The sequence below is a fragment of the Scyliorhinus canicula genome, chromosome 4, assembly GCF_902713615.1.
Source record: "Scyliorhinus canicula chromosome 4, sScyCan1.1, whole genome shotgun sequence".
NCBI classification, from domain to species: Eukaryota; Metazoa; Chordata; class Chondrichthyes; order Carcharhiniformes; family Scyliorhinidae; genus Scyliorhinus; species Scyliorhinus canicula.
Genome location: NC_052149.1, coordinates 85,077,373 through 85,149,461, shown reverse-complemented (window position 1 = coordinate 85,149,461; position 72,089 = coordinate 85,077,373). Strand labels below are relative to the sequence as shown.

Here is a 72,089-nt window from a genome sequence, read left to right as displayed (position 1 = left end):
ATCGCAATGGCCGAGTACTCCGTGTCCTGCACTCTCGAAATCAGCCCCCTGCTCAGTACAAAAAAGTCTATTCTGGAGTACACCCTGTGGACGTGGGAGAAAAAAGAATACTCCCTCGCCCTTGGCCTGCCAAATCTCCAAGGGTCTACCCCCCCCCATCTGCTCCATGAACCCCCTTAGCACCTCCGCCGCTGCCGGCCTCCTATTCGTCCTGGAACTCGATCTGTCCAGCCCAGGGTCGAGCACTGTGTTGAAGTCCCCCCCCATGATCAGGCCTCCTGCCTCCAGACCCGGAATGAGGCCCAACAGGCGCCTCATAAAACCCGCGTCATCCCAATTCGGGGCATATACATTTACCAGCACCACATTCTCTCCCTGCAGCCTACCCTTCACCATCACGTACCTACCCTCCTTATCTGCTACCACCTGCGCCGCCACGAACGACACCCTCTTTCCCACCAAAATCGCCACCCCCCGGTTCTTTGCGTCCAAGCCTGAGTGGAACACCTGTCCCACCCACCCCCTTCTCAGGCGCACCTGGTCTACTACTCTCAAGTGAGTCTCCTGCAACATTGCCACATCCGCCTGCAGTCCCTTTAGGTGTGAAAAAACCCTTGATCTCTTGACCGGTCCGTTCAGCCCCCTCACATTCCAAGTAATCAACCGGGTCGCGGAGCGACCCGTCCCTTTCCCCTGTCTATTAGCCATGTTCTGTCCCCTGTTCGCCCCGGGTCGACCCTCCCCTTCTGACCCGTTCCCCATGGCGATGGCCCCCCCCCCCTCTCTCCTCCCGTTCTTCCCTTCCCGTCCTCAGCCTTTCCAGCAGCAACCCGGTATCCCCCCCTAGCCCCCCTTCCCCCCCCCCCCCCCCCCTGGCTAGGACCCCTCCTAGCCGCAGTGTATCCACCATCGTACTCCCGAGAGTCAGCTGGTTTTCGCTGACCCGGCTGCCCCTGCCACACTCCGACTCCTCCCGATGTGGGGGGGGAGGGGCCTCCCCCCCCCCCCTTGCCATCCCTCTCTGACTCCGCTTCAGCGCGGGAAAAGCCGCCATTGCTGGCCACACCCCACTCTTCTCTCCTCCCCCTTCCTCCGTCCCGCGCGCGGGAAACAGGGGAGAGCCCGCGCTTTCGCCCGGCCACACCCTACCCCGCCATCTTCAATTCCACCCCCGTCCCCATCCACACCGATAACAAAGCCCCCTTAAAACGAGAGGAAGAAAAAAGAGAAAAAGAAAACACGCATAACCCACTTGCTCCCCCCCCGTCCCGCCTCCCCAACTTAACAATATAACAATATAAATAACAAATCGCAAATAAATACATAAATACATAACTATGCCTGCATAACTAAATAACTAAATAACTACCCAATAATAACGTACTTAACCAACAGTAACCATAACCCTTAAAGAACAGATCAAAAAACAGTAAAAAAGCCCCCCCTACAACAACAATAATTAAGGGAAGTTGGCAACGGGAAGAGACACACAAAAAGGAACAAAGAAACCCCCCATAACACAAGTTTCAAAGAAACCAAACGATCCATCAACTTTAACCAAGTTCCGACCTGGCCTAAGAAAGACATGGGCCACTTGATCAGTCAAGGGTACTCGGGCGGCCTCGACCGCCGGCGTTCCCAAGTTCTAGTTCAGGTCCAGCTTTTCCTCCCGAACAAAAGTCCATGCCTCCTCTGGGGTCTCAAAGTAATGGTGCTGGTCCTTGTAGGTGACCCACAAGCGCGCTGGCTGCAGCATTCCAAACTTGATCCTTTTTGCGTGCAGCACCGCCTTCGTTCGGTTAAACCGGGCCCGCCGCTTTGCCACCTCCGCACTCCAGTCCTGATATATCCGCACCGTCGAATTCTCCCATTTGCTGCTTTTCTCCCTCTTGGCCCACCTCAGCACTTTCTCCCGATCGCAGAGACGCTGGAACCGCACCAGCACCGCCCTCGGGGGCTCGCTTGCCCTAGGCCGCCTAGCCATGACCCGATATGCTTCTTCCAGCTCCAGGGGCGATGGACCGGCCCCCTCTCCCATCAGGGAGCTCAACATCTCCGCTACATATTTCGGGAGATCAGGCCCCTCCAGGCCTTCTGCTAGGCCCAGGATCCTCAAGTTCTTCCGCCTCATTCGCGTGTCCAGCTCCTCAAAGCGGCTCTGCCATTTCAGGTGGAGTGCCTCGTGCACCTCCACCTTTCCCACGAGGACCGTGGCTTCCTCCTCCCTCACCGCCATCTCCTGCTGCAGCTCTCTTATCGACGCCTCTTGGGTCGCCTGGGCCCCCATCAGCCTTGTGGTCGTCGCGTTCATGGACTCTAAGAGTTCCACTTTCAGCTCCGTAAAACACCGGAGGAGAGCGGCCTGCTGCTCCTCCGCCCATTTTCTCCAATCTTCTAGTGCACCACCGGCCGCCATTTTGGTCCTCTTCCCCCGCTTTTTTTGGGGAGCTGCTGCCGCTTTTTTTGTCGCCCCTCTCCGAGTACCGACCATAAAGTTGGTCTCACTCTCCTCAGGGAGCCTTCCCCCACCGGGATTCGTCTTTACAGTACTGTCGGGGCCCTCCAATCGGCCCTTAAACACCTTTGTCGCAGGAGCTGCCAAATGTGCGACTTAGCTGGTCATAGCCGCAACCGGAAGTCAATTTTTGTACTTTTAATTGCAAATTTGAATTTTAGAATACTATATAAGGTTTTGTGTGTTTACTTGTATTTGCTTCCACTGAACACCAGTGTCACATCTCACAGATGTGTCCACTCTGTTAATGAAGTAAAGCTTGACCTGAAGTGAAGTTGGGTTGATTACGTGAGCAGATAATTATTTAAATCTCCCTCTTTTGGCTTCCTATTCTATCTGCTCTATTCTATCTTCCCCATCCTCGAACCCAGCTATCCCCATTTCTTTTACCAAGCTTCCAGCTCTTACCTGACCCAAGATGTTGTACCATTCCTTCTATCCTCATCTCACCCACTACCTTCAAAAATCTACCTTCATGGTTGTCAAATTATTTCCCATCCTTCGAACTTGAAGGTTGCATATAGGCTTGATACCTGTGTTCAGGATCTCAACTCATGGATACATGAAGAAACGTTGTGTCAACAAATGTCATGTTTTGTCGGGTAATAAAGTGTGCATTGATTAAAGATAATTGATAAGGGTTCATAAAAGCTGTTTCATATGCTGCATTGATGCCTTGTTACTGGAAAGTAGATTACACAATTTTAAAGGACAGAAAACAGGGATAATGTGTCTGTTAATCAGACTGGAGGATGCTAATCGGTGCTATCCAGTGTGATCATTGTTCTTGATTTCTGTATATTGACCACCCAGACTTGTGCATGGGGAACACCACGCCAATATATGTAGAAAAAAAAGTGCAATGAAACAAAGAACTGTCTTTCATGGTGAAAGATTTTCCTCTTCATTCTCCCTCTAATACAAACTAGGTGGATCTTCCAGGCCAGTTTCAAATCCTTATGAATTTGGTATTTTCAATCTGCGCATGAACTCTGCTCCACGGCAATGACAAACACATGGGCCTTGTATCCAGGTGGAAATGTTGTTGAACTACCCTTGAGACCCCAACTAATCTTGGAAGTAAATGGACAGTATGAGGTATAATAGTTTACATACTAACGTTCTTAGCACCTTTGTGGCACTCGTAGACTAACTGCTATACAACGGGCGCAGTTAACATTGTCTCCTAAGTGTAAACATCTTTCACCTTCTCAGCAAATCAATCGGGGCCTCTCATTAGTCTTGGACAGCTACATCATCCAGGTGGAGGGATTAGTGGCCAGGGAGCATAGAACTAAAGTCACGGGCAGGAGATTAGAGGGGATGTGAGGAAAGGTTTTTCACCCAGAGGGTGGTGGGAGTCTGGAACTCACTACCTGAAAGGGCGGTGAAGACAGAGGCACTGTTAACATTTAAGAAGTCCTTGGATTTGCACTTGCAATCCCAAGGCATACAAGGCTATGGGTCAAGTGCTGAAAAATGGGATTAGAATACTTTGGTGGTTGTCTTTGATCGCTACAGACATGATGGGCTGAAGGGCCATTTCTGAGCTGTTGACCTCTCTGACTCTAGGCCTGCCCTGCAGATTGCAGAATAAGTCATGTGGCCCCCTTCCAAAATTTTATGAACCTCATTTTGTAACAAAGCTAAAACTGTGCCTTCTGTAATGTTGCTTCGGGGTAGCATGTAAATAACCAAGGATCGATCCTTGGGCGACACCAGATGTAAAATGTGGGATCACGAGGAAAAGCTATTGCAAGTGATTCTCTGGCTACTGTTAGATAGGAATAAAACCACATGGGAACCAAGTGGGCAATTGAAGAGGAATTTGAGAACGCTAATGCCTGAAGAGAAAGAAAATTCATAATACTGACTAATATGGGGACCAGAAGAGGAAGCTGGACAAGGTGAGCTCTGAGAGGTCATGAGAGGAGATGGGAGCAAAATTGTAGAAAGATGTGAATTCAGATCTGTGGGTGGTGGTGAGCATTAAAGGAAATATGGCAAGGTGGGCTAGTGGAAGAAACAACTGATTGGATTGTCTCAATCTTGGTGACAAAAGCGGAGACAGATTTTTGATGTTGCGGAATGAAGCCAATAAGGATTATTTAAAACAGTTGGGAAAGTGGAGTTGAAGCACAAGATTAGCAACGATAATTTTGAATGTTGGAGTGTGCTGAGTATTGTCTACTGCTTGTATTTCTTGTATTCTTCTGACATCTGCAGCATCACGCCTGTCTCTTGGACGGTTGGAATCAGTGAACTCTGGTTAGGTGTTTTCTTGGAGACCTGCTTGCTCACAGCCCAGATGAACTTGCCACCTTTTTTTAAAAATGCAATGTGTCCAAGTAATGCAACGTTCTTATAAATTTTAGGTATAAAATACAGTTCTTGAAGATGTGGTTCCCTATAAGTATCCACAAATCAACTATTATTCTGCTGATCAAGACTCTAAGCAAAATCGAAGTGTCATAGCTGCACAATTGAGGAACAAGAAACTTCTCTCCCAAAACCTGCTGACTTGAGTCCCCGTGAAAAAGCAAACTGTGACTAATTGATGACAACTGCCATTGCAGCTTCAACTTCAGTCCTTCATTTCAGAAAAACAACGTTTCAACTTCAAGCTACAGACAAGGAACAAAGAAAAGTACAGCACAGGAACAGGCCCTTCAGCCCTCCAAGCCTGTGCCAACCATGCTGCCTGTCTAAACTAAAGACTTGTACACTTCCAGGGTGCATCTCCCTCTATTCCCATCCTATTCATGTATTTGTCAAGGTGCCCCTTAAACGTCACTATCGTCCCTGATTCCACCCACCTTCGACAGCGAGTTCCAGGCACCCACTATCCTCTGTGTGAAAAACTTCCCTCGTACATCTCCTCTAAACCTTGCCTCTCGCACCTTAAACCTAGTAATTGACCCCTCTACCCTGGGAAAAAGTCTGTGACTATCCATCCTGTCTATGCCCCTCATAATTTTGTAGACCTCTATCAGGTCGCCCCTCAACCTCTGTCGTTCCAGTGAGAACAAACCAAGTTTATTCTACCTCTCCTCATATCAAATACCCTCCATAGCAGGCAACATCCTGGAAATCTCTTCTGCACCCTCTAAAGCCTTCACATCCTTCTGGTAGTGTGGTGACCAGAATTGAACACTATACTCCAATTGTGGCCTAACTAAGGTTTTATACAGCTGCAACATGACTTGCCAATTTTTATACTCAATGCCTCAGTCAGTGAAGGCAAGCATGCCGTATGCCTTCTTGACTACTTTCTCCACCTGTGTTACCCCTTTCAGTGACCTGTATACCTATAGCTCTCTGACTGTCAATACTCTTGAGGGTTCTCCCATGCACTGTATATTCCCTACTTGCATTAGACCTTCCAAACTGCATTACCTCACATTTGTTCGGATAAAACTCCATCTGCCATCTCTCCACCCAAGTCTCCAAACAATCTAAATCCTGCTGTATCCTTTGACAGTCCTTATCGCTCTCCGCAATTCTGCCAACCTTTGTGTCGTCCGCAAACTTAATAATCAAACCAATTTTCCTCCAAATCATTTATATATACTACGAGCAGCAAAGGACCCAGCACTGATCTGTAGAATTATATCTTGAAGGACTGAATTTCATCTGTAAAAGTATCTCTTATCCTTTTTTAAAATAAATTTAGAATGCCCAATTCTTTTTTTCCCAATTAAGGGACAATTATCATGGCCAATCCACCTACCCTGCACATCTTTGGGTTGTGGGGGTGAGGCCCACGCAGACACTGGGAGAATATGCAAAATTCACACGGAGAGTGACCCGGGGCTTGGATCGAACCCGGGTTCTCAGCGCTGTGAGACAGCATTGCTAACCACTGCGCCACCGTGCTGCCCGAAGAATCTTTTATCCTTATCTGCATTTAATCTTTGTATGTGTTCAGTTACTAACTTTATTGCTTAAGTAACTTTGGCAGTAGTTTTGTAATGAATTAACCTTTATCTTGTTTAAGATTAAAGAAGATTTGCTGGTTATTTTCCAACTGAATCACTTCGACATTTAAAAGAGGACTACATACTCACGCATTTTTAGCTCACAGACCACTTTGAAGAAATGCCTTTTACATGCTTGTGCCACAACCTTTACATCTCTTGACATCGCGCTGTTCTTGTTTGATCTCCAATGTCAAATGAGCATTAAGGCAGTTTGGAAGTTGCGGGAAGAGCCCAAAGGAATTCAATATGATGTTTGTCATGATGGCATCAGATCCTTGTGATAGAAATCATGTATTTGTGTGCTGAGCTATGCTCACGTTATTCCAGTTTTTACCCACCCCATTTGAAGCTGAAATTGAAACCTGCACAAAAGGCATCGATGTTTGAATTTCAGAACTTAAAATTTGGATAATATGTGCCATTTCAACGGATAATTTGCGCTGTAGATACCGTTAAGTTGAATTGAAAAAGACTACTGTTAGTGCATGCCTGCACTTGCCCATAGCAGCTGGGGAGAGTGAGGGCCGCCGAGATTTTACATGAATAGACCAATTGAAGGGTTATCAGATGCTAGCTGAGTTGTCTGGGCCTGGTTTGTAGTAGTTGGGGCATATGGTATCAGCATTGCATCAGGCTGTGACCAGCTGCTGGCAGTCAAGCTATGAAAGACCCTGTTGTTAATTTACGGCGCCAGCCAGGGTAAGTCATCAAAAAGGCAGGAAGTCGTGCTTGAACACTGAGTATAGACGTGTGCAGATATCTCAAGTCCATAACTTTTGAAAATTGGGGAGTTGACACAAACTCAGTGCTCCAGCATCAGCTCAGTTGAAAAGGACTGGCATGATTTGTAGCTGAGGCTTCTCCGAAAATAGATTTGACACTTTAAGATTTGCCGGGAATTTTTTAATAGTTCCATCAAGATCGAGGATCTATGTATCGCTTGGTTCTGGAATAATGTACTGGAAGCTGATGTTATATGACCTTACTGGAAGTGGACTCTTTTCTTCTTTTTGCAGAGGAGGTAAAAAAAAAATCCGGAGTTCTTGTAATTGTTTGATATTTTGTGATTTTTATTTGTTGAATACATAAGATTGTACGTTGGAGTGAAAGCAGTGATGCTTCTGCTAAAAGATAAGTAAGCAAATATTCCTCTCATTAATCTTGTTTCATTCAAGATTTTTGTCCTTTTAATTTCACTTTCCTTTTGATTTTTCTCCTCCCTGTTCTGAAGGAGCAGTTCAACATATACTGGAAAGCATTCAATACCTTAAATTACTATTCCTCCTGGTGAATGTTGGCAAGCTATTTAACTGTGAATGCATTACAGCTGGGTCTGATGATGTCTTCGGCTGATATTCAAATATGTTTAATACCAGCATGTGGATCATATCTCATCTCTGTTGGTTGACCTGGGGTGTTGAGACCAATTCGGTCTCATCTGTGCTCTGCTACATTGAGCTCCATACTTGGAACGCTTGCTCTTCATTTTTTGACAGTCGCAGTCTCCCCAATAAATTCTTGTCTTTGCATTTTGCTGGTGTCAACCCATAGTTGCATAGAATTGCATTCGTGCCACGAGCTCTTTAATGCTTTATTCAAGTGACCATTTTGCATGAGGAGCATAAGCTGTGAACGATGGTACCAAGGCTGCAACGGTCTATTGCTCAGTGGAAGGAAACTGGTGTTAGTTTATTCCCCTTCCCGTCCCTTTTTCAATAACCCACAGACAGAGACCAATTATAGCATCTTTATAGCTGCATGGTTGAGTTTAACTAAAATGTATGCGCGAAAACGAAAGACTCTTGGGGCATGTTCAAAATGGGTGTAATTCTTTCTACATATGGTTAGCTATGCTATCCATATTCAATGGGTATCTGCCATTGATCATCCTCAGTTTGAAGCTGATAAGCCAAATCAACAAATCGATCCGTTACCTGTGTTTCTTTTGCTGAGGGGGAAAAGCGTGCTTATAATTCATGTATTTTTTGTACTCTGGTGTTGACAGAACGGTAGTTTGAAGCAAGCCAATCAATTATATTTTGTCATTTCAATATATTGTACAGTGTATGAAATACACTGGTCCATATCAGACGCTATCTCACTGGCTCTGCAATCAACACTTGAACACCTCGGCAACAAGGACACCTATGTAAGATTGCTGTTCATAGACTACAGTTCCGCTTTCAATGCCAATTTCCCAACAAGACTAATAACCAGACTCCGCAATCTTGGACTTGACCCCTCCCTGTGCAGCTGGATCCTTGACTTTCTCACTGCAACAGACCGCAATCTGTCACCATAGGCAACAGCACCCCCTCCACAATAGTCCTCAACACTGCAAGGATGTGTGCTCAATCCTCTACTGTACTCCCTATACACACATGACTGTGTGGCAAGATTTAACTCCAACTCAATCTCTAAGTTTGCGGATGATATGACTGTGGTGGGCCGCATCTCAAACAACGACGAATCAGACGACAGGAGGGAGATGAATCACTTGGTTGCATGGTGCACCGAAAACAACCTCTCTCAATGTTGGAAAGACCAAGGAACTGATCTTAGACTTCAGGAAGTGCAGCACAACACACACTCCCATCTGCATCAATGGCTCCGAAGTGGAGACGGTCGATAGCTTTAAGTTCCTGGGGGTCATCATCACCAACAGTCTGTCCTGGTCCACTCACGTTGATGCAACAGTCAAGAAAGCCCAACAACGTCTCTGCTTCCTACGGAAGCTAAAGAAATTTGGCATGTCTGCGTCGACACTCTCAACTTCTACAGGTGTGCGATAGAGAGCATCACAGCCTGCTATGGCAACTGCTCAGTTCAAGATCGCAAGAAACTGCAGAGTGTGGTGAACTCAGCCCAACGCATCACACAAACTTGCCACTCCCACATTGATTCTGTATACACCTCTCGCTGCCTCAGGAAGGCAGTCAGCATTATCAGAGCCCCTCCCACCCAGGCATTGCCTTCCTCCAGACCCTTCCATCAGGCAGAAGTCTGACGACTCACACATCCAGACATAGGAACAGCTTCTTCCCCATAGCTACAAGACTCCTCAACGACTCCCCCTCGGACTGATCTGTTCCCTGTAAGAGCACTATTCACGACTCCCTATGTTGCTCGTGCTCATGTATTTGCTTTGTTTGGCCCCTTGTTCCACACTGTAACCAATCACTGTTTTGTCGATGTACCATTTGCAATGTTCCCTGTTGATTATTCTTGTGTCTACTATGTACGTACTGTGTACGTTCCTCGGCTGCAGAAAAATACTTTTCACTGTACTTGGATACATGTGACAATAAATCAAATCAAATGGATATAACCTGAAACTCCAGTTACAGTTATTGATTTGATGTTTTTATTCATTTGTGAGATTTGGGCATTGCTGGTAAGTTATCATTCATTGTCCACCTCTGGTTGCCCATGAGAAGGTAAGTGATGGTGAACTGCTGCCATGAACTATAATACTTCATGTGGTGAAAGTACTCCCACAGTACTTTTCCAGGATTTTGACCCAGTGATGAAGAAGGGTCAGCGGTATATTTCCAAGTCAGCATGGTGTAGACTTAGCAGCATTGGTGTTCCCGTGCACCTGCTACATTTGTTGCCCTGGGTGGTCGAGGCAGTGGGTTTGTCAAAGAACCAAGGCGCGTTCTTGCAGTACACCTTGTTGGTGATGCATGCTGCAGCCACGTTGCACCTGTATACAGTGTTCATGTTTACGGTCATATCGGAGGGAGGTGGGTAGCTTCCTGCTTGTTAGAGCTGATCATTGATCCATCTTTCTCTTTGATGTAAACATACCAATCGCATGGTAACAGTTGGTGAAACAAAATTGTGGGTTTCTTATTTCAAGAGTTTTGCCGTTTAAGATGACATAGAAGTAACGCTTTTAAAAAAAATATTTTTTAGGGTATTTGCAATTTTTATAATAATACCAATAACAGCGACAAAAGCATGGCACAATAAACATTTCGACCCCCATCACAATCTTCACACCACCCAACAATAAAACAACAGTCTGCCCCCCACCCCTCTTCTTCCCCCCCCCCTTTGGAATTCTGCTTCTGCTGACATTTTAGTTTACCCCGAGAAAGTCGACGAATGGCTGCCACCTTCGGGTGAACCCAAACATTGACCCTCTTAAGGCAAACTTTATTTTATCGAGACTAAGAAACCCAGCCATGTCACTAACCCAGGTCTCTACACTAGGGGGCTTCGAGTCCGTCCACATTAATTTTTTTAAAAAAATAATTTTTATTGAAAGAATTTTTTACATGAAGATATTTACCCCAACTAACTATAAAATATTACAAAATATTCCCTCTTAACAAATATCCACCCCCCCGCCCGAACTCGCGCGCGCGTTGTCCCTCCCCCCCCCCCCCCAAAAACAAACAAAGCAAAAATCAACATCAAACATGAACTGCGAGCAAATTTGCCCGCATTTCAACCGTAAATAACCCACCACAACCGTTGTTGCCACCCCCTCCCCCCCCCCTCCCCTCCCCCCGGGTTGCTGCTGCTGCGACCTCTGTCCCTGGCCTTTTCAGCAGCAACCCGGTAGCCCCCCCCCCCCCTCCCCCTCCCCCCCCCCCCCCCCCCCCCCCACCCCCCACCCCCCTCCCCCCCCAGGCTAGGACCCTTCCTAGCCGCGATGCACCCTCCATAGTACTTCCGTAAGTCAGCTGGTTTACGCTGACCCGGCTGCCCCTGCCACAATCCGACTCCTCCCGGCATGGGGGACATCCCCCCCCTTACCACCCCTCCTTGACCCCGCTCCAGCGCGGGAAAGGGAGCCATTGCTGACCACGCCCCTTCCTCCCACCCTCCTCCCTCCTCTGCCCCGCGCGCGGGAAACCAGAGGAAAGCCCGCGCTTTCGCCCTGCCACTCCCCACCCCTCCATCTTAAGTTCCACCCCCGTCCCCGATCCCACACCGATTTTAAAAAAAACCCCCCACAAGAAACACATACCCCCGGCACTCCCCCCCCCACCCCGCCCCCCCAACATAACATTATAAATAACAGAAAAAAGAAAAAAACTGGTAGAGAGAAAAAAAGGGTCCAAAAATACAGCCAAGTGAAAATCCAACCAAAAGAAAGCCACGTGTCCAGCTTAAAGTACCAGAGCGGCAACGACCGCCAAGTATCCCCTGGTTCTAGTTCGAGTCCAGCTTTTCTTCCTGGACAAAGGCCCACGCCTCCTCCGGGGACTCGAAATAGTGGTGCTGGTCCTTATAGGTCACCCACAAGCGCGCTGGCTGCAGCATCCCGAATCTGATTCTCTTGGCATGCAGCACCGCCTTCGTCCGGTTGAACCGGGCCCGCCGCTTTGCCACCTCCGCACTCCAGTCCTGGTAGATCCTCACCGTCGAGTTCTCCCATTTGCTGCTCCTCTCTCTCTTGGCCCACCTCAGCACCCTCTCCCGGTCACTGAGTCGCTGGAACCGAACCAGCACCGCCCTCGGGGGTTCGTTTGCTCTTGGCTTCCTGGCCATTACTCTGTAGGCCTCCTCCAGTTCCAGGGGCGAAGGGACGGCCCCTGCCCCCATCAGTGAGCCCAGCATTTCTGCCACATACCTCGGGAGGTCCGACCCCTCCAGCCCTTCTGCCAGGCCCAGGATCCTCAGGTTTTTCCGCCTCATGCGGGTATCCATCTCCTCCAGTTGGTTTTGCCATTTCAGGTGGAGTGCCTCGTGCACCTCCACCTTTCCCACGAGGACCGTGGCCTCCTCCTCCCTCACAGCCATCTCCTGCTGCAGCTCCCGAATTGACGCCTCTTGGGTCGCCTGGGCTCCCATCAGCCTGGTGGTCGTCGCGTTCATCGACTCCAGCAGCTCCACTTTCAGCTCCGTGAAGAAGCGCAGGAGAACGGCCTGCTGTTCCTCCGCCCATTTCCTCCAGTCCTCGGGTGCGCCGCCGGCCGCCATTTTGGGTTTCTTCCCCCGCTTTTTTCGGGGAGCTGCTGCCGCTTTTTTTTCTGCCCCACTTCGGGTGACGACCATAAGTTTTGCAGGGTTCTCCTCTGGGAACCTTCCCCCACCGGGAATCGTCGTTCCAGCGCCGTTAGGGGCCCTCCAATCGGCCCGAAAACACCTTCCTCGCAGGAGCAGCCAAACGTGCGACTTAGCTGGTCATAGCCGCAACCGGAAGCCGTCCGTCCACATTAATAAGATTAGTCTCTGGGCTACCAGGGAGGCAAAAGCCAAAACGTCAGCCTCTTCCACCCCCCCACAACCTCCCGGCTCTTCCGACACTCCAAAGATCACCACCCGTGTTTTGAGTACCGTGTACATCGCATTAGCGAAATCCTGCCAAAACCCTCAAAGCTCCGGGCATGCCCAAAACATGTGGACATGATTTGCTGGACTTCCCGTGAACCTCGCACACCTGTCCTCTACTCTGAAAAACTTGCTCGTCCGGGCCACCGTCATGTGTGCCTGGTGGACTGCCTTCAATTGTATCAGGCTAAGTCTGGCACATGATGAGGATGTGTTAATCCTGCTGAGGGCATCCGCCTCTATCTCTCCCCCCCCCTCCCCCAGCTTGTCTTCCCACTTGCCCTTTCCCTCCTCCACCAGTTTCCTCCGATTCCATAAGTTCTTGGAAGATGTCTGATACCTTCTGCTCTCCCACCCATGTACTGGAAACCACTCTGTCCTGTATCCCCCCGTAGCAGCAGCAGCAAGAAGGCCAGAATCTGCCTTCTCAAAAAGTCTCGTACCTGCAGATACCTAAACCCATTCCATGCTGGGGAGGCACTGAAAGACGATCAGAAATCTGGGGAGGACCGTCATTTTCACAGTCTGTACCCTCCCCGCCAGTGATAGCGGGAACATGTCCCATCTCTTAAAGACCTCTTTCATTTGTTCTACAAGCCGTGATAGGTTTAACTTATGCAGTGCCTCCCATTCCCGAGCCACCTGGATTCCCAAATATCAAAAGCTCCTTCCTACCATTTTAAATGGCAGCTCTCCCAGTCTCTTCTGCCCTCTCGCCTGGATCACGAACATCTTGGTTTTCCCCATGTTCGATTTATACCCCGTAAAATTACCAAATTCCCCTAAGATCCGCATAACTTCCCCCAACCCCTCCAACAGGTCTGAGATATACAAGAGCAGGTCCTCTGCATAAAGCGAAACCCGGTGCTTCCCCCCTCCTCCCACCCCCGAACCAACCCTTTCCAGGACCGAGAGGCTCTTAACGCCATGGCCAGTGACACCCTTGCCTTGTCCCTCAGTGTAGTTTACAATACCCCAACCTCAGCCGGATCATATGCACACTAGCCACTGGTGCCTGATCGAGCAACTTCACCCAGTCAATAAAGCCCTCACCAAAACCTAACCTTTCCAGCACCTCCCACAGATAATTCCACTCCACCCAATCAAAAGCCTTTTCCGCATCCATCGCAACCTCCACCTCCTCCCCTTCTGAAGGCATCATAATAACATTTAACAGCCTTCGAACATTGGCCGTGAGTTGCCTGCCCTTTACAAACCTCGTCTGGTCTTCTCCTATCACTCCCGGGACACAATCCTCTATCCTTGTGGCCAATATCTTAGCCAGCAGTTTGGTGTCCACGTTCAGTAGAGAAATTGGCCTGTATGATCGCATTGCTCCAGATCCTTCTCCTGTTTCAGGATCAATGAAGTCGAGGCCTGCACCATTGTTTGGGGGGGGGGGGGGGGGGAAATGAGGGGGGAGGAGGAGGAGGACTCTCTTCTCTCTTGCTTCGTTAAATGCCCTTACCAGCAGTGGGCTCAATATCTCCGAAAACTTCTTATAAAATTCCACCAGGTAGCCATCCGGCCCCGGGCCTTGACAGATTGCATGCCCTCCAACCCCTCCATTATTTCTTAAATCTCAATTGGGGCTCCCAGCCCTTCCACCAAATCCTCGTCCACCTTCAGGAACCTCAACTGACCCAAGAACTGCCTCATCCCCTCCACCCCAGTCGAGGGTTCCGACAGGGGGTGGTTTAGCACAGGGCTAAATCGCTGGCTTCGAAAGCAGACCAAGGCAGGCTAGCAGCACAGTTCAATTCCTGTACCAGCCTCCCCAAGCAGGTGCCGGAATGTGGCGACTAGGGGCTTTTCACAGTAACTTCATTTGAATCCTACTTGTGACAAGCAATTTTCTTTTTTTTTTCGTTTATAATTTACTGTAAAAGTCCTTAAACATCTCATTCACCCCCGCTGGGTCCAGGACTGTGATCGCACCTCTACGCTTTACTCTCCCTATCTCCCTGGCCGCCTCCCTTTTCCTGAGCTGGTGCACCAACATTCTGCTTGCCTTTTTCCCGTACTCATAAATTGCCCCCCATCCCTTCCTCAGCTGTTCCACCGCTTTCCCTGTAGTCAACAGCCCAAATTCCACCTGGAACCTCTGCCACTCCTTCAGTAACCCCGCATCCGGCACCTCCGAGTATCTCCTGTCCACCTGGAGTATCTCCCCAACTAGCCTACCGTCTCAGCTCATTCCACATTTTCTCTGTGGGCCCGTATCGAGATTAATTCCCCTCTGACCACTGCCTTCAAAGCTTCCCAGACCGTTGCTGCAGCGACCTCCCCTGTATCATTTGTTTCAAGGTAGTTCTGGATGGACTTGTTCACCCGCCCACAGACCACTTCATCTGCATACAATCCCACATCCAGCCTCCATAGCGGGCGTTGTCCTCTCCCCAAACTAACCCATCGATCCATCCATCCAATGTGGGGCATGATCCCATACTGCGATTGCCGAGTACTCAGTATCGACCACCCCCGGTAGTAGTGCCCTGCTCAGAACAAAAAAGTTGATGTGAGAGTATACCTTGTGGGCATGGGGGGGAAAAAAAAGAAAAATCCCTTGCCCTTGGCCGTCCAAACCTCCATGGGTCTACTCCACCCATCTGTTCCATAAACCTCTTCAATTTCTTTGCTGCGACTGGCACCTTCCCTGTCCTGGATTTTGACCGGTCCATGACCGTACGATACGATCAATGACCATATTGAAAACCCCTCCCATGATCAGGTTATGTGACTCGTCTGGGATCTTCCCTAACACCCGCCTCATAAATTCCACATCGTCTCAGTTCGGAGCATATACGTTCACGATTCCCACCCGCACCCCCTCCAGCTTCCCACTCACCATTATGTACCCCCCCCCCCCCCCCCCCAAACCGTGTCTGACACAATTCTCCCTGCCTCAAATGCCATCTGTTCATTAATCACAATCGCTAGCCCCCTGGTCTTTGAGTCCAGCCCTGAGTGGAATACTTGGCCAACCTACCCCTTCCGACATAGAAATAACGTTAAACAGAACGTTAAGTATACTCTGACTATCTGCTGCTGTAGACTAACTGACTCATGCAATTGGCAATTTAAGATACGTCACTTAAAGATGCACATGTCATAGTACAACATCCCCCTTTTTTCTCTGAACCAAGGTTCAAATAACCTTAAAAAGATTCTTTTCAAGAATCAAACTATTAAATAACTATGAATAAATGATTATACAAAGCAATACATTTACAAGTCTCTGAAATATATCAGCGTTTTTATTTTATCTGTCCAGACTTGATTACAGTGATCTTTGGAACTGCCATACATTTTCAGGACGCTGGCTAGGGGTGGTTTGTTTGTTTGTGCTGAATCTTGCATCGTGTTTTAGTCGCAATAGGATTACTTGGTGCTAGGGAAGCATGGTCGTGCAGTGGTTAACACTGCTGACTCATGTCGCCGAGGTCCCAGGTTCGATCTGCCCTGGGTCATTGTCCTTGTGGAATTTGCACATTCTCCCCATATTTGTGTGGGATTTGCCCCCATAACCCAAAGATGTGAAGGGTAGGTGGATTGGCTACACTAAATTGCCCCTTAATTGGAAAAGATGAATTGGGTACTCTAATTTTAACAAAAAAGGATTACTCGGTGCTTCAGTTGTGGCATTATGATTTGGCATCTGTTTCTTCGTGCTATCATATGAGTTGTTCCTACTTGATACGATCTTGGTTCTGGGCATATCCGGACGATTTTTTCTGGATTCCATATGATGTCATTTGGGTCTTGTACTCGCACTCTGTCTGATGTTCATATTGAGTAGTTTGTAATTCGTATGCTGCTCATGGGAATCTTTCACCTTGCTCTGTTTTTCAATCAATGTATTGTCATGTGAGAGTACCTTTAAGAAATGGGTGCTTAAGAAATGTACCTTTAAGAAATTAGTGTTTATCAGTGATGTCAGAGTGTGGATTGGAGCTGGGCAGTCTGTCAGCTTTTTACTTTTGTTTAAGGCTGTTTGCTGCAGGATGTGTTTTAGTTTCGTTTTCAGTGTTGGAGCTGAAGCCAGACCAAGCAGGTGTACTGCTGTTCTCTCTGCCATCAAAAGACTATCTCTTGATCATTTGGTGAATTCAGAATTATAAGTGTTCTCAGTAGTGAATGTAAACCTAATGTGCTTCTGTTAAAACATGTTTCTTTTGTGTTCTGGATGTTGTTTGGGAAGTTATTAAGCAGTACTTAGTGTTGTATTCTTCGGGGTTGGATTTGAATTAATGGTTGCGAAGATGTTCATGTTTTAAAAAGGTTAACTTGAGTTCGTAGAATAAACATTGTTTTGCTTTAAAAAATACTTTTCCATTTCTGCTGGACCACACCTGTAGAGTGGGCCGTGTGCTCCCCATCCCACAATCTATTAAAAGTTGTGAGTCAGGTGAACTCCATGATACATTTTGGGATTCTCTAAACCCAGGTCCATAACAGTATTATGTACTCGTGGGAGTATCAGTGAGTGATAACTGGGACGGATAGCTGCGCTTGTCTGCTGAATAGCAATTCAATGTTTGGTTCCGCAGTGCGATGAATTGTACATGTTCAGAAAATATATTTAGAGGGCAGCACGGTTGCACAGTGGTTAGCCCTGCTGCTTCACGGCGCCGAGTTCCCAGGTTCGATCCCGACTCTGGGTCACTGTCTGTGGGGAGCTTGCACATTCTCCCCGTGTTTGCATGGGTTTGACCCCCACAACCCAAAGATGTGCAGGCTAGGTAGTTTGGCCATGCCAAGTTGCTCCTTAATTGGAAAAAAATAATTGGGTTCTAAAGGTATTTGTATTCGGTTCAAATTGTGCCACGTAGCCTGTTAACTGATGATGTGCATTGCAGAGTTAGATGATCTTGTTCCATTGTTAGCACAGGGTTTCCAGTGATGCTCTTTGTGGTCTGTGATCTTTGCCAGTTTCCTGATGCTGCGGTGACCAAGGACAAGTCACTGCACGCCAGTAGACCTGCAATCATTCGGCCCATGCTTTTCACAACATAAAACATCTGGGGTAAAACCAGTGTGAGTTTTTGTAATGGATCCCAGGGATGGAATCTGAGTCATTCTACACAATAGGTTTGGTGTACATACATTGTGTTTAGGTGGTTAGACCTGTACCTGTATCCATTTTTGCACATAAACTATTTTGACCCTGCACCTGTGCGCATACAATCTCGACAGTGGCAAAGGCTTCTGTTGACACCACTATGCCAATACATGCTTTTATGTTCACCATGCTGAATATCTGCTCACTTTGCTGTCAGTGGTCTGGCCATCCCTCTCATCTAACCGTGGACATTTCAGTGATCTTGTCTTGACGATGCCTCATCTGCAGTGTTTTAACTTTGCTTTGCCACCTGTAGAGACGGTTAGCAAAAGTAATGGAGTCTCTCCTGTCTGCGAGTTCTGCTTCAGGTTAGACTTTGCAGCACAGCTATTTAATTTATTTTCTTGATTAAAGTGCATAGCAGGTAGCCTCATAGCAATTTCAACAATCTTGGTGGGACCGTTGCCTTCTGGTTTGAGTGAGGTACAATCCGAACTAAGGTATGATGTGCAGAATTTGTACAATGCTGCAGAATCACTTACACAGGATGAGGCTTGATTGTTGTTTCACTTGCACACATGTATGCCCTTGTTCAAAAAAGTTGTAAGGGGAGAGCCAGCATTTACAGACAAGTCAGTTTAATATCCGTGATGAACAAGCTTCTGGAAACAATTATTCGGAGTGGAATTAGTCGTCACGTGGAAAAATGTGGATTGATTAGAGAGAGTCAGCATAGGGCGGCATGGTGGTGCAGTGGTTAGCACTGCTGCCTTATGGTGCCGAGGACCCAGGTTCGATCCCAGCCCCTGTCACTGTCCGTGTGGAGTTTGCGCATTCTCCCGTGTCTGTGTGGGTTTCACACGCGCAGCCCAAAGATGTGCAGGGTAGGTGGATTGGCCACACTAATTTGCCCCTTAATTGGAATAAAAAAGATTTGGGTCTTTTAAATTCTTAGAAAAAGGAAGAACCAGCTAGCATGGATTTCTAAAGGAGTAATCATGTTTTACTAATTTGCTGGAGTTTTGTTTTGAAGAGTTAACAGAAAAGGTCGATGAGGGCAATGTTGTTGATGTGGAGTACATTGACTTGCAGAAGGCATTCGATGCAGTGCCACGCTACCGACATGAGAAAAATTATAGCTTCTGGAATAAAAGGGGAAGCAGTGTGGATACAAATTGGTTGTATAATAGGAAGCAAAGTGTAATGGTTAATGGATATTTTTCAGGCTGCTGGAAGATGTATAGTGGTGTTCTCCCAGGGGTCGGTTTGCAACCCTGGCTTTTCTTGGTATATATTAATGATCTCGGTCTTGGTGTGCAATTTTCAAGTTTGCTCATGATACAAAACCTGGAAGTATTGTGAACTGTTAAGAAGAGTGCAGAACTTCAAAAGGACATGGATATGTTGGTGGGGTGGGTAGATCGGTGGCATATGAAGTTCAATGCGGAGAAGAGTTCAGTGACGCATTTTGTTCGGAAGAACATGGATAGACAAGAGAAACTAAGGGGGAGAGGGAACAAGGTCAACTAATAGAGGATGGGAGAAACAAATATCAGGGGTACAATACCTTTTGCAACACATTTCGCACAGCACTTTTGTAACAAGTCTCCTGTTTGTTCATTGAGTGCCTGTTGCAAAGCAATAGACACTACACATGCTGCATTTCCTTCACCTATTCACAGTGTTCTTCAAAAGACATGATATTTGATTGGGGGGAGATGACCTCCAATTTGGCACATAAATAGGAGAATGAAAGAGTGGAGAGGCAGAGGTTGGTGGATTCCATCCTTGAGGTGGACTGGCAGTATCCACATTCCCCGACACCGGAGTTGTTGGCGAGCAGTACAAAATAACAGATGGAGTTGGGCTGCAAGGTGGTGCACCAGCTGCGACGCTCGAGGGGGCATTTTCTGAATATGGGGAGAAGACCAGTCGCATGTTGGTGCACCAGCTGAGGTGGCAGACTGCCTCCCGGGAGTTAATGCAGATGAAGAACTCCTAGAGCTGGTTGGTCTCTGTCCCTGAAATGGTCAGTGTTGCGGAACACACCGGCGCAGGCATCAACAACCTCGATTATGAAGAAGGAAAAGGATTTGTCAGAATTTGGGCTGCATCACCTTATTTCAGTATTGAACGCAGTCGCTAAGCTGTTGGCAAAGGTAGCAATACGCTTGGTGTCTTGCCTTCCAGGGGTGATATGAGAAGAGCAGACTGGGTTTATTACGGGCAGGCAGCTTTCGGCCAACATACGACGACTATTAAAATTATTTTGACCCCCTCTCAAGTCCTTGAGCCAGAGGTGGTTATTTCAATGGACGCTGAAAAGGCATTTGATAGGTTGGAAGGGGGGGTACCTGTTTATGATCCTTGGGAAGTTAGGGTTTGGGCCTAGAGTTATTTCTTGGATCCATCTTTTATACAGAGGTCCCGCCGCGAGTGTTCATACAAATGCCCAAAGCTTGGAATATTTCCAATTGAATGGAGGTACGAGGCAAGGTCATCCATTGTTCTCTTCCCCCCCCCCCATTGTTTGTCTTGGCACTTGAGCCTTTGGCCATAGCACTGAGGTCATCCATGGGGTGGAGAGGAATAGAGAGGGTAGGGAGAGAACACAGGGTATCCTTGTATGCCAATGATCTGCTGTTATATTTAACGCATTGTCTCTTCAATGTAGAGGAGATAATGAAGGTACTTGGGGGTTTTGGCTCCTTCTCTTGGTATGAGTTAAATCTGGATAAAAGCAAATACTTTCCGGTGAACTCAAGGAAAGGGGTGACAATTTTGGGGTGTTGCATTTTCACTTGGCCAGATTTAGTTTTAAACCACTGCAATCCATTAGAATAGTATTTTTGCAACAGTAAATGCAAGTTATCAGCAACTAAGAAAATTGTAGACAACCAATTTTTTTTATCAGCATATAAATCCCATAAAATTCTGCAGATCTGATTTATCCAATTAAAATATTTTACCTTCATTTTCAGTACAGTCCATTGTAAGAACAGATTTTGATAGTCGAGGCTTTCGTATGATGGGATACTTGATAACGTAAGTTAACATATATTAAAGTCGCAACAGAGTCAGAACATGAGTCTAAAAGAGGCTGTAGACATGAGGTGGTGAAATGAAATAATCTGTTCAGTGATCAAATGCTGCTTAGCAAACACAGTTCCATTAAATCTGTGCATTATTCTTGCACAGTATTAATTATTACTTGTTGGTAGTGCTAATCCTTGTATTGTAAATCCAAATCAGAAACTGTCAATTTTGCGCACGGTAAGTGCAGAATAGCTGTCAACTGTAAAGCCAACTTCGCACTGCTCAATTATTTAAATTGCCAGTAAGCAATGCTAACAGCTGGGAGTTCTGGCAAAAGTCACTAACATGAAACTGTTAGCTAATTTGTAAGCCCTGATGTGTCACCATAGTCCAGAACAGGGCAAGATTCACATATCGAAAAGCAGAAAACGACGCTGCAAATCAGAAATACAAACTGAAAACATGGAAAACACACAGCGGATCAGGCCGAGAAACAGTTGATTCTGATGAATAGAGACTGACCTGCAACATTCAGTCTGTTTCTCTCGCCACAGATGCTGCCAGGCATGCTGAATATTTCCAGCATTTTCTGTTTCGATTTCAAGATTCATGCGTGTTTCCATCTAGCAGAGGCAGTCAAGAGGTGATTTGGTAGAGGATTAATTAGAATAAATACACATAACCTGTTTAAAATGGCTGGAAGTTGATAACCAGAGGGAATAGATTCAAAGTGATTGGGAAAATAACTAAAAATGACATGAGAGAAAACCTTTGTTATCCAATGAATAATCTACATTTGGAATGCACTACCTGGTCCGATAGGTCTGTGGACACAGATTTAATAATAACCTTCCAAAGGGATTTGGATAAGTACTTGGAGGTGAAAAAATTGCAACGGTATGTGGAAAGAGTAAGGGAGTGAGATCAATTAAATTGCACTTTAAAAAGTACACAAAGTGCTGGCTCAGCCCTGACGATCTGACGGATATCCTCCAGAAGGATTTCCACCTGTGCTGTTTTTCTCTACAATTCTATGTTCCATTCATGGTTGACATTAAATGCACATTTGCTGAATTAAGTATGCTAGTTGCTTTCTTCGAACAGCAGTGACAGGTTAAACAACTGATGAGTTAAATCTGAAATCTAATCTAACACACTGCTCAACATTTCCTTGTGTGCTTAACGATTTCAGAATGAGCCGAGGAATAAGCTAAGAGCCTTAATAATGAAAGTAACCATTCTGAAAGCTTGAATGGTCCTACAGTATTCCACCAGGTCTGGGTGCGGAGTCTAATTGCATCATCACTACTCTTAAGTTTCAGTTAACTCCGTATGAAGCTGAACTTGTCCCTGCATTCTTGATGGTGTTATTTTGAAGAGCAAGATGAGTGGGGCGAAAGACAGAGGAGATGGGGAGAGATGAATGACCAGGTACTTTATTTTAACATAGAACATATTAATATGGGGAGGTGAGTGGTGGAACCAATGTTCCTGCTAACCTGAAGGGTACCAAACAGGCCTTGTTCTGAGAGAAATAACACATGTAGTTGTACAAAAAATTTAAAAAGGACCATGCAATGAAAAAATGGGCTCTAGGCAACAAATGTTTAAAGAGAATATTGGAGGGAATTCTTTGCTTTTCAAATTGTAAGGGTCCACCTTGTTTATTCCCTATTTTCCCTTTTATTTTGCTGGTAACATTGATGATCCATGGATGATTAATGAACATGCATCTTTAAGTCAAGCAGCAGAATTCAGAAGATACACTATGCTGGTCTCTGCTGGTTTACACAGGTGCTTCAGACTTGTCGACACCAGAGAGAGAGATGGTGTAGGACTTGGTTTGATTGACAGGCCGTACTCTGCCTGGTAACAGGTTCCTATCCCAGTGGAATTTTCAGAGTCCCAATGGTTTCAGTTTGACTTCGGGCAGCACAAGAAAAAGAGTCTAGTCTCTCTCCATATTTTATCTATAACTGCTGCTTTTCTGGGGCTGCAGAGAACCCGAATCAATGATTCTACAGGAAAACCATTACAGGCTTCAAACAAAAACAAGAACCTTGGTGACTTCGAGTGGCAGCCATGGAGTGAGTGGTCGACATTTGGCAGCTCCCGTTCGAGGCAGATTTTTTTGGACCTTTCCCCACTAGTAGGCTGGAAGGTTGAATAAAAAAGGGTGCAGGAGTGATTGCGAGAAAGTGAGACTCCACTTGTGTGGATGGATCCACGGACCAGAAGTGGGTCGAAAAGAAGGGAGCAGCTGGAGCAGGAGAATCTTTGTGTGCCACAGGTCAAGATGGCGGAACGTAAAGGGCCTGTTCTGCCCGTCCAGTGGCCAATGGAGAAACTGGTGGACTTCTTGAATGAGCAGATCTGCCAGCAGAGGAAGGAAGTCCAGAAGGACCTCGCCAAGGCAGTAGAGCCGTTGAAAGTGGGAATTGACCGTACGGAGCAGGGGCTGGAGTCCCAGGACTTGGGAGAGTGGAGGTGATCATGGGGGAGCACGAGGAACGGCTCGCCTTGTTGGTGGCCGAGATGAGTATGATGCGGGAGACCCAAAAGCAATTGAAGGAGAAGGTGGAGGACATGGAGAATCCAGGATTCATAACCTGCGAACCATGGGGATGCCAGAAGGCATCGAGGGAGCGGATGCTGTCACGTATGGGGCCAAGATGCTGGAAGAACTGATGGAGGAGGGGGTCTTTGACCGGCCTCTGGAGATTCACCAAGCGCTCAGGTCGCTGATGAGGAAGCTGCAGGCGAGCGACCTGCGAGGGTGATGGACAAGGAAAAGATTTTGAGATGGGCAAGGCAGATGAGGAGGTGCATCTGGGAAGGAAAGGAGCTGCAGGTGTATCAGGGCCTTGATGCAGACCTGGCGAAGAGGAGGGCCAGGGTTAACCGTGTTAAGGCTTCCCCCTTTAAGAAGGGGGTGATGTTTGGCATGTTGTACCTGACCCTGGCAGAGGAGATGATGGAATTTTTGAGGGACGATAGACTGGCAGGAGAAGGAGAACACTGAATTTTGGAGGAGGTGTGAGCAGGTGTTTGTTTTTTGTCTCTTCTCTTTTGAGGTTTGTTGGAGAACGTTTCTCCTTTGAGATATTTTGTTGGGTTTGGTGGTGGGTTGCTTGGAGAGCAACATGGGTGAGTGCACCTTTTTTCTGTTCCTTTGTCTTTTGTTTCATGAGGGAGTGCGAGTGGGGGGGTGGGGTGTGTCAATGGTGGGTAGGTGGCGCAGAGGCCTTGGGTGGCGGCTGCCAGGCTGGCTGGGCGGGCAAGTTAATGTGAGCACAGTGATTGGTGCAGAGGAGGGGAATGGGGTTGTTTTGTTTGGGGGGGGGGGGGGGCTGCTGTGGCGCAGCAAGAAAGGGAGTGATGGCGGTGGGCATCCGAGAGTGGGCTGGACGGTCGCGCGACACGGGCTGGTCTAAAAGGGACATGGTTGATCAGCAGTGGAAAAGAGAGAGAAGAGGGGGTGCCCCAAAACTAGGCTGGTCACATGGAATGTGAGAGGGCTGAAAGGGCTGGCCAAACGGTCACGTGCATTTGTGCATCTGAGGAGTTTGAAGGCAGACGTGCCTTTTTTTTAAATTACAAGAGACGTATTTAAAGATCGGGGATCAGACAAGATTGAGGAAGGCATGGATAAGGCAGGTCTTGCATTAGGGATTGGATACGAAGACGAGGGGGGTGATGGTGTTGGTAAACAAGCGGGTGGCTTTCGTGTTGGGGAACATTGTGGCAGATTTGGGGGGGGTCCAGACCACGATTGTGGTTCCAGATCACGACCCACATTGGGTGGATTAGCGAGTGGGTGAGGGCTGCCATCCTGGGATGCGTAGAACTTGATGTTGTGCTTATCCATTGTGAACATAGATGCAAAGATTCTGTTCCCTGAAATTGAGCTGCCAGACCTGCCCCTCACTTAATGATGTATCTGCGATACCAACAGCACTAGCAAACCTCCTTGCAAGAATAGAAAGTGAAAGTGCTGGACGATCTCACCAGGTCTGACAGTATCTGTGGCGAAAGAACAAAGCTAACACTTTAAAGCTGGATGACTCGGAAGTCCATCTAAAACCAAGACTCTGATCCTTTTACTTTTACAGCCCACTTTACCCCTCGTTTGTTTGTCTGTGTTGTGTGTCGGGTGGGGCAAATTAGAATTTATGAACTAGGAGTAGGCACTTCAGCCCCTCGAGCCTGCTCCACCATTTAATATAATCATGGTTGATAATCAAGTTAGATACCCTGACCTACCTACCCCCCAAACCCTTTAACCCCAAAGGCTATATCTAATTCATTCTTGAAATATACAATGTTTTCGCCTCAGCTATTTTCTGTGGTTGTGAATTCTACATATTCACCACTCTACGGGTGAAGAAATTTCTCCTCTCCTCAGCTCTAAAAGATTTGCCCTTATCCTCAAACTATGCCCCCTAGTTTTGGACTCGCCCACCATTGGGAACATTCTTTCTAAATCTGCCCTGTTCTGTTCGAATTTTGTAAGTTTCTATGAGATCCCTCTCACTTTACTAAACTTCAATGAATATAATCCTAACCGATGTAGTGTCTCATCATATAACAGTCCTGCCATCCCAGCAATCAACTTGCTGCACCCTCTCCATAACAACAGTATCCTTCCTCAGATAAGGACACAAAACTGCGCGCACTACTCCAGGTATGGCCTCACCAATGCCCTATTCAATTGTAGTAAAACATCCCTGTTCCTGTACTCGAATCCTCTCGCTAAGAAGGCCAACATACCATTTGCATTCTTAACTGCCTGCTGTACCTGTGCACTTACTTTCAGCAACTGATGCACAGGGCTGGTTTAGCATAGTGGGATAAACAGCTGGCTTGTAATGCAGAACAAAGCAGCAGCGCGGGTTCAATTCCCGTACCGGCCTCCCCGAACAGGCGCCGGATTGTGGCGACTAGGGACTTTTCACAGTAACTTCATTGAAGCTTACTTGTGACAATAAGCTATTATTATTATTATTATTATTATTATGTACGAGGACATCAAGGTTTTGCTGAGTATCCACCTCTCTCCATTTACACCCATTCAAATATTAATCTGCCTTCCTATTTTTGCTACCGAAGTGGATAACCTCACATATCCACGTTATACTGCAGTTGCCCACTCATTCAGCCTGTCCAAATTCCACTGAAGCATCTCTGCATCCTCCTCACAGTTCACCCTCCCATGCCCCCCAAAAACTTTTTTTCATCGCAAATTTGGGGATACTACATTTAGTTCCTTCGTCCAAATCATTAATATATAATGTGAACAGTTGGAATCTGGCACAGATCTCTGCGGTACCCCATTAGTCACTGCCTGCCAATCGGAAAAAGACCCCTTTATTCCTACTTTTTGGTTCCTGTCTGCTCACCTTACTAAAGATGAAAAAGTTAGAAAGCAAAAGAGCACCCCTTTTCCCATCTGCGCTGAATTCCCACTTGGCTCCAGATTCCCAAATATTTATTTTTTTTTTTTTAAATTTAGAATATCCAATTCATTTTTTCCAATTAAGGGGCAATTTAACATGGCCAATCCACCTAACCTGCATATCTTTGGGTTGTGGGGGTGAAACCCACGCAGACACGGGGAGAATGTGCAAACTCCTCACAGACAGTGACCCAGGGCCGGGATTCGAACCCGGGTCCTCAGCGCCGTAGGCAGCAATGCTAACCACTGCGCCACCGTGCCGCCCAGATTCCCAAATATACTCACTGTGATTCTGTCTAACTCCGGTCTCTCCCAACTGCTTGTATGCCCACTTACTGACCCTTGCTATATTTCAGTCAATTTTATATCCATGTTACTACTGTCCCTTTTATTCTATGAGCTACAACTTTTCTCAAGTCTGCTATGTGGCACTGTGTCAAATGCCTTCTGAAAGTCGATGTACACCACATCAACAGTATTACTCTCATCAATCCTCAGGTTATCGCCTGTCTCCCCTCCCTCCCAAGTTAATTAACACTATTTTCTCTTCAAAACTCCATGCTGGATCTTACTGATCAACTCACATTTTTCTTTGTGACTGTTAATTCTATCACAAATAATTGTTTCTAGTAGCTTGCCCACCACTGAGAAACGGACTGGACTGCCATTGCTGAGGGTGTCCTGAGAATTTTTGTTAAACAAGGGCATAATATTTGCAATTTTCCAGTCCTCTGGCACCTTCTCTGAGTCTAGAGAAGACTGGAAGATTATGGCCAGCACCACTGCAATTTCCATTTGCACTTCCTTTCAGTGTCCTTGGATGCATCTCGTCCGGTCTTTGTGCCTTGTTAACCTTCAGTACTGACTTCCTATTCAGCATGTCCTTCAATTTGGAACCCCTTTGAAGGACAGTATTCCTCAGCTGTCACCATGTCCTGGGTAGCATCTACCTCCTCAGTAAAGAAAGGTGCAAAGTATTCATTTAATACCTCAGCCAGGCCCCCTGCCTCCATGTGTAAATCCCCTTTTAGGTCTCCAAGCAACCCGAGTCCTCACCCTTTTACTATTTTTATGCCTTCTTTGCAAAGTCCCAACACTTTGCGACTTCCCTTCGTCGGACTGCCAGCCATTTCTCATAATTCCTCTTGATTCTCTAATATGACTTTTCCCTCCCCTCTGAACCACCTGTATTCCTCGGTTTTCAACTGTATTTCTCCTTGATGCCTGTCATAACCACGCGTTTTCTTCCTTATCTTAATTTCCATCTCTTTTTTCATCCAGGGAGCACTTCCTCACACCCCACCTCTTGCAAGGACTAAATTATATTCTTCCTGTTTCTCTGTCTCCATGGCAACTGTTCTGATGATCCAACCTTCTGATATTTAAAAAAAATTCTTTTCACTGAAGGATTGCTCCTGCAGTGGTTGACAAAGCACTTCATCATATCTGTTGCATTTCACGCACATGTTCTCTTTTCCCCTCTCTCCCAGAACCACAATCAAGGTCCCCTTGTCCTCAGCTTCTACTCCTCCAGTCTCCGCATTCAACACATTATCTTCTGCCATTTCCACCACCTCCAGTGTAATACCACATCTTCCCCTCTCGTTCCCTTTGAACATTCCATCGAATCCATATGGTGCAGAACGAGGCCACTCAGCCCATCGAGTCTGCACCAACCCTCTGAAAGAGCATCCTACCTCGGCCCACTATCCGCAAGCCTACCTAACCACATTGGACCACTAAGGGGAAATTTTAGCATGGCCAATCCATTTAACCTGCACATCTTTCGGCTGTGGGAGGAAATCAAGCACCCGGAGGAAACCCACGCAGACACAGGGAGAATGTGAAAACTCCACACAGTCACCCAAGGCCGGAATTGAACCCGGTGCTGTGGGGTAGAGTGCTAACCACTGTGTCACCGCGCTGTCTAAAGGTACCATCCCCTCAGTAACCGCCCCCAATCTACTCCTCGGTCATCTCAGCATCCCTTCCCTTTGCTAAGACGGGTTTCCGTGCAAGTACAGATAATGCAGTACCTGCCCACCCGTCCCACCAACCAAGGCCCCAAACGCTCCTTGGAAGCAAAACAATTTATTTGTACTGCTTTTAATTTAGTGTACTATATTTACTGTTCATTTTGTGGCCTTGCCTTTCTAAGGAAAATCAAAGGCAGTCCACAAGCATGACCCCGAGCTTCCTGTCACTTGTCATTTCAATTCTACCTTGTTCCCATGCTGACAGTATTTGCTCTTCTCTTGCTGCAGTGTTCCACTGAAACTCAGCACTAGTTCAAGAAACAGAAATTCATCTTTTGACTGGCCATGTCGGAGCCCTCTTGACACTAGGTTGAGCCCAACAATTTTAGATCTAACCTCTGTCCCATTTTGTTTCACTTCTTTTGCTTGTTTGATTTTTTTCGTTTGTTTCATAATTCCTTAATGTTGCATTTGGGCGGCTGCTGTTCACATCTCATTTGAACAAACTTGTTTCTTGTCTCATTGACACTCCCTTCGGCTTTACATCATGAAACTTTCTGTCATTTAATTTGTTGTGCCTTCCACTGTATTACATTCCTTTCCTTTTTGTTCTTCGTACCCACACCCTTTTGTTTGCTCAAAACAGATTACATTTCTTACTGAGTAACATCCTGAGTGTTTACAGCAGTTTTTTTGTTACAAAAATGCATTTGTTTGGTGTAAAAAGGAATACAATGGCATGGATGGAAAAGATTTGCATTTATATAGCATCTATCATCACAGAATGTCCAAACTGATTCAAAACCAATAAAGTATTCTGATTTGCAGCCATAGTTATAATGTGGGGATTACATACAAACAGGGATAAGCTAAATAACCATATTAGCTGTCTTTAATTCTTGGTTTCCAGATACAATTTGACTCCGGTGCTCAGCGAACCTCTACAAATTATTTGTGGGACCTGTGAAAGCAAATTTCGCTTAATCTCTCACCTGAAGGGCAGTACCTCCTTCTACCACTCTTTCCATTCTCCTAACCTGCCTTCCGAAAGTAATTTGTGCACACATCAAAACCATTCATCGATAATAATGAACAAAAGTGATTCCACTGCTGGCTTCGGGTACTCGCCATTCACATCAACCCTTCACAAATCTGAGCAGCACTCATTTATCCCAAATCTGCTTCCTATCAACCTAGTGTCAGCCTTGGCTCAAAATTTGCACCATCATCTGAATCAGAAGATAGTGGTTTAAGTCCCACTTGGGAAGCGGGGTATCTAATGCATACAGCCATTTCAGTGCAGTACTGAGGGAAAAATGCACTGAGTGCTGTTTCCTGGATTTTGACCCAATGACCAAAAATTAATGTTGGGTATGACTTAAAGATGAAGACGTTTCCACAATTTCATTGCTTTTGCGTTTCTTGATGGTAGAGCTTGCGGTACATGCAGTAAACTTAAAAAAAAAAAATAAAAATTTAGAGTACCCAATTCATTTTTCCAATTAAGGAGCAATTTAGCATGGCCAATCCACCTACCTGCACATCTTTGCATTTTGGGGGCGAAACCCACGGAAACATGGGGAGAATGTGCAAACTCCACACGGATGGTGACCCAGAGCCAGGATCGAACCTGGGACCTCGGCACCGTGAGGCAACAGTGCTAACCACTGCACCACCGTGCTGCCCATGTGAAGTAAACGAGTGTCACAGCGTGTCCTGTGGCGTAGCGCCTTTCCATTGGGTTGTTGAACAAACAAATAATTTCCTCAGACTATTATTTAATCCGGGGTTCGGTTGCTCAGTTTGGCTGAACAGCTGATTCATGATGTGCGGCGACGCCAGCAGCGCAGGTTCAATTCCCGGACCGGCTGAGATTATTCGTGAAGGCCCGCTTTCTCAACCTTGCCCCTCGCCTGTGATGGGGGTGACCGTCTGGTTAAATCACCATCAGTCAGTTCTCAAAGGCAAGAGCAGCCTATGGTAGTCTGGGACTGCGAAGACATTTGCATGTCATTTATCGATTATGGGATAAGGTAAGGAACACCAAGTTGAATACTTCCTTTGACCAAACTAGTTTTTAGTCTTCCAGTAGCTCGAAATAATTCAACCACCCAGTCAGAGGGGGAAGCACAGTGGGTAGAACTGTTGCTTCAGAGCTCCAGGGTCCCAGGTTCGATTCACGCCTTGGGTCACTGTCTGTGTGGAGTCTGCATGTTCTCCCCATGTCTGCGTGGGTTTCCTCCGGGTGTCTGTTTCCTCCCACAAGTCCCGAAAGATGTGCTGTTAGGTGAATTGGGCATTCTGAATTCTCCCTCTGTGCACCTGAACAGGTGCCAGAATGTGGCGACTAGGGGCTTTTCACAGTAACTGCATTGTAATGTTAATGTAAGCATACTTGTGACAATACAGATTAGTATTATTTGTGGTGCCGTGGTTAGCACTGGGACTACGGCAGTGAGGACGTGAGTTTGAATCCCGACCCTGGGTCACTGTCCATGTGGAGTTTGCACATTCTCCCCATGTCTGCGTGGGTTTCACCCACAACCCAAAGATATGCAGATTAGGTGGATTGGCCATGCTAAATTGCCCCTTAATTGGAAAATAAATAATTGGGTGCTCTAAATTTTTTTCAAAAGATTATTATTATAATTCGAGGAATGTTGCGAACCACAGAATTCTTCCATTAAAGTAATTGGAAAGGCATTCACATCATTTGTTTCATTTCTGTGCAAGTCACAAATACAGTTGAGTGTAACTATGAAGGTGGGGATGTTTTCAAAAAGTTAATTGCTGGAAATTAGAAGGAAATAAAGAGCTACAAATAAACATCAGGTTAATCAGTGTCTTTAAAAAGGAAAGAAAGCATCACTGTCAAGTGTTACCCTAACTGTACTTTTACTATTTTGGTGTTCGTTCCGATGAATGGTGTGTTCTACTGAAAATGAAACAAAAAGAAAGGTTGGAGAACAAAGCATCAGTGATTTCTAGAAAGCAAACGTGTGAAAGGGTTTTAAACAGAAAATGCTGGATAAACCCAACAGGCCTGGTAACATCTGTGAACAGAGACAGAGTCAACACTTCAGATCTAAATGATCCTCCTTCAGAACTGTTAATGTGTTATTGGTGTTAGAATTGTTAATGGTAGTTTGTAACCATTATAATGGAAAGATGTATTTCTGGAGTACATAATTATTTATTATTATATGACTGCCCACTGAGGAATGTTCTCAGTGATTAGGTAATTTGGCTAAGTGGAAGGTATCTGCGTTTTAAAAATTCAGTTGCGACATGTTCATTTTCTCACGTGGTGCAAACACTTCCTGATCCAGTGAATAATGTTCAACCAACCCACACATTCATTCCGTGGATTCTTTAGCATCTTGCATCCACAAATCTGTTGTCAAAATTTGGCTTCTGAATTATGAAAGTGGGTTTTTAGAACTTGAAGCAACTGAATTATTGACACAACAAAGATGAGCTCTGGAGCAGTTCTGCTGCCTTCGAGTAGTTTTGATGAAGACAGGCATGGGCTAATCTGTTCCTTCAGTGAGGATGTTTCTGAGTCTTTGCCCTTCGCTGCTGAATTCGATGTTGAAGGTAAAATATTAAACTCCTGCTAAAAAGACTGCAGTTTTCCATAATGCAGGAGTGTTGTAATGACTGGTTTTGGCACATTTATTTTCACTTAACTTAAAGTGTTAAATTAACAGGTGAATTAAAAAGAGGAGAATGGAGGGTAGAAAGTGGAGAAATCCATTGCAGTCATTTTGGTATTTAATGATCGACTTTGTTTTTCTTTGCAAAGCTGCATGTGCTATGTTGTGCATGTTAAAGTTAATATGATTGGTCGGTTTTGCTTTATGTCTGTTGAGGTATTGTCATAACTTGCTGAGATTGGGACAAGACCAGGTGTATAAACTAAAATGGGCTGATAAGCTCTATTAACTGTGACTCTATAATCGGGTGAACAGCAATGAAACACAGTGTCATTATTTTCACGACTTTGGTTATGATAAACTGATGTGTATAGATCAACCTTTCTGAATCTTGAACAGAGTTGGACATTTCAAAATAAAGTTTGTTGTAACGTCTTGAATCGAAAGGTTTTAATCATTTGTTATTTTAATTTTACTGTTGCACCATGTGTGTACCAATGTGTGTTGAAATGCTGACTGATTCTGCTTTTGACTTTTGAAAAAAAATTAGTCGTCTGTTTGAAATGCTAGCTGTTCAACTCCAATTCAGTTTCCCTATCTCTTTTCACGTTCTTGGCAGTCAAAGAGAAAACGTGGAGATAGATAGTTGCGTGTTTCAATGCCTTCCAGTAACCCATCTCTGTGATCTCATCCAAGAGGCTGAAAAGAGGCTACTTGCTTTTGTGTTCTTGGCAACAAGTGGTATATTCCTGATGATGTATCCGTGAAAAAATGTGAGGGGTTTCATACCCCATAATATGCATTCAAACTTCCCCAATAACAATCAACAGTTCTGAATTCTTGAGCACCAGTCAAGAAAAACCCATCATGGCTTTCTTGAAGGTGTAACTGATCCAGAAACACATTTAACCCTGTAAAGATATTTGTAGCTATTTTATGCTAGAATTAACATGTAGGTTTTGAATTAAATCTTTAGAAGTTGGCAATATTGAGTTTTTTAAGTGGAGTGATTTCAATGTCAAGGTTGCCTTCTGTTGTTGGAGATTGATTATCCCCCATATGTCACAATCTCGCAGCAGTTCTTTTCCCCAATCTTCCCAAGAAAGAATCTGCAGTACATTTAATATTGTATGTCAGATTGAGTGTGCATGGATCTCACAGTGCCAGAGAACCGTCACCAACACACTTTTTCTCTTATTGGTTGGAGTTTAGGAAACGTTTGTTTTTTTGCTGACATATCTTGCTATTGTTGGTCAATACTAAATTAGATAGAAAATGCTATTTACATGAACATTATGAATGCTTTTTCAGCGTGAAATAGGTAAATCTTATATAAATTTTAATATCAGGTTAGTGCCTTTACTGAGAGTTTGCAAATATTTTTGTTTTTAAGATTCCAGTTCTCCATCTCTTCTTCCACTCCCACCTCCCCATACAATCCACTCGTGCTGCAACAGTGTTCACAGCATCACAATGAGAATATTTATTCTAAAGCAGTGTGATTAGCCTGAGGCTCTTAATCAGATATGATTCATTTGGGCCTTAAAAATAACCTTGTAAAATGTTACATAGTATTTTTAACCAATTTTAACAAAATATGTGCTACTCTTTTGATGTCACTGCACTAAATGCTTTGATTAACTTTTAATTTCTGTTTTTGTTTATGTACTCTTGAACGCTCTAATCTCTCTTACAGAAGTTTTGCACCGTCCATTTGGTTCTGACATTGATTCGCAGACACTCAACGAAGCAGTGAGGTGGAGCTCAAAGGAGAACCTCCTAGGAGCTGCCGAAAGTGACCCTAATCTATTTGTTGCACTTTATGACTTTGTTGCGAGTGGTGACAACACACTAAGCATTACTAAAGGTAAGCAACTACATTTCTGCATTGACTGTTGCATGAGTAACCACATCTTGTTGAAGGAGTTTGACATTGACGCAAGGCGAGAATGTGCGCACTTAGTAATGCACCAGTGAAGGTTCGTTTGCAGCTGGTCTGAATGATCAGTGGATCAATAACAATTTGGATTAATCGAAGTGTCTTTAACGTGGTAAAGATATCCCAGTGAACTTTGCAGGAGCGAATTGGACAAAACAGTGGACTGAGCCATGCAAGAGATATTAGCACAGATGATTGAAGGCTCAGTAAAAGAGGAGGTTTTAAGGAATCAGTGAGAAGGACATTCCATCCGCTTGTATCAAGACATCAGGCAGACCTGACCAAGTGCCGGGCTGCATTTAACAGCGCCAAATCCGCCCTATACAAAGGCAAGGTGTAGTCTGCATGCTGTCCTTGCCAAGTTATGGGTCACATACCAGGGAAAAGAGTATTACTTTGACACTCCAGAGGAGGCCAACAAATTCTTCCAGAAGAATGGTCAGGGCAGGCAGTGATAGCGCACATGCGCCATAAATTGAGTTGCAAGAGCTGAAATGGGCAGGACACAAATGCGGACAGAGATGTAGTAGGGGGGGGGGGGGGGGGGGGGGGGGGTGGAATTTCGGACAGAAACAAAATTGCAGCAGAGGAAATTTTACCTGCTCGCCACATGGAAGGTAGTCCACCAGCTCCACCAGGGCTTTGACCAACATGGGGACAAAGCCAGCCACATGCTGGCAAAGCAGTTGAGAAAACAGGCAGCCGTGAAAGAGATAGCACAAGTTAGGGACAGAAATGGTAGGATGATAGCGGACCCAAGCAACGTCAATAAGGCCTTTACAACTTTTACCAAGGACTTTGCACCTCCAAGACCCTGGAGGAGGTCTTGGATAGAACAGTTCCTCGACAGACTAGATATGCCAGTGCTGGGGGAGGACAGGAAATGGGCTGTGGAAGCGCCGCTAGGGCTGGGTGAAATCATGGAGTGCATCAACTCCATGCAATGGGGTAAAGCGCCAGGACTAAATGGATTCCCAGTCGATTTTTTCAAAAAGTCTCAACAGTGCTGGCCCCGCACCTGTGGGAGATGTTCAGTGACTCACTGTCGATGTGGGCTCTGCCACCCAAGCTGGCACAGGCCTCGATCTCTTTGATCCCCAAGAAGGACAAAGACCCGACAGAGTATGGATCATACAGACTCAGCTCTCTCTTAAACACTGAGGTGAAAATCTTAGTGAAAGCACTGGCAAGGTGACTGGAGAGTTGCCTGCCAGAAGTGATTGCGGAATATCATACTGGGTTTGTTTGTCAAGGGCAGACAACTAACGGTGAACATCAGACTCCTGCTGAGCGTAATAATGACCCCATCTGGTGAGACGACACCAGAGGTGATCATCTCCATAGATGCTGAGAAAGCCTTCTATCCAGTAGAATGGAGGTGCTTGAACGGTTTGGATTCGGAACAAGGCTCACCATGTGGGTGAAGCCCCTGTACAGCGCTCCTGTGGCGAGTGTACGAATGAACGCAACCAGCTCAAAAGTACTCTTGGCTGCACAGGGTAACGAGGTAGGGGTGCCCACTATCCCTGCTCTTGTTTGCGCTGGCAGTTGAGTCGCTGACTTTCATCCTTAGATCAGCGGATTGTTGGACGGGCATCCAGAGAGGGGGCAGAGAGCACATAGTCTTGCTCTCTACGGATGACCTGCTGCTTCACGTGGCGAACCCCCTAACGAGTATGGGAAAGATAACTGAGCTCCTTACGGAGTTTGGCGCCTTCTCAGGTTAAAATTTCAACCTGGGGAAGAGCAACATCTTCCCGGTAAGCCCCTGAGAGGCGGGGGAGGGTGAAGCAGGAGGAATTCCCATTCAAAGTAACCCAAACCAAGTTCAGGTACCTAGGATCCAAGTGGAACCTCTCCGCCTGGTGGAGGAGGTGAGGATGGACCTGGCGGATGGGTGTAGATGATCAAAATAAACGTGCTGCCTAGGTTCCTTTTCGTATTCAGATGGCTCCTGATCTTCCCCAAATCCTTCTTCACCAGGGTCGGCAAGTTAATCATCGTCTTTGTCTAGAGGGGAATGTTCCTGCGATACGTAAGGCTGTGTACTTAACCCCCGACTGTACTGATATACACACACGACTGTGTGGCAAAATTCAGCTGCAACTCCATCGACAAGTTTGCTGATGACACGACCATAGTCTGTTGGACCTCAAACAATGATGAGTCAGAGTACAAGTGGTAGATAGAGAACTGAGTGGCATGGTGCAACTACAACAATCTCTCCCTCTGTCAGCAAAACTAAGGAGCTGGTCACTGACTTCAGAAAACAAAGTGTTGTGCACCCCTGTCTGCATTAATGATGCCGAGGTGGAGATGGTTGTCAGGTTCAAATTCCTAGGTGTACACATTGCTAACAATCTGTCCTGGTCTCCCCACGTCGCTGCTCCGACCAAGAAAGCACAACAGTGCCTAAAACTGCTCAGGAAACTAAGGAAATTCGGCATGCCCACATTGACTCTCAGCAATTTTTACAGATGCACCATAGAAGATATCCTATCTGACTGTATCACTGCTTGGTTTGGGACCTGCTCGACCCAAGACCGTAAGAAACTACAGAGTCGTGAACACAGCCCAGTCCACCACGTGAACCCCCCTCCCATCCATTGACTCTCTCTACACCCCCTGCTGCCTTAGGAAAGTGGGCAGCATTAATCAAAGACCCTTCCCACCTGGGTTATTCTCTCTTCCAACCTCTTCCATCGGGCAGAAGATACACAAGTCTGAGAACACGCACTAACAGAATCAAAAACAGCTCCCTGCTGTTGCAGACTCCTGAATGACCCTTATGGACTGCTCTACGATCTCCTCTTGTTGTAGCACTATACTATGTATGCTTCACCCGATGCCTATATCTGTGTATTCACATTGTGTATTTATCGTATGTCCTATGTTTTACATGTATGGAATAATCTGCCTGAACTGTACGCAGAATACTTTTCACTGCACCTTGGCGCAAGTGATAAATCTAAATCTAAGTCAGTTTTACAACAAGTGCGGCACATGGGATGCCTGGCCAACAAGGAATGGGTGAGCGGATGTCTAAGGGAGCCAGAGGTGGATGCCAGCCGACCTTCGTGACCCACGCCAGCCGACCTTTGCGACCCGCCATTTTCGCTTAGCTTGTTTGCTGCTGATAAAATGGAGGAATCGCAATCACGCCCAAAGCGCGTGATGTAGACTTTCGGGAGCTTGGCGTTCTCTTTGGCTCCCTTCAGGCAGGTTGATTACATTGCATTTTTTAAAAATCTTCTCCTGCGTCTCCGATTATGCAAATTTGCGTGTAACTGCCGCAGCAGCCGGCTTTAAACATATTTTTAAAAGTGGCCGCATCGTGTATGCGGAATAACATTTTGAAGATTGCAAACATATTACAACAGGGCAGTTTGGTGTTTTGGCCCAGGCATTTTCAAAGTCGGTGTCGCGACCCGCGGGTGGGTCGTGGGCGGGTGTCGGGAGGGTTGCGGAGCCGTCCGTCGTTGCGCAATTCCGCGTGGAACAGCTGCAGCAGCCAGCTTCTAACAATGCTGGCTGCGAGCGGCCTTCAAAATGACGGCTGTGACCATATAAAAAAAAATGCAAAGATCACCTTTGCCCTGATAACAATATTATTATTTTTTAAAAAATAAATTTAGAGTATCCAATTATTTTTTCCAATTAAGGGGCAATATAGAGTGGCCAATCCACCTACCCTGCACATCTTTGGGTTGTGGGGGTGAAACCCACGCAGACACGGGGAGAATGTGCAAACTCCACACAGACAGTGACCCAGAGCCGGGATCGAACCTGGGAACCTCGGCGCCGTGAGGCTGCAGGGCTAACTCACTGCGCCACCGTGCTGCCCTCCCTGATAACAATATTGAAAGTTCACACAAAATTTGTGACATGCCAGATAACCTGCTGTGAATGTCGCAAATCTGAAATAAAAACAGAAAATGCGAGGAAGTGTTCAGCTGGTTGGCAGAATCTATCGAGAGAACGAACTGCTAAACATTACAGGTCAATGACCTTTCGCCCGAATTGAAAAATGTTCAAGATGTAACAGGCTTTGAGCAAGTGGAAAATCTGTGATTGGGTGGGAACAGGAGGAAAGGGATCATGTTGCAAGCAATAGCTATTAAAAGGACAAATGAAGAAACAAAAGATGAGGACCTGGGTTCGATCCCGGCTAACTGTGTGGAATTTGCACATTCTTCTTGTACCTGCAATAGTGTTTCATCACCTGCATGGGTGGCATCAGAGCCATTTCCCAGATTTTCTCCATTAATTGGTTTGAGGCATTCTTATTTTTAGCTTCTCCCAGGAGGCTGAATGACTGGTGAATAGAATCATGGAATCTCTACAGTGTAGAAGGAGGGCATTCAGCCCATCAGGTCTGCACCAAACCTTTGAAAGAGCACCCTACCTAGGCCCCATCCTATCCGCATAACCCAGTATCCGACCTAACCTTTTGAACATGAAGGGACAATTTAGCATGCGAATCCACCTAACTGAAATGAAATGGAAACTGCTTATTGGCATAAGTAGGCTTCAAATGAAGTAACTGTGAAAAGCCCCTAGTAGCCACATTTTGGCGCCTGTTCGGGGAGGATAGTACAGGAATTGAATAGTGTTTCTGCTGCCTTAGTCTGCTTTCAAAGCCAGCGATTTAGCCCTGCGCTAAATGGCCAACTACCCTCAACATGATTTGCAGTAATTGTGCGTGGAACAACTTTGGACTATGAGAGGAAACCGGAGCACCCGGAGGAAACCCACGCAGACATAGGAAGAATGTGAAAACTCCACAGAGTCACCCGAGGCCAGAACAGAACCAGGACTCTGTGCTGTGAGGCATCAGTGCTAACCACTGTGCCATTGTGCCACCCTTATGGCCAATTCACCTACCCTGCACACCGTTTTGTTACAGGGGTGAGACCCATGCAGACATGGGGAGAATGTGCAAACTCCACACGGTCAGTGACCGGGGGCCAGGATCGAACCTGGGTCCTCGACGCTGTGAGGCTGGAAGAGAGCAATAAATAGGGTTGATGATCTGCGGAAGTTACAGGTTGGCACGTTTGAAAAGACTACTCCAGCTTTTAGTCTTCTGCCTTTCAATTTCATATTTGTATCACAAGATTGGAGTTAATTTCATTCCCTGACTTGGGATGCATTGAGCAGCAAAGAAAAAAATTCGTAATGTTTTGTAAATTCATCGCAATTTCTGACTAGGGTTCTGTTCCTTCAACAGGTGAAAAGCTACGTGTGCTGTGTTATAATCAGAACGGCGAATGGTGTGAGGTGCGCTCAAAGAACGGGCAGGGATGGGTCCCCAGCAATTATATTACACCTGTAAATAGCCTGGAAAAGCACTCCTGGTACCATGGCCCTGTCTCCCGCAGTGCAGCTGAGTACCTGCTTAGCAGCCTCATCAATGGCAGCTTTCTTGTGCGAGAAAGTGAGAGCAGTCCGGGACAACTATCAATATCCCTCCGCTACGAAGGTCGAGTTTACCACTACAGAATCAACACTACACATGATGCCAAGGTAAATCGTGAAACTCTCATGTCTGCACCTCCTCTCTGCTTTATTTTGTAGGTTTTCTCTCTACAGGCAATCAACCAACCCTACCAATCTGAAAATGGTAAAGTTAAAATACTGGTTTGCATAGAGAGTGTCTTTGGAAGGTTTTGTTGAACACACAAAATTAAATGACCAGCTTTTTTATTTTGAGCAGTTGTAGTCTTTAGTGCTAGCCTCAAAAATTATTGCTTTTTGGTCAACTCTTGTATGCTGAGAATGTTGAGAATGTTTCCATGTTTCTTTAAGTTTTTTAAATCATGCCTCCACTGAAACAAAGGTGGATCAGATTACTGAAGAAACCTTTATTATACAAATCAAAGCAAGAGGCAGGTGGGTAGTGACGATGCAGTAGCGTTCAAATAGCAAAATACAGGCACTCCCCAAGTATTAACTGTATGTGTGCATTCGCAAAGTCAAGTAATCTGTTGCTGTTTGTAATTTGTAATTAATGCAACATTTATTTTAGATTCCCACCTTAATTGGCTTTTGGCAAAAACTGTAGTTGATGTGGAAATTGTTTAGTCTATATGACAGGCAGTTTATTTCAGTCATTCCTCCTTAAACTGATCAGTCTTAAATTGATGAACCAGTTTTACATCAAAACCACTGCTCATTTACATTTTTACATGTCCCATTCTTTGAAATTCACAAAGCGACTATTTTCCAGGTGCCCCATTTTGGCAGCGGTGGAAGCGGTTTGGATTGGCTCGGAATTGTGCAACAGTTAACGTTCCAAACCGGGGACAGAATTTCTGTGCAATACTTGCAGATAGGCAAGAGCATGATGCAGATTTGTTCACTGCCTGCCTCCACTTTGATATTGCAGATGCTGAAAATCGGAAATAAAAACAAAAATGCTGCAAGTACTCTTGTGCACTTGTCTCAGAACTCTCCTAAATAGCTATGAAACATAATCGGGTATTCTTGATTTTCAGCCATGCAGTTGTGGATGTCCACCCTGGAGAACTAGTGAATTAAATGAAATGAAATGAAAATCGTTTACTGTCACGAGTAGGCTTCAATGAAGTTACAGTGAAGAGCCCCTAGTCGCCACATTCCGGCGCTTATTCAGGGAGGTTGGTACGGGAATTGAACCGTGCTGCTGGCCTGCCTTGGTCTGCTTTAAAAGCCAGCGATTTAGCCCACTGTGCAAATGTTAAATCTATTTTGCTGGGCCACGTAGATAGAAGGAAGTGAGCACCACGAACTGAAGGGACCTGAGGCAGGCATCCAGAAGGAGATCCAATCCAATTTTCACAGCTTTCGTAGTTATGGAAATGACTGAGTGTCATTACTTTGCTGTATTAAAGTAAAAAAGGACTTTGCAGACAGATGGTATCATTGTGATGTGTACACGTGTTCTACCCAGATACCTTTGCTCATGGGAGTCAGCTGCTACAGCAAGCTTTCACACAGTCAATTACTGGCGTCATTTGTGGATCCTGTGGTAATTGGTAAACTACATAATCACTCCTTAAAAATTGCAGTAAATCGCGGCTAGGGAGATTGGTGGAGTGAAGGATAGGGGTGGGAATGTGGTGCGGAATGGGGTCTTCAGAGACTCCTACTGGGAACTGTACCGGTTGGAGCCACCGGTTTTGGGGGGGGGGGGGGGGGGGGGGGGGGGGGGGTGGAATGGAGAGCTTTTTGAACAGGCTGCGATTTCCAAGGGTGCAGGAGGAGCAGGTGGAGGGACTGGGGGCGCCGATCGAGTTGAAGGAGCTGGTTAGAGGGATTGGCCACATGCAGTCGGGGAAGGCGCCGGGACCGGATGTGTTCCCGATTGAATTTTATAAAAAATATGCGGACCTGTTGGGCCCCCTGTTGGTTCGGACCTTTAACGAGGCATGGGAGGGGGGAGTTTTGCCCCCGACGATGTCACGGGCGATGATTTCCCTGATCCTGAAGCGAGATAAGGACCCCCTGTAGTGTGGATCATATAGGCCAGTTTCACTGTTTAACGTGGACGCCAAGTTGCTGGCAAAGATCCTGGCCACTAGAGTAGAGGACTGTGCGCCGGGGGTGATGCATGAAGATCAGACGGGTTTTGTGAAGGGGAGGCAGCTGAACACTAACGTGCGACGGCTGCTAAATGTGATAATGATGCCGGCGGCAGAAGGAGAGGCGGAGATTGTGGTGGCATTAGATGCGGAGAAGGCCTTTGATAGGGTTGAGTGGGGGTACTTGTGGGAGGTGTTAGAGAGGTTTGGGTTGGGGAGGGGTTTATTAAATGGGTGAGGTTGCTGTACGAGGCCCCGATGGCGAGTGTAGCGACAAATGGGAGGAGGTCCGAGTGCTTCAGGCTCTACCGTGGGATGAGGCAGGGGTGCCCCCTGTCCCCCTTGCTTTTTGCGTTGGCAATTGAGCCTCTGGCCATGGCGCTAAGGGAGTCGGGGAAGTGGAGGGGCCTGGTGCGGGGTGGGGAGGAGCACCGAGTGTCACTTTATGCAGATGACTTGTTGCTGTATGTAGCAGACCCGGTAGGAGGAATGCAGGAGGTGATGGAGATTGTTGCTGAGTTTGGGAGTTTCTCGGGCTACAAGTTGAACCTGGGCAAGAGCGAGCTGTTTGTTGTACACCCGGGTGATCAGGAGGAGGGGATTGGTAGGCTCCCGCTAAAACGGTCAGTGAGCAGTTTTAGGTGCCTGGGGTTCAGGTGGCTAGGAGTTGAGGGACTTTGCATAAGCTTAATTTTACTAGGTTGGTGGAGCAGACGGAGGAGGAGTTCAAAAGGTGGGACATGCTGCTGCTGTCGTTGGCAGGTAGAGTACAGTCCGTTAAAATGACGGTGCTCCCGAGGTTTTTGTTTTTGTTCCAGTGCCTCCCCATCCTTATTCCGAGGGCCTTTTTAGGAGGGTGAACAGCAGCATCACGGGATTTGTTTGGGCGCATGGGACTCCGAGGGTGAGGAGGGTCTTTTTGGAGCGGGGCAGGGATGGAGGGGGGCTGGCGCTGCCCAACCTCTCTGGGTACTATTGGGCGGCTAATGTCTCGATGGTACGCAAGAGGGTAATGGATGGAGATGGCGTCCTGCGGAGGCACGAGCCTGAAGGCACTGGTAACGGCGCCGTTGCCGCTCCCTCCAATGAGGTACACCACGAGCCCGATGGTGGCGGCTACCCTCAAGATTTGGGGGCAGTGGCGACGACACGGGGGAAGTGGGGGGCTCGGTGGACGCCCCGCTGCGCGGGAATCACCGGTTTGTCCCAGGGAACATTGATGGCGGGTTCCTGGGGTGGCACAGGGCGGGCATAAGGAAGTTGGGAGACTTATTCATTGACGGGAGGTTTGCGAGCCTGGGTGAGCTGGAGGAGAAGTTTGAGCTCCCCCCAGGGAATATGTTCAGGTACCTTCAGGTCAAGGCATTTGCTAGGTGGCAGGTGGAGGGGTTCCCTTTGCTGCCCCCGCGAGGGGTAAGGGATAGGGTGCTTTCGGGGGTGTGGGTCGGGGATGGGAAGGTGTCTGACATCTACCAGGTGATGCAGGAGGTGGAGGAGGCGTTGGTAGAGGAGCTGAAGGCTAAGTGGGAAGTGGAGCTGGGGGAGCAGATTGAGGAGGGGACATGGGCGAACGTCCTGGAGAGGGTGGACTCCTCCTCTTTATGTGCGAGCCTTAGCCTCATCCAGTTCAAGGTACTGCACAGGGCTCATATATCCGGGATGAGGATGAGCAGGTTTTTTGGGTGGTGAGGACAGGTGCGTTAGGTGTTCGGGGAGCCCAGCGAACCATGCCCATTTGTTTTGGGCATGCCCGGCACTGGGGGAATTCTGGCAGGGGGTGGCGAGGACGGTGTCGAGGGTGGTAGGGTCCAGGGTCAAGCCAGGCTGGGGACTCGCGATATTTGGGGTTGGGGTGGAGCCGGGAGTGCAGGAGGCGAAAGAGGCCTTGTTCATGTTAATTTAATTTATTTTTAATTTATTTTGTTATTCATCGGGTTTGTGGGGAGGGGGGGGCTCGTTATATGCGTTGTTACTGGTCCGGGGGGTGTTTATTATTGTTATTATTATTGTTTTGTTATACATTTTTCAAAAATTTCAATAAAAACTATTTTTTTTAAAAAATTGCAGTAAATCAGTACACAATTATTGATGAGCATGCAGTGATCTGCTTAATGAGGCAAATGTTGGACATCAATTTCCACATAGTGTGTGATCTAATCGCAAATGTTAGCACGACTGCTGTTACGATAATGAGTTGTGCATTCCAGCCCTAATCTAGAATATAACCAATGCAATCTCGGATATTTCAGAGTAGCACAAAAGGAATTCTATAATATTCGAGATGCCATTTTTGAGGCATGATGTTAAAATTGTCGGATTTGTCCATAACTTTTCCACATTTGAACAGCAAGAGAGTTCTCACAAATTCTGCCAGCAGTTGTTCCTCAACCAACATTGCAAAAAGATGCCTATGGGATCTTACTGTTTGCTGTATTGTCTCCAACGCAGCATTTCAGGTTAGATCATTGGCTGTGAAGTGCTTTCGAATATGCTAAAGATATGAATGAAATGAACAGCTTCATCTCCATGAAAATACAGTTTTAAAACTGAAAGCACAGGATAAACTCGGGTCTGGCAAGACCTGTGGGCAGAGAAACAGCTAAATTTCAAGTCGGATGAGCGAAGAGGGGTAGAAGTGTGATGGATTATGCAGTTGTGGAGGGGAGGGGTGGGGGAGAACGTGTAACAGAATAGAAGTTCCGGGATAGGTGGCAGCTAAGGAGAGATTGACAAAGATGACATGGACACAAGACAAAGGGGAGCGTTAATGGTAGCATTAAAGACTAAAGAAAATGCTGAAATTGGAATATAAGTAAAATAACAGAATGTGGTGAGTAGGAGAACAAAGGTCAATGCTTAGTGAAAGCAAAACTAAAGAAAAGTGACAGGTGATCCTGTGGGGGAGGGGCGGGCAGGTTGCATTGGGACAAGCCAAAAGGGCTGAGGTCGACAAATTTTTCATCAGTAAGGGAATCGAGGGTTACGGGGATGAAGTGCGAAAGTGAGTTGATTATCATATCAGATCAGTCATGATCTCATAGAATGGCGGAGCAGACTCGCAATGGCCTACTTGTGCTTCTGCATCTTTATATGGTCTGAAAAACCTGGCAGTCAAGGTGGGGGAGAATGTTCATAGTCTCAAGCTATTTCCAGGAATGCCTACGTTGAAGAAGTACTGCTCTTTTTGACAGGATTTCCTTTTGTCATGTTGAGAGTCATACAGAGTTGAAACACTAACTCTGTTTCTCTGTCCACAGATGTTGCCAGACCTGCTGAGTTTATATAATATTTACTGTTTTTATTTCAGATTTTCAGCATCCTCAGTGTATTTTTTATTTTCGCATTTCAAACTTGACATTTAATTTCTATTTATCTTTTGTGTTGCACACCGCAACTCATTCTCCTTGCAGCAGACAGAACAGATTGTGCTGCATGTCATTACTTCCTGTGATCATGCACAGTCTCACTTTTGAGAAAGCATTTAATGACCAGCAATGTTTACAAAGGAGTTTACAAACAAACTTAATGGTTGTTCTCCGTTCTCATTTTTACTTGAATTAAGTCTACTGGTACCAATTGAGTACCAGCATTTAGAAAAGTGAAGGAAACATTATGCCTTAATAATCTTCAATGTCTTTTCAAATTTCAAAATATTGCCATGGCCTAAATAGAAGCTGTTCAATCTTTGCATCCAACCAGGGGGAAACAAGTTAATATAGTTTGCCATTATGGGAAAATCATCTCTAGGTTTAGTGTCAGTTTTAATCGATTAATCTGCTTTAAATTGAAAAGACCTTCCTTCCAACACAGGGACAGATGTGCAGATGTTTGCTGATGTTCACCATTCGTGATGACTCAGATAGTGAAGCAGTGCACGTGCAAATGCAGCAAGACCTGAACAATGTACAGGCCTGCGCTCACAATTGGCAAGCAACAGTTGCGCCACATAAATCACCATCTCCAATAAGAGAGAATCAAACCATCTGTCTCCTTGACATTCGATGGTATTACCATCACTGAATTCTCCTGCAGTCAACATCCTGGAGGTTGCCATTGACCAGAAACTGAACTGGACTAGCCATATCAATACTGTGGCTACAAGAACAGGTCAGACAAATCCTGTCCACCACCAATAAGGCACAAGTTAGAAGTATAATGGAATACTCCTACTTGCCTGGATGAGTGCAGCTGCAACAACACTCAAGAAACTCAACACCATTCCCATTTATTTGCTGCTATACTTATATCAGTGGTATGAGCAGTTATACGCATGGGATAGAGCATATTCAGTCATGCAGAACTGAAAGACACTACAGTTGTGTTTGACAGAAAGAGCATGGGCTGTACAAAAATCCTATTTCCATACAATTTGCTGATGTAGTGTAGCCATAATGACGTCACTTGAATTCATATCCTGTTGTTACTGTATTGCTACTGTGTTAGTTGTACCAATGCAGATTGGATTTGTTGCATTAGCCTGATCCAAAATTCTTGAATCTCTTGAGATAGTTTTGTTTGTGACTTACTACATAGAATCACAAGATAGTTCAGCACAGAAGGAGCCATTCGGCATTCCATGTCAGCTTTCTGTTCAAGAGCAACTGTTCGTCCCACTCGCTTGTCGTTTCCTTGTAGCCCTGCAATCTTTTTCTCTTCAGTTAATAATCCCTTTTAAAAGTCATGATTGAATCTGTCTTCACTGCGCACTCAAGCTGTGCATTCCAGAGCCTTGCTGCATAAAAATGGCTTTTCTTCAAAAAACAAACAAACTCAACCCCATCCAAAACCAAGCACCCTGCTTAATTGGCATCCTTTCACAAATATTCACTCACTTCACCACCAGTACACAGTAGCAGCATTGTATACCATCTACAATTCATTTTCAAACCCAGTGTTGCGAACCACAGGTGGGTTCCTGGCAGGTGTCTGAAGGGTCACGGGGCCATGCGTTGCGGTGTCACTGATAGCGGAGCCATGGTAATAATCTTTATTATTGTCACAAGTAGGCTTACATTAACACTGCCGTTCCCGATCATGGGAAGCAGTGGCCAACGGCACGACTTTCAGAATGTCAGCTGTTCTGTGCTGGGAGCCCAGCGGGGTACAACTCCTCCTCCTGATGTCAGTGCACTGATCCAGGAGCAGGTTTTTTTAAAAACATCACTGGAGTCTTTCTGCCTGGAGCAGTGGCAGAGAGCATGTTGCACGCACGTGACATCATGTGTTCTGGGCGCGAGAGAGATTTCTCCATTTTGTGGCTGCCAGCAGTGCTGGTGTGAGCTCCAGTCCCTCTGGTGAACAAGCTTTGAAGAAGAAGCTGAAAACGTGAACAAAGCAGCATAAAGATTATTATTTGAGGTATGGATTGTTAATTATGCAAATCAGCATTCAAAGTTCATGTGTGTTATATGCAGAGAAGCACTGACAAAAGAGAGATTAAAACACACAAAATTTCAAAGGCATTATAATATTTAGCATGGCGAGTTCGAGGACAAACCTCTTGAATTTTTTCAATGGAAGCAGTGAGATCTTAACTCATCAGCTGAAGTTCTTAGCAGAAATATAACACTGAATAACAAAGCAAGTGAGATTGTGAGGGCCAAGCAGGCTCACCTGTCACATTAGCGGCATGCAAAAATGGTGGATCGCAATGGTTGGCCGGTGTGGGTTGTGAAGGTCAGCAGGTGTGGGTCGTGAAGGCTGGCTGATTTGGGTTGCGAAGGATGGCCGGCAACAAGCTTGAAATACACTTACCTACAGGATGCACTGCAGGAATTCACCAAAGCTTCTTAGGCAGCACCTTCCAAACCCATGACCACTACCATCTAGAAGGACAAAGGCAGCACATATATGGGAACACCGCCACCTGTAGGTTCCCCCCCCAAGTGTTCTCAGAGCTGAATTGGAAATATATGTCATTCCTTCACTGCGCTGAGTCAAGCTCCTGGAACTTCCTCCCTAAAAGCACAGTGGGTGCACCTGCACCACATAGACTGCAGCGTTTCAGGAAGGCAGCTCACCGTCACCTTCTCAAGGAATGGGCAACAAATGCTGGCACAGCCAATGAAGCGCACAAAACATAAAAATGAATAAAGATCTATTTAAATCCTTCTGAAGACGTATAAAGTTGGCAGAAAAAAAACAAGCCTGAGGAGTGGCAGCATTTTTGAATTTAACAAAAGAGAACAAAAAAATGTGATCGGTGGTGAATGTGGAGTATGAGAGTAAAATTGCAGGGAACTTAGAAACTGACCATAAGTTTCTGCAAATATGTGAAAAGTAGATTGGTAAAGACAAATGTAGGTCCCTTACAGTCATAAACCAGGGAAATTATAATGGGGAACAAGGCAACGGCAGAAGAATTGAACACCTACTTTGGTTCTGTCTTCACAAATAACCTACCAGAAATGTGAGATAACCAAGGGTCTAATGAGAAGGTGGAATTGAAGTAAATCAGTATTATCAAGAAAATGGTGCGGGAAATTACAGGCTGACAAATCACCATGGCCTGGTGATCAACATCCCAGAGTATTAAAGGAAATGGGCCCTACAAATAGTAAATGCATACGTGGTCATCTTCCAAAATTCTCTCGACTCTGGAGCAGTTCCTACAGATTAGACGGTGGTAAAAGTGACCCTATTATTTAAGAAGGAAAGAAAAGAGAGGGGGGAGGGAAGGAGGAGGAGAGTTGGGGGGGTGGAGGATACACAAGGAAATCGAGAGGGACAAGGGACTAAAACTGGAGATAGATATCTGTAAATACGTGCCCGGGCCAAACTGGAACAGCAGCAAAAGGTATGCTCGGTGGGGGGAGACACGAAGGAAAACAATGGAATGTAAAGGACAAAGGCATCCTTCCAGGGCAGCACGGTAGCATTGTGGATAGCACAATCGCTTCGCAGCTCCAGGGTCCCAGGTTCGATTCCGCCTTGGGTCACTGTCTGTGCGGAGTCTGCATATCCTCCCCGTGTGTGCTTGGGTTTCCTCCGGGTGCTCCGGTTTCCTCCCACAGTCCAAAGATGTGCAGGTTAGGTGGATTGACCATGATAAATTGCCCTTAGTGTCCAAAATTGCCCTTAGTGTTGGGTGGGGTTACTGGGTTATGGGGATAGGGTGGAGGTGTTGACCTTGGGTAGGGTGCTCTTTCCAAGAGCCGGTGCAGACTCGATGGGCTGAACGGCCTCCTTCTGCACTGTAAATTCTATGTAATCTATGTAAACATCTGTGCTAACATCTGCCTGTCTTTTTTACCTCCTTTTATTTCTTGCTCTTTTTGAATGTTGTTTGGGATGATTTTCTTTTCTCTCTGGTCTGTGCGGTTATGTACAGTGTAACATATATCATCTGAGTTGTAAAATACAAAATATGAAAACCCAATAAAAACATTTTTTTAAAGTGTCTTTTTCTGAGAGGCAGGCAGTGACTAGTGAGTACTGCAGGGATCAGTGCTTGGACCCCAGCTGTTCACTAAATAAAAATTATCTGGATGAGGGAACCAAATGTAACATTTCCAAGTTTGCTGATGATAAAAACTGGGTGGAGATGATTTAGACAAGTTGAATGAGTGTGCAAACACCTAGCAAATGCAATGCAACTTGGCTAAAAGTGAAGTTATGCACCTCTGTGGAAAACAGAAAGGAAGAGTATTATCTAAATGGTGATATACTGGGAACTGTGGTTGTACAACGGGATCTTGTACACCAGTCAATGAAAGTGAAGAGCCAGGTGTAACAAGCAATTAGGAAGTCAAATGGTATGTTGGCCTGAGCGGATTTGAAGTGGAGATGTCATACTGCCTTGGTGAGACTGCACCCGGACCGGTATTATGTGCAGTTTTGGTCTCCCGAAGAAAGAATATATTTGCCATAGAGGGAGTGCAGCAGAAGTTCACTGAGCTGATACCAGAGTTGGTGGGACTGTCCTATGAGGAAGATTGAATTCAGTACAGTTTAGAAGGATGAGAGGAACATATAAATTGAAACATATAAAATTATAACCGGGTGGACAGATTAGATACAGGGCGAATGTTTTCTCTGGTTGGGGAATCTAGAACCAGGGGACACAGTCTCCAGATACGGGGTAGACCATTTAGGATTGAGATGAGGAGGAAAAATGTCTTCGTTCAAAGGTTAATGAACCCGTTAACTTCTCGATCACAGAAGGCTGTGGAGGCCGGGTCACTGAGTCTGTTCAAGAAAGAGATGGGTAATTTTTTAGATTTTAAAGGCATCAAGGGGTATGGAGAGAAAGCGGGAACATGACCTTGAGATCGAGGATCAGTCATGATCATATTGAATGGAGCAATAGGCTCGAAGGGTCAAATAGCTTACTTCTTCTAGTTTCTATGTAGTTTATTTGGTTAGAAGCAGTTCGCCATAGTCATAGTGGTCCAGGGACCGAGGATAATGCTCTAAGAGAGTTTAAAAAAAACTGATTTACAGCCCTACAGTACCAGCATCGACTTTCACCTCATTGGAAAAGTGTAGCACCCGAATGATTTATTCCGTTTTGATCTCTGCAAAACTCTAAATTAATGTTTCCCCTTCTCCTGAATTAACCACCATAGTAAAAACAGCATTTCTATGTGAAACAATACTTGTGCAAATGTGGAATGGTTTCTTAAATTGACAGTGATGATCGGTAATCTTTTTGTTTTCAAATGAAGATCATTAAAAATCCATGGATTGAGTGGTGGGGGGTGGTCATGAGTGGTTAGTTTTGTATTTTTAAGCGGACATACTCAAACTTTTGGAACCTTGCATGACAGTCGAAACTAATCTATTTTGAGATGCCGTGACCCTAAAAGTGCAGCCTCCCTGTGTTCATGCTTCCTGTTTTATTTAATCCGAGTATGCAATGCATAAAAACACATCAGGAACATCTTTAGATTTTGTCATTTGGTATCACACATGAAGCATCCATGTTTTGGGAAAACAATTTGTATTACAAAAATGCTGCAGCTTACCTTAACTACTTAGCTATTTGTGGAAAAAGCAGTCCCAGAAGTTAGACGTGTTTTCTTTTTTCAGGTGTATGTGACAGCAGAGAGCCGGTTTAACACTTTGGCAGAGCTTGTTCATCACCATTCCACTGTGGCCGATGGGCTGGTCACGACCCTGCACTACCCTGCTCCAAAATGCAACAAACCCACAGTTTACGGAGTCTCTCCCATACATGACAAGTGGGAGATGGAACGCACTGACATCACAATGAAACACAAGCTGGGCGGAGGGCAATACGGGGAGGTGTACGTTGGCGTCTGGAGGAAGTACAGCCTAACCGTTGCAGTAAAAACACTGAAGGTACATATTAGACTTATACCCTTCAAGAGTGAAATTTCACTAACAGAGGTGTGCTGGGCTGCAGATTTGTCAGGAGTAGTGTTGGAGGATTCAAAGTCAGGCACGATAAGGATGGGAGTTTTAGCAAGGTTGCTCATGTTTTGATTGGAAAATGTGTATGTTTCTGATCTTTCAAATTAAACCATAATGCAGAATATACGAAAAATAGTATTTAACTGTTTAGTTTCTTGGTTCTTTTTCAGTAGGATGTTTTTCTTGGACATGTCTGCTTTAATTGGCCAGGCTGTATCATCACGTTTATTGGATTGGATTTGTTTATTGTCACATGTACTGAGGAACAATGAAAAGTATTTTCCTGCGAGCAGCTCAACAGATCATTAAGTATATGAAAATAAAAGGAAATTTAAAAAAAACATAACAGGGAAAAGAAGATAAATAAAGAGAGGATCTGTTGGGGAGAGCTCGCAGAGAGTTCCCACGCTCCAGCGCCATCTTGTGCTTATTGAAGCTGTATGGACCAATAATTAGAAATCCCAAGTTATTTAAAATCAGGATATTGGATCCACAATGCTACTGTGCTGCCCTTAATTTCTGATAAGTAATTTAACCAACAGCTTTTGTTTGAGGATGGACCTTCTCGTGGTCATTACGCCTCTATTCATCTTTCACCCACTATATGTTCAGAAGAATGAAGATGGTGGGATTTAAGGTGAATCCCATATTTAGAAAATGCTCTTTAGGGCATTAACCACCTGCCTTTCTACTTCCTATTAATTCATGTTCTCATGGGTTTTGTTCCTGACTCCAGCAACCTGAAGAGATTTTCACTAAAGGTGTTCTGTATGAAATTGAAGCAATGGTTTATGGGCTTTAAACTTTCTAACTAGTGTAGCCATATATCACTATTTAAGGACAATTTTCAAATCGAGTTTTTAAAACCATCTCTGGTTTTAGAGTGTGAAAAATATGTTGAGAGAAGTCTCAAAAATGAGAACACTTTAGAAAGATGAATCCAAACCCGAAAGTGATTTTGGTATTAGGGGCAGGGCAAGCTCATGTTCTCAAGAGGATGACATCAGCCAAGTTGATTTCCACATCACTTAACCCAGAGGGAATCTGATGATTGTTTTCTTGTCCGCACTTCCTGAAATCTACTGCTTCTCATCAGCAGATTTGCAGGAGATGAGTGTAGGGTGTCAGCAATCATGTGATATCACTGTCAAATTACACCAAAGAAGTCATCAAATGATGTGGTTTTACAGCACAAAAAGAGGCTCTTCAGCCCGGCCACCAAGCACCTATCTAGTCTAATCCCATTTTCCAACACTTGGTCCATAGCCTTGTATGCTATGGCACTTCCAAAGTGCTCGACTAAATTCTTAAATGTTGTGAGGGTTCCCGCACCTGCCACCCTTTCAGTCAGTGAGCTTCAGATTCCCACCATCCTCTTGTTGAAACAGCTTTTCCTCAAATCTCCTCTAAATCTCCTGCCCATCACCTTAAATCTATGTCCCCTGTTCATTGACCCCTATATTGAGGGAAAAAGTTCCTTCCTCTCTACTCTATGTCCCTCATAATTTTGTACACCTCGATCAACACCCCCCCCCCCCCCCCCCCCCCCAAATCAGCCTTCTCTACTCAGGAAAACAACCTCAGCCTAAACAGCCACTCTTCATTGCTGATACGCTCCAGCCCAGGCAACACCCTGGTGAATATCCTCTGCAATCACATCCTTCCTATAGTGTGGCAACCAGAAGTTCACACAGTACAGCTGTGGCCTAATGAACATCTTGTACAACTCCATCATAACCTCCCTGTTCTAATATGGTATGCCTCAGCTAATAACAGCAAACATCCCAAATGCCTTCTTAACCACCTTATCTACCAGTCCTGCTACCTTCAAGAATCTATGGACATGCACCTCAAGGCTCCTCTGGTCCTCGGTAATTCCTAACGTTCTACCATTCATTGTGTTTTCCCTTGCCTTGTTAGTCCTGCCAAAATGCTACACTTTTCAGGGTTAAATTCCATTTGCTGCTATTCCTCCCATCTGACCTGCCCGTCACCATCGTCCTGTAATCTAAGACTTTCCTCCTCACTATTTACAACACTGGCAATTTTCACGTAATCTGTAAACTTACTGATGATACCTCCCACACTTCACATGTAGATCATTAATGTACACTACAAACAGCAAGAGACCCAGCACCAATCCCTGCGGTATGCCACTGGACACGGGTTTCCAGTAACAAAAGCAACCTTTGGCCATCACACACTGCCTCTTGCCACGAAGCCAATTTTAGATCCAAATTTCCCTGTATCCTGTGGGCTCTTACCTTATTGATCACTCTCCCATGTGGGAGACCGTATAGGTTACAAAAACATGCTGAATAATTCTGCATGGGAGTGCAAGAATTTTAACCCTCAAATAGCAAGTAGAGAATGTTTATGGGGTTCAGGGAAAGACGGTGCCTATATGTATAAAGACAACGTTTCTTCAGGTCTGCAAGGTTTGCTGCTAAATTTTATTTTTCTTGTACTCGTGCTGAACTTAAGATGGTGTAAAAAACATTTCGCTATTCAATTTGCTAGTGTCTTTAGTAAATAGAGCGTAATTTAGGCATAAGGATGCAGTTGCAAAGCAAATCTGGGGCAGTAAGCATGACCTTATTAGAATTCTTGTGACTTCATATGGAAGGAGTAAACCGAATCTGGACACATGGAACAGAAAGAAAATAAGTGAGCATGCTGTATGTTCCTGCCCTAGCCTACTTCAAAGAAGCATTGAGGAAAGCTGGGAGCAGGCTATTCAGCCCACACTGGTTCTGAGTAGTGCACAACACTGTCAACCCATGCTTTTAGTTATGATATGCAGATGACATGCAGATTATCTAACTAATATTCTTGCCAAAGTTGTTGCAAGACACAAACTATCCAGTCCACATTCTTTTCTCGGGTTAATGCATTGTACAGGGCAGACCAAGAATCTGATGAAGAATGCCATTTTTCCAAACAGTATTGTTGCAACGAAAATATTGCTTAAAACAAAGCAATGCTAAACAGCTGAGGTGTTGGTGTGTTGGAAATGCTTTGATTCTACGTTATCTTTGGCATGCTAAGTTTCATGTCCAGGGCTGAATGAGACTAGGTAGTGCTCGTTTGTAGATGATTCACATGTTTGCAATTTGCACCAAATATGGTACATCTTGCCAGTTAGTAACAAATTGTCTTTCCCCCCCCCCCCCAACAAAGGAGGACACAATGGAGGTGGAGGAATTCCTGAAGGAAGCTGCTGTAATGAAAGAAATCAAACATCCAAACTTAGTTCAGCTACTAGGCAAGTGTTTCTTGATTTGTTGTCTTCTGATGAGAACTAGTCCTGTATTGATAATATAGCAATTCACCATTTGGCTTGTCGATGAATATTTATTTTATTCTATCCTGCCAACTCCCTCCTCTGCCTGAGAAAAGCGAACCTGTAACATCTGAATTGTCGGTGCAGTGAGTGTGATCAAATTAGGTTTTATATATTCCGTTAATGCTGTACGTTAAATGTTAAAACCTGTGCACATTTCAAACTATAGCATGACTTCAGCAGGTTAGAAGCAGTGTGTGAGGATCAATTTGAGCCTTTGAGTTGGGAGTAGAATATTCTGTGCTGTGAACATTTTCTTCAAATGTATGTTGTGTCAGACTTCATTCAGTGACAGCTCTAAGCCAGAAGGTTGAGAGTTTGTGCCGTGAACACATAATCTAGGCTGACGTTTCATTGCAGAATCTGAACTCTGGACTTCCTGAGACGGCCATGGAGTGAGTGGTCGCAAATTTGGTGGCTCCTACTCGAGGTGGAATTGTTTGGTCCTTTTCACCCGATGTAGGGGGTGTTTAATGGTGCAAAGTGGATGAACTGAGAGACAGGAATTCTGCTCCGGATCATTTTATGATTTACCAAATGAGAAGTGTAACGAGCAACGGGCAGCAGTCTAGCCGGGAGGACTTTCGAAGTGTGACAGAGGAAAAGATGGCGGAGGGCTCTGGGGTGTCGTTGACTACCCAATGGTCTACTGAGCAATTGGTGGACTTTTCAAGAGCCAAGTTCCAGTAGCAGAGGCAAGAGGCCCTTGAGGACCTGGCTCATGTAGTGGTGCTGATCATGGTGGCTGTTGAGAGACGAGAGCAAAGGCTGGAGGTGCAGAGTTGGGTACTCCAGAAGGAGTTGGAGTCGGTGGTGGATCGCAAAGACTGGTTGGCCTCATTGGAGGCAGAGATGGTACTCATGGCGGAGTGTCAGAAGTGGTTGAGAGGGAAGGTGGAGGACCTGAAGAATCGCTCCAGGAGGCAGAATCTCCGGATTGTGGGGCTGCCTGAGAGGATTGAAGGACGCAGGCCACAAAGTATGTGGCGAAGTTGTTTGAGAAGCTGGTATGGGGGTGTGCCAGCCACAATGGGGGGTGTCTTTGACTGTCCCCACCAAGGTGGATTGAGTACACAGAGTGTTGAGGAGGAGGCCGAAGGCGAGGTAGCAGCCGAGGGCGATGGTGGTGCGGTTGCATCGTTTTCTGAAAAAAGAGACGGTTCTGCGGTGGGTAACAGGAGACGAGAGAATGTACCTGGGAAGGAAGCGTGGTACGTATCTCCCAGGACTTGGGTGCGGAGTTGGTCAAATGGCGGGCTGGGTTAACGGTCAAGTTACACACACGCGCACACGCACACACACATAGAAGTGACGTTACTGGCAATCAGGATAGAGGACTGTGTGCCGAGGTGATGGGTGCAGACCAGATGGGATTGTGAAGGGACGGCAGCTGTCGTGAGCGTACTTATTCGAGGTGTTGCGGCGGTTTGGGTTTTGGCAGTCTTTTGTGCACTGGATTTGGCTGTTGTATAAGGCACCTATGGCGAGTGTTCACACTAACAGGGCCAGCTTGGAGTACTTTTGGGGTTGCAGTGGTGGATGAGCATGGGTGTCCACTCCCCCTGCTGCACTTTCCCCGGCCATTGAGCCCTTGGCAATGGCGCTCAGGATCTCGAGGGGGTGTAGGGGTATTGATTGAGGGAGTGAGATATCCCCAATTAATGCCCAGGGACAGGAAAGGAATTTGTGGCCGTGGGGGGGGGGGGGGGGGGGGGGGGGGGGTGCCGTCTGCTGCTGCAGTTGGTAGGGGTGAGTTTTTGTTATCTTGGGATACAAGTGGGGCAGAGATGGGCGTAGCTGCATAAGTTGAATTTGGCACCATTGGCAGAGGGAATGAAGTTGGACTTTTTTTAGAAAATCTTTTATTGAGGCATCTATTATTTTAACAATTTTAAACATCAGGTCTCAACAAGAAAAGAAACAATATAACCAGCAGCCCCCCCCCCCCCCCCCCAAAATTAACAAACCCCTGAAACAAACACCTCAAGGCAAATTTAATTTTCTCAAGTCAAGAATCCCTGCCATGTCACTGACCCAGACCTCTGACTTCGGGGGTTCCGAGTCCCTCCAGCCTAGTAAGATCCATCTCCGGCCACCAGTGAGGCAAAGGCCAGGACACCGGCCTCTCTCAACCCCTGAGCTCCCAGATCATCTGACAGACCAAAGATCGTCACCTCTGGATTCAGCACCACTCTCAGCTTCAATACTTCTGACATGACGTCAGCAACCCCACGCCAGCTTCGGGCATGCTCAAAACATATGGACATGGTTCGCAAGCCCCCCCCGCACAGCGCCCACACTTATCCTCCACCCCCTCAAAGAACCTATGAAGTCGGACTTTTAGGAGGTTGGATGTGCTGCCATTGTCTTGGCTGGTTGGGGCCTGATAGTAAGGATGATGGTGTTGCCGAAGTTTTTGTTTGTCTTTCAGAACTTGCCGGTCATTGTGCCCAAGTCCTTATTTTAGGAAGGTCAATGGGATAGTTTTGACTTTTGTGTGGGCGGAAAGGGTCTGCGGGGTAGGAGGGTGTTCTTGGAGAGGGATCGAGGTGGAGTGGGGGGCTAGTGTTGCTGAACTTGCAAACCTTTTGTTGGGCAGCAAACATTGCAATGGTTTGGAGATGGACGGTGGAGGAGCGGTCGGTGTGGGAACGGATGGATGAGGCCTTGTAAAAATGGACCCGTTTGAGGGCAGTATTGTTATTGCCCCTTCTGTTCTCACTGGCCAGGTATTCAACGTGCTTGGTAGTGGTATCAGCATTGAGGACGTGGAACCAGTGCTGGCAGCATTTTAGAATGGAAGGCATGTGCCTGTTGCTCCCGATTTGCGACAGTCATAGGTTTGCTCCGGCGGGTTTAGATGTGAGGTTCCAAGGGTGTTGGAGGGAAGTTTGCAGACCTAAGGGGCATATCAGTTGTCAAAGGGGAACGGGTTCAGGTATCTGCAGGTGTGGGGCTTTATGAGGAAGGATGTGCCTTTGTTTCTGATGGTGCCAGCACCGGTGCTGCAGACAAACATCTGTCTGAGGAGGGAATAGGAGCGGGCATGGTCTCGGATATTTCATAATATTTATTATTGTCACAAGTAGGCTTGCAATAACACTGCAAAGAAGTTACTGTGAAAATCTAGCGATTTCCGCAGTAACTTCATTGCAGTGTTAATGTAAGCCTACTTGTGACAATAATAAAGATCATTATTCTATATGGGAAGCTGTTGGAAGAGAAAGAGCATCCCGGTGGAGGGGGTTGGGGGGTGGTACGTTGGGGGCTGGAATATGGAGTGAGACTTTGCGGAGGGTTAATGCATCCTCATCCAGTTTAAAGTCACACACAGGGACCACATGGTGTCCAGGGTGAGTCAGCTATTTTCAGGGGCGGAGGATAGGTGCTGGGGGGCCAGCGAACCATGTCCACAGTTTTGGGCGTGTCAGAGGTTGAGGTGATTTGGACGGGATTTGCGGATATAATGTCAAAGATTTTTGGGGTAACGATAGCTCTGAGTCTGGAGGTGGCAATATTTGGAGTGCCGGAGGATCCAGGAGGAGGCCTGTGTATTGGCCTTTGCCTCCCTGATAGCCTGGAGACTGGGTTGCAGGACTCTGAGCCGCTAAGTGTAGGGGGTGTGGGTGAGTGATTTGGCAGAGTCCCTTCACTTGGAGAAGATCAAGTTTGCTATTAATGGGGGGCAGAGGGCAGGGTTTACCTCAAGGTGGAAGCTGTTCACTGATTTCTTTAAGTAATATTGAGTTGTCAGTGGGGTGGGGGTTTCTTTTTTCAGTTCAGGATGGGTTAAAAGTTCAAAAAGGGGGGCAGGTGCCAGAGTGGCAGCAGGTAGAGTTTGGAGGGGGGGGGGGGGGGGATGTTTAAGTGTTCACTGTTGCAGCGGTTGGTTTGTGTTTTTTCTTATTCGTTATGTATATATTTGAAAATGCCGTCAATAAAATATTTTGACAAATATAATCTGACTCTGAGATGCTGTCTTCTGAATGAGATGTTAAATCAAGGCCCTGTCTGTCCCCTCAGGTGGATGCAAAAGATCCCATGAAACTATTTGAAGCAGGGTAGTTGAGCCCATTGTCCTGGCCAAAATTTGTTCCTCTACTGACCGGTTCAAAATCACATTTTCTGACCATTATGTCATTGTCATTTGTGGACCTTGTTTGAAAACCACATTCCCTGCCTTACAATCGTGGCTGAAATTCAAAATTCATTCTGAAATGCTTTAGGTTGACCTTGGGTCGTGAAAAGCATAAGTTATTTAAATAATTTGTAGGTGGGTTACAGACAAATAATCAACAGTGTGCATGAGCTGGTTGTTATTAAAACAGAGTAATTTTGGTTATTGTTTACCTGAAGAGTGCAGATGGAAATAATGTGACATTTTTTGCCTTTAGGTGTTTGTACTTTGGAACCCCCCTTTTATTGTCACTGAGTATATGCCCATGGAATTTGCTGGACTACTTGCGTGAGTGCAACAGGGAGCAGGTGAATGCTGTCGTGCTCTTGTACATGGCCACACAGATCTCCTCTGCCATGGAGTACCTGGAGAAAAAGAACTTCATTCACAGGTCAGGCACTGCAAAGAATACAAAGCACACAGTTTTAATAGCACTGAGTTGGAGTCTCTCCAAAATATGCTCGCATGATGGATAATCCTTGAGAATTCCATAAAGATAATGTTAAAATATCTCTGAAAATCCATTGAAAGTTTAACATTTAGGGGCTATATATTATGCTGCTGAATTGCTTATGCAAATATTGTGTGGACAATTGTTATGTTGCATTTGTTTCTTCATTCCAGAGACCTTGCTGCACGTAACTGCCTGGTTGGTGAGAATCATGTGGTTAAGGTTGCAGACTTCGGCTTGAGCAGGCTAATGACTGGTGATACCTACACTGCCCATGCTGGAGCTAAATTCCCAATTAAATGGACTGCACCAGAAAGTCTGGCCTACAATACCTTCTCAATAAAATCTGATGTATGGGGTATGTACTGTATGAGGATTTTATGAGCATTGCACTCGGCGACAGAGCTCAGTATTGTTAATTAGAGCTGAACTCTGACTTTCACCTTGGGACCCTAGGTTAAAATTCAAGGTAGCTAGTTGTTTGTTCGAGAGGGAAAAGAAAAGCCGCACTCTGTACAATTCCATCCCTGTTGGAAAACCATAGTGTCAGTTTTCTTTTTTTCGACAAGGATGTGGTTCTCGCAGAAAAGAATGGAAGATGGTAAAATTCTGTAATATGTTCAACTTTCGCCATCATTGGGTGGGTGCAATGACTGTATGACATGTTTTGTAGGCAGTTTATGATTTAACTGTAGAATTAGGAATTTATTATGAAAAGATAGTAATACAGGCAAAGTATGTGGCTTTATGATTGAATGTGAATTGCACCTGCACATCCTAGTTGAATTATTCACTCCAATTATCCTAGTTTCACCTGAAGATTAGTTTTTGCAATGCCAGTGGATGAGCTTGTGTTGTGCATTAATTAATACTATATTGTTAAAATGCTAATTTTGTTCAAATTAAACATTATTTCTTTATCATATCTGAGACAAGTAATAGGGTGTTTCTCAGGTATTGAATATCACAGATCATATTTTTAGTAAATGCAGCTCAAGTGATGGTTCATGCTATGTTTGAAAGATTAAATGACGTTTATCAAATCGTCTATCTTTACATTTCTTCTCAGCATTTGGAGTGTTACTGTGGGAAATTGCCACCTATGGGATGTCTCCATATCCAGGAATTGATCTGTCTCAGGTCTATGATTTACTTGAGAAAGGATACAGAATGGAGCAACCAGAGGGCTGTCCACCCAAAGTCTATGAACTGATGAGATCATGTAAGTAATAACATGCCAATTTTGACTATGGCAGTGGCAGTCTTTCAGCAAATATTAATTGTGTGTTTTTTACTGCCAAGATATATAATCAATGGAAATTATGGTCCAGATGTTCCGGTGTCTAAATAGTCGTACCTTGGAGGTACCCAAGAAGGTGCGCTGGGATACCCCTCGGAAATCCCCACACGGTGACTGCGCAAGAATTGCCTGGGATGTTTTCTGTGTCTGGATCCCTCCGTACCTCTGATTTAAAATCAGAGACTTGGATGGTTCCAACTCACTTGGCAGAATAGTTACCCACGAAAGGTTAGAAGGATTAAAACCAGTTTTAACTCCGAGATAACTTTAAAAGTGAAACCCCAGCACGCCATGTAACACACCAACTGCCCCCCCCCCCCCCCCCCCCCCCCCCCCCCCCCCCCCCCCGGGGCTGTACCCAACCATCTTCCCCCTCCCCGACTTCCCTCCCACCCACCCCACAGACCTCCCATACAGCCAACCCCTGGACTCCTCCCCCCCCCCCCCCCCCCCCCCCCCCTCGCCACTACACACACCCTTATCCCTCCCTGCTGTGATTACCAACTTATCATAAATTTTCTACAAAAATCTCTCTAATCTATTTATCATATTGCACAAGTCACTTTTAAAACCTAATTCGTGCTGCTCAAAAAGTGAGAACTGTTATTCATGTGGCGAGATGACACGAATCAATGCTGTCATATGCGTATTTTCCTCTTAGGCTGGCAGTGGAATCCCATGGAACGCCCATCATTTGCAGAGATTCATCAAGCATTTGAGACCATGTTCCATGACTCCAGTATTTCGGAAGGTAAAAGAAAACTACTTTTAATCTTTTCCAGTGATCTAGTCCTTACAGGACTCAACATGGCAGTCAGGTCTGTGTTGTTCCAAGAACAAACAACAGTACTGTCAGTTAGTCCCATGAACATAAGATTTGTATGTGGATCATACTTACTTTGAGGTATAACTTTGTCTGTTCCCACTGTGCTGCCAAATTTAGACGCTTGTTGATCCTCAGAGGAAACGGTCAAGTCAACATTGTCACCATCAGGCAGACAAACTGCTTCTGATTCCTGAATTGGCAATCTGTAAGCAAAACAGCATGTGTCTTTATGAAAGAGGCAGCTGTGACATATTGAGAAACTGTCACCTTATACTCAGTGGCTACATATATAAATCTTATAAAGACTGCTGAAAAAATTGTAGAATCAATTCAAGGCGCCAAATTCCATTTTTTTTTTAAATTACATTGAGAAATAAGATCAGCATACACAAAAGGGTGTGAGAAGACTGTCCAGTATTTCCATGCTCACCTTGTACATTAGATAAGGCACTGTCAGATAAACCATGTCCAATAGCTCCAATGCTTGCTCGTGTGCGCTCTCTTTCACTCTCCACCTCTCTATCACTCCTCTATCTCATTTTTATTTTATATTTTTATAAGTTTTGAAGACTAAAACCAGAAATTCAAACTTGTCAGTGCTCCTTTTCCTCTGGCAGAAGTTGCAGAAGAGCTTGGAAAAACTGCTTCTTCAACTGTGATCACCCACCAGCTTCAGTTACCCCTGCTCCCAACAAAAACTCGAACACTAAAGAAAAATGCAGAAAATAAGGAAAACATGGACATGGATCATCCTGCTGTAGCTCAAACCACCGTGCCAGGTACTTGTGTCACCTTTTGGTTGTTTTTTGCATTTTCTCCTTTTACGTTTGCCCCTCTCTGTCCTCTCCCCTGAAAGCTATCTCCCTTGAGCTAGGTTACCAGGTGAACAAGTCACAGTCATGCCCAGCCACCCACTCCCTGTAATTGCCAACACACTGTGTAAATGATCAAAATAGCCCAGATGGCAAAATTCTCTTTTTCCCCAATAATATATACAAAAACAGTTCTGTCTAATATCTCTCTCAATTTATCTTGTGCTGTTAGACACATGTAGTTTGTGAAATAAGCAACTTAATCACAAACCTTGGCAGTTTACTTTGTTTAACTTTTAGATACAGTACAAATCTGGTAGACTGAAGTTGATTTTTACAAGTCACACTTTTTCTGAAGAAATTGCATCACGAGTAGGATCTTGGAAAAAATCTCAAGCAACGAACTGTGAATTTGGTTGGCTGTAACATAGAGTGCAGAGTTGTTTCTCACCTAGAGCTTCAGTTTTAATGGCATTAGGAACTTAATGTGAAGATGGCTCATTTAAAAAAAAAACAAAGTGTGCAATGTTACCATGCGAGTGGTTATGTTAATTTAGAAGCTAGAAAAATATCTCAAGTTTGTAAGATTGCAAGAAAAGCTAATGGCTGCAAAGGGGGAAAATTAGAACATGAAAATTGGCTGGAAACAACCATGATGAATACAAATTGATTGTGTACTTAAATGTTTTCTTCCACATCAAGTTGCATTTATTTTCATTTTCTTTTTCTCAATAGGAATGGGAACAAACACAGCCCCATGTAGCATCTCCCCAGCATTGCCTCGTAAGCAGAGAGATAAATCTCCTAGTGGTCTCCTGGATGATAGCAAAGAGACCCTGTTTACTAGGGATAGAAAAGCTGGCTTCTTCAGTTCCTTTATGAAGAAGAAGACTGTCCCTATGCCTCCTAAGCGCAGCAGCTCCTTCCGAGAGATGGAGAACCACCCACACAAAAAATACGAGATAACGGGTAACTTTTCTTCTTTCTCGTCTTTTCAGCACTCGGAAGGTCTCACATTTGTCCAGTCGCCTGCTGATGGGAATCACACACAGGCTAGGTGCTGTGGAAGGGGTTCTGTGCAAAGAAATGGTGGTGTAACTAGTGGAGGGTGGGCAGGACTTGCAGGATTTTTCACTCCACGTTTAATAAAAAAGACGCTTGGCTTAAAAGCTGGGAAGCCTTCGAGTAATGATGATTCAAGCTTGGAGGCCACCAAACCTTTCCCTCGGTCAAATTCTACTTCTTCCATGTCTTCAGGGCTGCAGGAGCTGGATCGACTAGCCTTGACTCTTCCTAGAAATTGTCACCGCAACAGAATTCAACTAGAACATCCAGTCCCCATCATCTCTAAAGAGGAGGGACCAGGAAGACTGACAGATCCACTACATAGAAAGGCAGAAGACGGAATTTCTTCATCAAGAGACAAATCAAAAGCAAAGCTCTTAGCAAGGGCTGCTGCAACACCTTCTCTCAGGGCCCATGCAGGCAATGGAGACAGTGATCTTTCACAGAACCTAAACTCAATGCAAGTTGGGCGTGGCGAAACCAATAGTAGTCATTCCAGTCCGATAGGTGTGAAAGAGGATGTGGAGAAGACAAGTTGGACCTCTCCAGTAAAGATTGCTGCCACACTCCCAGCAACTCATAATCATAAAGTCCCTGTTCTGATATCTCCAACTTTGAAGCATGCTCCGGCAGACGTTCAGCTGATTGGAACAGATTCTCTTGGAAACAAATTCAAACTGCTGTCAGAACACCAGGTTGCTGCAGAAAGGGAGAGGCCAAGACTTGTAAAACCAAAATGTGCACCACCCCCACCCCCTCCACCATCACTAAAACTATTGCAACCTCCTTCTAGCACAGGTCTCAACAGCACAGAAACAGCAGAGGACTGCGAGAACTCATCAATATCACAACAGGAGGTTGATATTAATGATGAAAGTGGCAAAAGGCCAATCATGACTGTCTTAGGGAAGATCTCCAGACCATCTTTACCGCCCCCTCAAGTGCCTCCATCTTCATCCATTCCCACGATAGCTTCCTCCAAACTTGCAAATGGTGCCTCTGTAACTACGGGTACTAGAATTTCCTTGCGAAAAACCAAGCTGCCACCAGAGAAGGTGCCAACAGAAAAAATCAGCAAAGAAGCACTATTGGAGTGTGCTGAGCTTCTCTGCAGTGTCATCGACAGTGGCTCAGAGTCCATCTCCAACAGCCAGTTAGTTGAAGCAGGATATCGGTTGCTTGATCATTGTACTGGTTATGTGGACTGCATTACGCAGATGAGGAACAAGTTTGCTTTCCGTGAAGCTGTAAACAAATTAGAACAGAGCCTACATGAGCTCCAGGTATCCTCCACAGCTTCTACTGGACTTCTTACAAACCCTGTGTTCAGTAACTTGCTGACATGTGCTAAAGAGCTAAGTGATATTGTGCAGAGGTAGCCAAGATGGCCATACTGTGTGTGAGGTTTAGTGACTCAAGTTTATTATCTGAAGTACCTCAGCAAATGTTCAGCTCTTCAATGTTTACAGATTCATCTCTTTCGGTCAGTGGAGTCGTTGTTAGAGCCATCTGTGCATAGTGAGACTGCGGGAGGGTTGGGGGAAACATTATCTCCATGTTTTACTGGGTGGAATGCTACTCCTGATATTAAATGCATTTAGTGGGTCCAAAACCAGCTATTTTGAGTTGGGGCCCAGGTAAGCTTCCTCCCCACCCCCACCCCCACCCCGGACAGTTCTAAGGGACTTACCCTGATGAAAAGGAAGTCAAACCGAACGGTTTTAGAAAACCTAATCATGTGGTTAAGTTGAATTATGTTAGTGCAAAATACCAAACCAAGTCTTGTCACTGGACTTATTTTGTGTGCTTGTATCAGTACACTATCCCAAAAATATTATGCTTGAACCAGTTTGCTTTAATGTTATCCAACTGCTGCTTATCAGGTAATGTTAAATCATCACCAATTATTCCCATCACCATCAGCAGTGGTGCAGGTTTCAACACTTCAGGCGCCAACACTTCATCATATTGGAACATGGCGCAAAATACTGCCCAGCTTCACCAAAATATTGGCGAGCAAGTTGTAATCCGCTGTGCCAGGTTTTTCTTCAGCGTTCCAGTGGGCATAGTATGAAAGATCATGTACCCACTATTAATCACTACTGAAATGGTTGTGACAAGACTGCAAATTCAAGCTTAGGCATGTTGACTTCCTCTTCATATTTGCGGATATAATACGGTGCTGTGTCTCATTCAGGAGCAATATCGAGGCAAAACTGTAATATCAGCAGACCTGGAGATTTAATCCAGGTTGATAATTTTTTCTGAGTTTCCACTGTAGACTTCATGGTAACACTACTTCAGAAAGTCCCTCAGAACTGTCATGGGATTAAAGATGTGCCTATGTAACGTTACTTCTCAGAATGGACCTCATGTTTCTATTTTTAAGTGAATGGAACAAATGTTACATGGCAGAATCTGCTGTGACTTCAGAATGACAATGTGAATTGTATTTCCTTGGGATTGCTACGTGAATCTACTGTGTTTGCTGTGAGTGTAGAAAATGACATCCCTAAATCATGCACACAGTCAAGTCAGACCTCTACTGCAATCAATATTTATGACAGCGGCCCCCCCTCTTCCCCCTGCCCCATGTACTCACCCTGTGGTGTTGGAACATCTTGAAGGTCGCACAGGAATATTGCAACTGTTTTTTCTCTGTTCACAGCAATAGATTATACAAAGAAAAGTACACATATTTTGGATTCACTTCTTTAGCCATGTGTTCTCTGCAGAAATATTGTAAAGGAAATTTAATCGGTGACAAATACAGCTGACCATTTCCCATTGTGATGTGACTGTTAAAAGTTTCTTAATCCAGGTTGCTGTCTATAAATTAGAACCTATTAGCTCTGACAAACAGCTGGTTGTCTAATTAGTGACCAGGAAGATGAGTTTTATACTGTCCCTGCAAAGCTTTCCCTTTAAACTTCTAGCATGTAAACATTTAGAGTTCGAGAGAGTCAAACAGTTGTACAGTGCGGAAAAGGCCCTTAGGCCCATCAAGTTTGCACTGACAGTAACTACTCCTAATCCCGCGCTAATCCCATTTACCAGCACTTGTCCCATATCCTTGAATGTGATGGTATTTCAAGTGCTCATCCAAGTACTTTTTAAAGGTTGAGGTTTCCAGCCTCGTCTACCTGCCAAGGCAGTGCATTCCAGATTCTCACCACCCTCTGAGTGAAAAACTGTTTTCTCAAATCCCCTTGGAACCTCCTGCCCCTCACCCTAAAACTATGCTCCCTTGTGATTGACCCTTCAACCAAGGGGAACAGCTGCTTCCTATTTACCCTGCCAAACCCCCTCATAATCTTATACATCTAAATCATACCCCCTTCAGTTTTCTCTGCTCTACAGAAAAAAAATCAAGCCTATCCAATCTGTCTTTAGCTCAGATGCTCCATCCCAGGCAACATCCTGGTGAATCTCTTCTCTACCCCCTCCTGTGCAATCAGCTCCTTCCTATAGTGAAGTGACCAGAACTGCACACAGCACTCCAGCTGCGGCCTAACCAACGTTCTGTCTAGCTCCAACATAACCTCCTTGCTCTTATGTTCTATGCCACGACTGACAAAGGCAAGTGTCCTATATGCCCTCTTAACTATCCTATTCATCTGCACTGCCGCCCTCGGGGATCTGTGAACAAGTACCCCAAGATCCATCTGTTCTCTGACCTTCCTAGTGTCCTGCTATTCATTTTCATTCTCCCTTGCCCTGTTTCTTCTTCCAAAGTGCACCGCCTCACACTTATCAGGGTTAAATACCATCAGCCACTGCTTTGCCCATCTGACCAACTCATCTATGTCCTCCTGAAATCTATGACCCTTTTCTTCACTGTTAACTACCCTACCAATCTTGGTGTCATCTGCAGACTTGGCTATCACCTCGACATGTTTCCTTGAATTCCATGTGCTTCAACCTTCTCAATCAGTCTCTCACGTGGGACCTTGTCAAAGGCTTTGCGAAAATCCATCCAAACTACAAAAACTGCACTTCCATGTACACATTTGGTCACTTTCCCAAAAATTCTGTTCCCCCCCCCCCCCCCCCCCCCCCCCCCCCCCCCCCCCCCGGTGGCCAGGGAGGAATTAGAAAGTTGCTTCAGAGCACCTGCAATTTGCTGCCTCACCGCCCAAAGTCTGGAATGCAATTCATCTGGCCTGGGGATTTGCCTATTTTTTTTAATGATTAATTTATCAGTTTTTATTTTTTTAAAATGCATATACAACGAGGGACCAGTATCCCATTCTTAAAGCTATATATTTCTCTACCCCATCATTTTACCACTATTTTGCCTAGTTCTTTTTGAGGTAGGCTAATTAATTTCATGCCATCGGAGCATTATTAAATTTTCCCTCTTTCTGCGCTCAATCCCTCATTCTCATCACTGCCTCTCAAATTAGCCACAAAGCACGTGCACTGGTGTTACACAAGATCATGTTTGCTACGACCATGTATTTAATGAGAACAACTTTTTTTTTCTGTGAAGAAAAAATGTTGAGCCTTAAGTTGTGCCCAGAACAAAGAGGAAACATTAATTGCAGCCAAGTGTGTATTTTATTCATGTTGGGATTTTGAGTTGTGACTGTGTACATGAGCCAACGCCAAGGCAGCATTTCATAATATGTGGTGTCCACGTTCTAAGGAAAGGGAAGTTTATACCATAGTGCATGGATCATTAGGAGCATGACAGCAGCCCCTGAAGTCACTTTCCCATGCCGTACACTACTGTTTGTTTTAAGACTCTGCAAAATACTGTTTTTCTGAAAACACTAAAATAACCTTGCTGTGTCCAGTGAAATGCAGAATTTTTTTTTATTTTTTTTTTTTTTGTTGAGTGCTGTGACCGTCCGATCGTGTTTGCAGTATTACCTGTGGACTGTCATTTCAGACTGTGTTTGCTGCTGATAATTTGCAGAAATACTCTGTGTGCATTTATACCAAAGGCCACTTGGTTCAGTCATTTTTTTTGTGTGCAATTTAGGCTGGGTCAAACTTATTTCTGGTTTCATGGGCAGATCTGCAATTAGGTTTTTGGTTTAATCGATCCTGATTTTGTTGATTCTTTTCACATCCTGATTTTTCTTGGCACACAACAAACCCTTTGTTTCCCTCCAGCCGTGAGCAATTCTTCACTAAAAACATTAAGATAATTACAATCCTTACAATTAATAATATTATACCCTCATAAAATTCAGACCTTCTAGTTATAAAAAATAAGACGAAAGTTATCCCAGAACCACTGTGTCTTGATACCTGTAGTTTCCATACTGGGGAGAAAAAACATCTGCCTGATTTAAAACTGCAAGTCCATTAACCTTGATAATCTTTTTAAAAATGTAATTAATTCCTCCTCATACGCTTGTATGTGTGAGGATTTTAAAATGGGAACAACTATGCTGGCACGTGCAGCTATAGCTTTTTCCTGACCAAAAGACCTCTCACATTCAATTTTCTCAGTCACCAGGGTAAAATTGACCAAGACTAGGATATTATTTAACAGATTCTTATCTACCCAGATGGGTTCAGCTCCAAAAGACAATCCAAAGTTTTCTTTGACCCTATAATCCCCACACATCGGCAGGGGTGATGGCTTCTGCGAAACACCGTAAACTTGAGTTTATTTCTCACACAAATTGTTTATAATAATAATAATCTTTATTGTCACAAGTAGGCTTACATTAACACTGCAATGACGTAACTGAAAATCCCCTAGTCGCCACACTCCGGCGCCTGTTCGGGTACACGGAGAATTCAGAATGTCCAAATTACTTAAGTTTCAACAACAATGTGGAGATCACAGCTAAAATCAAGAAGAAAATCTCAATTAAAACTGGGGAGTATGATCCACTGTGAATAAGAAATCATAACATTCACAGCTTTGCCCACCAAGGATCCAATACCTCTCCTTCCAGTCATTAAAAACTTCTGTGACCTTCATTGCATTACAGTATCCTGTCACAATCACACCGTGTTCTTTGACCTAAATTTAGAGTTGATTGGAGGCTTTTCATTTGGATCAGAATTTGAAATTGTCAGAAAATGTTTTGGGTTTTGTTATTTGATCCTGTACCAGAGAAGCTTATGATTTCAAAATTATAAGGGTATTAGTCAAATCATGCTGTGACATCCCAAATGAGTAATCACAATCGGGTTAAGCCTGGACTCAGTTAACAAAAAACTCCAGTCTCTGAGGCAGAAGGACACTACTCAAAGAGCGGGGTTCTCCTTGTGTCCTTGTCCCTCATCAATCCATCAGCAAACATCATTAAAATGTATTACAGTAGCTGGGCATTATCACATTACTATTTTTGGGACCTTGCTTTGTGGAATATTGGCTTCCCACATTTCCCTATGTTACAACAGTGACTTACAAAAGTACTTAATTGGTTGTAAAATTCATTGATGCATTGCGAGATCATTTGAGTCACGATAAATTCAACTCTTTTTAACAATGAGATGTCTGAAACTATCACAAGATGAGTAATCAGATTGACTAAAATATCTCTTTCTTGTGTGTGTGGTGGGGCGGGCGGTGGGGTGCTGTTATTGGTGCAGGGTGGGGTGAAAGATTATTTTGTTACATACGGATATTTGTCAGAAAGCAGAAATGAATTTACCCCAGCCTTTTAAACACTAAGATGTATAAATATGTGAATTTATCAGGGGTTTGAGGGATGGCGGAACTATCCGAATGAACACTAAATGACACGAGCAGTATTTTGTTCTTTTTGTACTATAAATATGTTTGAGTTTGTAATTAAATTATCACAGAATTATGAATCAAAGGAGTGTTTTTGGGAGTGTTGGCTTGGTTTGCATATGGTCAGAATCCATAAGTAATGCATCATTCTCTATTCCACAGATTAAGAAAAACTATTAGCATTTAAAACATCATACAATGAACTGTTTTATAATTGTAGACATTTATGATGGGTACATGTTCTCACTTCATTGTTCGCAAGCTTTTGCAGTGCCACAAAATGTTAAATATTTAAATTTATACTAAGTTGAAGGTGCTGAAAACTAATTTATTTTCATTGTGGCTGCAATGTTTAAGCCCCCACCCACTTGTCAAAGCACTTTAGTGTCATTTTTATTTCTAAAGTGCATCTGCCTGAAATGTGTTTTTTTTCTGGAGAATACTTTGTGGTAACTTTAAATTGATATTTTGTTGATCTGTTCCATGTTTGAGTTTTTTTCTAAGACAATAAGTTATGTTGGTGCTAATAAAGATCTCTCAAGTTACGTGAACGTTATTGGACACCATACCATTAATGAGGATCTTTCAAAAACCCCTATGCTTAAGAATGCCAATGAAATTGAGTGCATAGGTACTGCTGATTCCCAACTTTTCAAAATGTCCCCGTAACATGATTTAGACTACTTGGATTCAAAAAGGCATATCATGAAATATTATAATATCAAATATACCAGTTATATATGGCCATGTTTTATGTGGAACAAATATCTGATTTTATTTATTTTTCAAAAATATTTTATTCAGGCATTTTCATAAAAACAAACAAAAGCAGAAGAAAAATTATACAATATTGTAAATAATCACTCATTCTTCTTGCCCTCCCAACCCCTTGCTGACTACTCAATCCTGAAAGAAATCAATGAATGGCTTCCACCTCCAAGTGAACCCATCAACCGAACCCCTCAGCATGAACTTGACCTTCTCCAGCCTCAGGAATTCTGCCAGGTCACTCACCCACACCCCGCTTTTGTGGTGACTAAGTCCTCCATCCATGCTGGATCCGTCTCCGGGCTATCGGAGCCAAAGGTTAAGATATCGGATCTCTTGCTCCTGGGTCTTCCGACACTACCTCTGTCCAAAACTCCGAACTCCAGCCTGTCCAAAAGCTGCATTCCCTCTCCCCCGGCTGGGGCTCCGTCTCATAAAAGCCTCAAAAACAGCATTCATCCCCTCCGGGTCTAACACTACCCTACCCATCTCGTCCTTTACTTTGCTAATCTCCCTCGCCACCTCTTGCTTCCTCAACTGGTGGGCCAGCATCCTACTTGCCTTCTCATTTTATTCATATACTGCCCCTCGTAGCTTCCCCACCACCTTCCCCAGCAACACCAATCTGAACTCCTTCTGGAGCCTCTCCTTCATCAGACCTGCCTCCGGGGCTTCCGAGTACCTTCTATCCACCCTCAGGATCTCATCTACCAACGTTCCCATCTCTGCCCGTTCCATCTTCTTCCGATGCACCTGAATTGAGATAAACTCCTCCCACATCACCGCCTTGAGTGCCTCCCACAGCGTGGCGGCCATGACCTCCCCATATCATTTAGCTCCACATACCCCCAGATGGCAGCCCTCACCGGCTCACACACCACCTCATCTGCCAACTTCCACTGTCCCCCACCTACTTCCCGATCCCGGTCATAATTCCACCCAAATGAGACCATGATCGGCGAATGCTCAAGAGTTCATCCCCCCCGCCAGCAACGCCTTATCCAGCACAAAAAAGTCGATCCAGGAGTATACCTGGTGCACATAGGAGAAGTATGAGAATCCCTTTGCCCTTGGCCTCCCAAATCTCCATGGATCCATCCCCCTCCCCATGTGCTCCATGAACCCCTTCAGCTCCTTCGCCACTGCCGACACATGCAATGACCTCGGGCTCAACCGGTCCAATTCGGCTCAATAGCCATGTTAAAATCTTCCCCAAGATCAACCGTGCGAGTCCAGGTTAGGAATCTTCCCAAGCACCCCCCTCATGAAATCTACATCATCCCAATTTGGGATGCAAACGTTTACCAGGACCACTGGCAACCCCTCCAACTTCCCACTCACCATGACGAACCTCGCCCCACAATGTTCTCCACCTTGAACACCACCCGCTTATTCACCAGCACAGCCACCCCCCATCGTCACCTCAGTCCCGAATGGAACACCTGTCCCAACCATCATTTCTTCAACCTTGTCTGGTCCCTTATTTTTAAGTGTGTCTCCTTCCTGCAAAAAGGTCACATCCGCCTTCAGATTCCTCAGCTGCGTGAACACACGTGACCTTTTGACCGGCCCACTCAGCCCCCTCGCGCTCCATGTGACCAGCCTGGTTGGGCTCTCTCTCCCCCCCCCCCCCCCCCCCCCCCCCCCTTTGCCGATCCACTGTAATTCTTTTTGGGCCAGTTCTGGAGGGTGTCATGCGACCCTCCAGGCCCACCCTTGGGATGTCCACCGTCATTGTCCCTTTTCCAATTGCTCAGAGGGGTTCTACAAGTCATTGGCATTATTCATTATGCACTT

At 45.3% G+C, this 72,089-nt stretch overlaps 1 protein-coding gene across 1 annotated transcript; it reads left to right on the top strand.

Moving 5' to 3' along the window:
- The first annotated feature begins 31,696 nt into the window (after nt 1–31,696).
- On the top strand, nt 31,697–66,859 carry abl2 (c-abl oncogene 2, non-receptor tyrosine kinase). Its single transcript, XM_038794656.1, is given in 13 exon segments — nt 31,697–31,909; nt 33,665–33,835; nt 39,138–39,433; nt 50,500–50,772; nt 54,025–54,109; nt 58,582–58,609; nt 58,611–58,631; nt 58,633–58,755; nt 58,989–59,173; nt 59,885–60,037; nt 60,777–60,866; nt 61,559–61,720; nt 62,489–66,859. Coding segments are annotated over 13 exon segments (3,420 nt in total). The 5' UTR covers nt 31,697–31,785; the 3' UTR covers nt 64,198–66,859.
- Nucleotides 66,860–72,089: the final 5,230 nt, after the last annotated feature.